General features: G+C 32.3%; 1 protein-coding gene and 2 long non-coding RNA genes across 5 annotated transcripts in view; 1 reads left to right on the top strand and 2 right to left on the bottom strand.

The window, feature by feature from the left end:
• Positions 1-4,443, bottom strand: part of LOC105785419 (uncharacterized) — a 5,859-nt gene extending 1,416 nt beyond the window's left edge. Inside the window, exon 1 of one of the 3 annotated variants that reach the window (XR_008197087.1) lies at positions 3,157-4,443. This is a non-coding gene — a long non-coding RNA (uncharacterized LOC105785419). The other 2 variants (XR_008197084.1, XR_008197088.1) reach the window with 2 other exon arrangements.
• A 16,729-nt stretch (positions 4,444-21,172) lies between these two features.
• LOC105785420 (uncharacterized) lies at positions 21,173-21,703 on the bottom strand. Its single transcript, XM_012611499.2, has one exon. It carries the CDS (start codon positions 21,701-21,703, stop codon positions 21,173-21,175), a length of 531 nt encoding a protein of 176 aa, XP_012466953.1.
• A 23,462-nt stretch (positions 21,704-45,165) lies between these two features.
• LOC128039682 (uncharacterized) lies at positions 45,166-47,184 on the top strand. Its single transcript, XR_008194144.1, has 3 exons — positions 45,166-45,349; positions 45,457-45,556; positions 46,972-47,184. It is a non-coding gene; the product is annotated as an uncharacterized LOC128039682 (long non-coding RNA).
• Positions 47,185-72,089: the final 24,905 nt, after the last annotated feature.

The following is a 72,089-nucleotide window of genomic DNA, read 5'->3' on the forward strand; positions in this document are numbered from 1 at the left end:
GTCCTTCCAACATCTGATAGTGTCCCCATTACCGACTGATCACAACAGGTTCTCATGAAGTAAGGGACAAGTCTTGGAAATGGCTCTCCAAATAAAATAGCATCTTCCCCTTAATATATTATCTGGTAAAACCTATTTCATACCATTCTTAGATCTAAGAACACGAACCCAAGGAGCATCCATTTTGGAGACTAAATTATACCCAACTTCATCATAAACAAAATATTCTAGTCTCTCAAGTGTCTAAAACCAAGTCCTCCACAAGAACGGGGTTGACAAACAGAATCCCAACTGACTAACGATATCTTTTGCCTGCCATCAAAAGGGCCCCAAATAAATTATCTGATGATCCACTGGATCTCATCACATAGTCCTTTTGGAATCATCATGAACTGCATGAAGTAATTAGGAATAGACAGTGGAACTGTCTGCCCTAAAGTGGCTTTGCCAGCTATAGATAATTTCCTAGCATCCCATCTGTTTAATTTATTACGGATCTTATCTGCAACAAAATGCAATGTACTATTTGAAATCTTTTCATGAAGGAGGGGCACTCTTAGATACATACTAAGATTATGCACCCTATGAAAGCCAAGAACACTGCTCAAGTGCAAACCAGTGGCATCATCTACTCTTTTAGAGAAATAAATATAAGTTTTCTTAGCATTAATCCAGTGACCAGAATACTCACAGAATCTTTCTAAGAGACTTCTAAGGACCATACTTTGTTGAAGATCTGCATGTCCAAAAATGATAAGATCATTTGCAAAGAAAATGTGTGATAGAAACGGGCCAAATCTTGATAAATGATAGGCCTACAATGATCACCATCACTGGTATGACAAATGATATGTCCAAGCTATTCCATGCACAATAAAAACAAATACGGCGATCCATGATGAATGCCCCTCACTGGTCTAAACTTCAATGTTGGGCTCCCATTCCAAAGTACCTAAATAGTAGAATTCATGATAGCAAACATTATAACATTAATAAGAATTTTAGAAATACCTGTAGCTCGAAGAGAAACCTCAATAAACTCCTAATGAACTCTGTCATAAGCTTTTTCAATATCAATTTTGACAGCAATCCAATTTCTATTCTTATGCTTGCTTCTCAACGAACGAATGACCTCTTGAACAATAAGGATATTATCAGTAATATTACGTTCTGGAATAAAACTTGCTTGTTCCTGACCAGCATTATTAAGAAACACCATTTTAAACCGATTAACAATAATCTTCATCACCAATTTGTACATCACTGAATAGAGGCTAATAGGGTGGAATTGAGAGAAATTCTTAGGACCAGGAACTTTAGGTATGAGGACTAATAGAGTATTCTTTAATTTCGACTCAATACCTTTACTAGCAAAGATCAATTTAACCCACTCTAAAATTCCTAGTCCAGTTAAGTCCCATTGATTCTGGAAGAACATTGCCTGAAAACCATCACTCCCCAGAGCCTTCAAAGGAGCCATATCAAAAAGTGCTGCTTTTATTTCATCATTTGTCACCTCCTTTCCCAGAAGTGAATATCACAATCTTCAAGGTTAGGAAAGGAACTTGGAGGCAGATTTCTCATGGTTCAGGTTACTCGCCATATAACTTTTGGAAAAACTTGATGGCTTCTAGTTGAAGGGCTTTAGTATCATAAATCCATTCATCATTTTCTCCTTTCAAAGTAGTAATACGATTCTATTTTCTTCTTTGTAAAGTCCTACAATAGAAAAACTTGGTGTTCCAGTCCCCCAAATTCAGCCACTCACATTTAGACTTCTTTTTCCAAAGGATCTCCTCATGATGAAGAACACTTTCCAATTCTTCACAAGTCTCCATCTTAGACTGGATGAGCATACTAGAATTAGTTAACTCCATCTTCCTTTGAATGCTAGACAGCTTATTCACCAGATACCTTTTAAGAGTTTCAAAATGTCTATAAACAGATGTATTCCACTTCTTGAGATCACTCGAAAGATAGGAGAGAGAATTTGCTAAATTTTCATTAAAATCCCACTGATCTTTAACAAAGTTTGGAAACCTCAGGTGCTCCAACCAACCAACTAAAAGTCTAAAAGGTTTCTCCTTGGGAGTTCAAAGATTCGATCTCAAAGATAAGAAAAGTGGTCTATGGTCAAACTTAAGCCTTGAAAGATGAGTAACCAAACTATTAGGGAATATATTCAGCCAAGCATCATTCCTAATAGTTCTATCTAACCTCTCAAAAGTCCCCCCTCTACACCAAGTGAAGGACAGGCCTCTAAAGCCCAAATCATGTAAAGTGGTAGAGTCCATAAAACTACCAAATAGAGAGCAATTTTTCCCTTTAACCCGTCCCCCTCTCTTTTCACAGCCAAACAAGATTGCATTGAAGTCCCCAATAGCGAGCCAATGAGCACCCCTAGAGGCATAGTAGCATTTAACCCTTCCTAGAGCAATTTCCTTTTCTTTTTCTGTCAAGACTGCCATAAACAAAAACAATGAGGATAGGTTGGCAAAGAGACTGACCAAGGACCCGAACCAGAAGAACTTGTGGATGGCTATGAATAACCTCAACACTAACTGAGTCCTTCCAACCTACCCAAATTCCCCATGAAAAATCCAATTGCTTCCATTTGGTGAGAAAAATGGATCCCAATTTGGCAATTATGTTATCAGCTTCTGTACTACTAACTCTAGTCTCCAATAAGTTAATGATATCCAGTTTATACTCCAAATTATACTCATGAAAAATAAGCGGGAATTTATATCAACGCAACATTGACAAGTCCACAAAAAAAAAATAGACAAATTCATATCAAAATAATAGTAAAAAAAGAAACATGAGAAAAAAACCAAACCTTACTAAAAAAAGGGAGATGGGTTTTGTGCCCCATTCCCATTCCCTATCAGAACTCCTGAGTCACCAACACCATTAAATTTGTGAATTAATAAGTTCAACCATAGAATTCATGGTATCCGAAAGTGGAACTCATAAATTTCCAGAAGCCTTGAACCTTTTCCCACGACCCTGAAGAGTTCTGTTACGTACCTTACCATTCTTATTTGAATAAACTTTACCTCTGGTCCCATGAACTTTACCAACATGGATACCCTTCATTGTCTCAACCAAATTATTTTTATTTAAGGGCTTTTTATCCAATGAATCTTTATTTACCTTAAAGGAAATTACCGAGTGTCCCCCTGGGTCAAGCACTCCATTTTGCAAAGAAACCTTCATACCCACTAGTCCTGCAAAAATTGGGTTAGAAAATGTCATTGAATTAGGACTGGCACTTGTTGAAATAGCCTCCCTGAATGAATTGGCAGCAGTACCAAATTTTGAATGGAGTAGCTCATTAGAAGTGACAACCTACAGTTGACTTTCTTGGGCTGCGTCTGATTTAGCCAGGCTGCTACTAACCAAATTCAATTTATAGTTGCTGCTGGGCCACTTACTAGACACATTATCCAGCAACTTTCCCCTCTCAAGGCTTGGGCTAGCGCTGCCTAAATTTTCTTCATTGGTCTCAAGCTCGACATGCGCAACAAGCCCTACAACCAAATTTTGTTTCTGACCAATTGTAGATGGGCCTACCTTATCTTTAGCCTTCCCATTTGAAACCCTCGAATCAGCCACCATAAAATTTCCTTTCAATTTTTCCTGGCCACTCAACACCAGTCTATTTTCAATCCCTAAATCCCCTTTAATTAAATCTCTAGAATTAAAGGCACCGAATCTGGAACCCCCACTACAATTACTGATTTTTTAACCCTTTAAAATTTATTATCTCTAAAATTACGCCGTGGTCCGTGGTCTCCTCTCTACAATCATCCAAGGACTATAGGCAGTCGTCTCCTCTGCATGTTGTATTTTAGTCACGGTTGAAACCACCGTTTCCTTAGCCATATCCTTCTTCTCTGGTGGGGAAACCTCTAAACCATGCCTCAGACAAACCTCTTTCATATGCCCATAACGCCCACATGTAAAACACACCACCGAAAAGGATTCAAACTCTACTCGCTGGATTGTACCGTTAATAATAACTTGAAAGACCAACAGTTTATCAAGATTAACATAGATCGCCATCTGCACAAATTCCCTCTCATCCTGCTATCTATGTTGAAGTCAAGTTTAGCTACTTTACCAATCATCCCTCCAATCTCTTCAAGGATCCTTCTTTTATATAGAAATCCCGAAAGCCCTGGAAGTCTGATCCATGCCTTAACAACAGTCGAATAGGTCTGTATCAAATTAAAATCCATAGTCCAAGTTTGCACCATAATGTACTGCACGTAGATGATCCACAGACCTTGAGAGAGCTCTTTTCCATAGTCTTCTCTATTTTGAAATTTTGCTAGAAAATGTCCATTTTCTATGTCCATTAATTGGAATGGAGATGAAGGTCGTTATAGAGTACTAACTTTGTTTTGCAATGCGTTATATCTAATGGAGCGCCCCAAAAGTTTTAGAACCACCGTAGTAGCCATATTTTTTATCAATAACTTATTGACCCTGTTAGAAAATCTAATCGTGGGAATTTCATTGACCAGGGATCTTATAATATCTCCATCTGTAAATTCGATCTCATCTTTATCTTCATTCAAATAGCCACCTTCCACACACCCCAAAAGTCTGTCTTTCCATGAAAGTGTAGACTACTCCGGTTCTAAATCCACAGCCATATCAGAATCTCTATCACTATTCAAACCTTTGAAACATACTTTTTTGGTTGAATGATCCTCAAAGAAATCAGAGTTGTCACAATTCGCCATTAGAGCCTTTTATAAACAACTTTTAAAATGCTAAAGTTATTCCTTATAAAATGAAATTCGAATAAATTAAATTTTAGTAAATACTCTTTTTATTTATTCATAAGAAGCACATTTTGTTACATTGCTTCGCTATAGACAAAAACAAAACCAATAATTAATTTTATTCTATCTATGTAATAATTGCTTATTTGCGACATTCACTCAATCGATCCTTGCTGCATTAAGAGAGCTTTCTCCTTATACCATATTGCCATGAATTCTATGCTAGCTATGTGACTCTATGGATGAATTCGAATGTGTGACATCATATTACGTTGTCAAAACAACTCAAAATATCTCAACTCATTTTATAATAAGTATTCATGCATATAAGGATTAATTATTATATTTTCATTATGCAAAGGAAAAATGTACTAATTTAGGGGCATAACTAGGAGGCTGACAAGGGCCCCGACCTCCCCTAAAATGGAATTTTTTTTCCATTTAGGCCCTTTAAAATTTTAAAAATTTTAAATTAATAAAAGTAAAATTACACTTTAACCCTCCTAAAAAATTTTCTGCCTTCGCCCTTGTACTAATTCACATTCAAACAAACACACACATAATGATTTGGAGTTATATGGGGTCATATGTGGAGTCAGGATTCGAATCCAAACCCTAAGTATCAAAATTCAACAATGTGTCTCGAGACATACCAACCATGTTTTCATATTTTTTCTTCAAAGTTGATTGTCTCGAGATATTAGGGTTCATGTCTCAAATCATGTCTCCAAACATAGTTTCTCTATTTCAAACCTCTAGCTTCGATGTTTAGATGTCTTGAGACAATGAAGCCCTTGTCTCGAGACTTAAAGCAAAGAAAATCCAGTTTAGCTTCAATGTTTTGTTGTCTCGAGATATAGACCATCATGTCTTGAGACTTGAATCATCATGTTTTGAGATTTGCTTGGCAAATCTCGAGAACTACACCTAGAAATGCAGAATGTAATAAATTTTTTTCATGATGTCTCGAGACATGTTTTTGATATCTCGATACCAGATGACAATTTCACCTATAATGCACATTATATATCAATCAAATGAATTCTTAAACAGCCCTAACTTAAGCCAACATATTACCATTCATCATGCGTCAAATTGACATATATAAACACATTTATAACACTTAAAATCATAAATGAGTATAATTATATATATTATAGCAATTTGAAATAACAATTATGGAATGTAATTCTATACAACAGCCTTAAATTTGTATCGTTGAGGAATCATGATTATTAAATTATGATATAAATAAAGGCAATCAATTAAAGAATTGTCTTTGTTAGTATACCTTACCTTTACATATCCTACCTTTAAATTAATACATTTCTTTTAATTTAATAAACATTTATTTTAAATAGTAAATAATTAATAATATTTTAAAAAACCTTTATGATATTGTTTAAATATTCGATTCCTTATATCATAATAATATTATCAAAATAAAATAAACATTATTATTTATTTTAGAATTTTGTTTTAAGAAAATATAAATATATTCATTACTCCCTAAACTTGAATGATTAAATTAGAAATAATAATACATAAATATTAGTTGTTATTGTCCTCTAATACAAACATGCCAATTTATCTATTAAAAATAAATATATTAATTTTTATTTTAAAAAGTGTACATATTATAAATATTTTAAAACTATTTATTAAATAGATCTAGAATCATTTCGAATTTACATACTTATTTAAAAAAATTTCCATGACATTTTTACATTAATTTAAACAAGATCTAAAAGAAAAAAATTGAATATTTTCCTCATACCTTATACATTAAAACAATTCTAACTTAAATCTAACTAAAAACAATTAAACACATATCTGTCACTTAGTAAGTAAAATGTTAATTATTAAGAAATTAATTCAAATGATTGTTTTCTTATAATTTAATTTAAATATATTACAATTCAAATTATATTAAAAACATAATAAAATTTTAATTTCTATTATTTTAATTATTTGTATCCAACCTTTAGTTATATTAAAATTAAAAATAAAATTAATAACTTTTAAAATTTATACGAAATTTAACATTTTAAATAATGTTAAAAGAAATTTATTTTTAAAAAACTTTATACAAAATTTAAAAGTTTTTAATTATTGTTAAAAATTTTAAAATATATATTTAAATATTTAAATATACTTTAAAAATATATTTTAATTTTGTTTACAAATTATTTTTATATCACATATTTTTAATATTTCTTACATATTTTTCAAAATATTTTTCCTAATAATCCAATGCTTTCTAAATTGTAACAATGTTAATCAATTTATGTCGCAAACAAATATATTTGTATAAACATTCTTCAGTCATTATGTAGGGGATAAACCCGATTAAGTAATGAACAAAGTGAAGAAAATAAAAATGGAAAAGATCAACATGCAAATTTTAACATGAAAAAACTCCTCAATTGAGAATAAAAAACCAGGGGCAAAAGGAAATTCCACTATAATAAATAATGAGTACAAGAGATGGAGAGAATTAAAGGAACACCTAAAACCCACAAGAATAAATCTTTCAAAACAAAGAACAAAATTCTTTCAATCTCAATTTTTTGTTATGTCATTAACCTAGAGTAACTGTAGTCTATTTATAGCCTAAAATTTGTAGTATAATATGACTAGAATACCTCTAGATTAATCAGAGTTTAACAAGGAGTAGAAAATCTGAAAACTTGGATTAGTCGTCACGTCGTCACGACACTACTTCTCTACTCGTCGGGACGTCAAGAGAGTTGAATCGTCAGGACGAGACCTACTGTTTGGGCTGAATAGAGGCATTCTCCCACAAATCTCCACATTGACTTGTATTTGGACCAAACCCCTTGCCGAGCTTTGTTACAGGCCTACTTTGATATTTGTTGGATACTCACTAAGTCCAAGCAATGCTCGAACTTTGAAACTGGAAGACTCTTTGTCAACATGTCAGTCAGATTGTGTTCTGTGCCGATTTTAAGAATCTGAACATCCCTTGGAATAATCATTTCTCGAACAAAATGGTAACGAATGTCTATGTGCTTCGTTCTTTCGTGACGCATTTGATCTTTGGTGAGGTGTATGACACTTAGGCTATCGCAATATACAAAAATTTCCCATTTTTCACTTACCATTTCACAAAATAGGTCCCTCAACCAAATTGCTTCTTTTACTGCTTCAGTAATTACCATGTATTATGCTTTGGTAGTCGACAAAACCATTCTAGCTTGAAGTGTAGATTTCCAACTAATGACACAATTCCTAAAAGCAAATAGGTAACCTGTAAGAGACCTTCTTTGATCTAAGTCTTCTGCATAATCCGAATCAACATATCCAACTAAGCTTTTTCAGCTTTTTTCGAACTCTAAGCACATGTTAGAAGTACCTCGTAAATATTTGAAAATTTACTTAACTGCATGTCAATGTAACTTACCGGGATTGGTTATGTATCGACTAACAACATTAACAACATGTGAAATATCGAGATGAATGCATAACATTGCATACATTAAGCTTCCGACTGCATTTGAATAAGGTATTTTTGACATATACCTTTTTTCTTCGTCGTTTTGGGGAGAATCTGAAATTGACAATTTAAAATGTACAGCTAAGGGAATATTTATTGGTTTTGAGTCTTGTATCTCGAATCACTCAAGGATTTTCTTGATGTATCCTTGTTGCGATAAAAATAATTTCTCAAAACTTCTATCCCTTGAAATTTCCATCCCTAAAATTTTCTTCGCTGCACCTAAATCCTTCATCTCGAATTTAGAGCTAAGCATGGTTTTAAGACGGTTAACTTCAGATGGATTTTTGGTCGCAATCAACGTATCATCAACATAAAGTAACAAATATATAAAAGAACCATTATCAAAACATTGTAAATAAACACAACTGTAATACTTATTTCGTGAAAAACCAATACTTATCATTAAGGAGTCAAACTTTTTATACCACTGTCAAGGAGACTACTTCAAATTGTACAAAGAATTTTGTAATAGACAAACATGGTCTTCTTTACCTTCAATGTTGAAGCCTTCCGGTTGTTGCATATAGATGTCCTCCTCAAGGTCACCATGAATGAAAATAGTTTTTACATCTAACTACTCTAACTCAAGGTCGTTTGATGCCATAAGAGCCAAAAGCACCCGAATGGACATATGTTTCGCAACAAAAGAGAAAACATCATGAAAGTTAACTCCCTCCACTTGACTGTAGCCATTTGCAACCAATCTTGCCTTATACCTAGTGTCGTTTGAACTTGAACTTTCCTTCCATTTAAACACCTATTTGCAACCAACGATTCTTAGTGATAGGTGGTTTAGCTAGCCACCAAGTCTCGCTCTTATTAAGGGATTCCATCTCTTCTTCCATTACAATGAGCCATTTTCTAGAATCGAAGGCATGAACTGTGTAACATCCCGCCCGACATAGTCTAGGGCATTTAAGTATTGTTTATGGAGATTGGCTTATAGAAAATTCTAAGAAAAAATGTTAAGAACTTGCTAAATGCTTGAGGATTATAAGTACACCCATGGGAAAAGTTCATGTTAAGGCAAATTTGGTGGTTGGCGAAGCTCCTTTACTGAGTTTACGCCACCCCATTTGATAGAGGTTACTGCTTATTTCTTAGTATTGTTAACCTTATTATTATGGTTAAACTAGATAGTTGGCCTGGAGAGGGCTAGTTAGAATGAGAAAAGATATATGTTGTGTCGTCGTGATGTCAAGTGGCTCCTTGTTGGGATGGGCCTTCTGTTCGTCGCATCGTTGCGCTGTGGAGTGCCAGCTTGTTGTGACGTCACATGTTGTTACTCTCTTAGACTCCACCTTGCTTGAGACACTTTAATTTGTTGTGCCTTTAAAGATAAAAAACCCTTTTTTCTGATCGAAACATAGTAAATTCATCGAATGTAACATCTCTTCTAACAATGATTTTTTCGGATTCCGAGCACCATAACTTAAACCTTTTGTACCGGTAGAGTATCCCAAAAAAATGCATTTAACAGCCCTTAGGTTGAACTTTCCCTAACTAATATTAGCATAAGTAGGATAACAAAAAATTCTAAAATTAGAATAGTTGGGAGGATTACTTGACCATATCCTTTCTAGAACTTTACCGTTTAATGCTCGATGCAGAGATCAATTTATTAAATGGCTTGCCAAATTTATAGCTTCAGCCCGAAATTCCTTCCCTAAGCCTACATTAGAAAGTATGCACCAAGCTTTTTCCAACAAGGTTATGTTCATTCTTTCTGCAACTCCATTCTATTGCAGAGGTCCTACAATGGTTCGATGTCTTTAATTCATTCTCATTTTTAGAAATTATTAAACTTTGTCGAACAGAACTCTAGACCATTGTCAGTTCTCAGCCCTTGCACGGATTTCCTGATTTGTTTCTCTACCAGTGTCTTCCACTATTTGAAAATTTTGAAGACTTCACTTTCTGTTTCAAGAAAAACACCCAAACTTTTTTGGAACAGTCATCAATAAAAGTTAGGAAATATTTATTATCTCCTTTGGAGATGTCAGGTGGCAGACCTTATAAATTGGAATTAACATAATAAAGAGTCCCTTTTGTTTTATGCACTGTTAAATAAAAAATGACTTTGGTTTGCTTCTCGAAAATGCAATGCTTGCAGAAACCTAACTTACCAACTTTAGTGTCTTTTAAAAAACCTCTGTTGCACTAGACTGTTATACCTTTCTCACTCATATAACCCAAACGTATTTTCCAAATTTTGGTTGAATCAAAATAAGAGGAGAAAGAGTCACGTCACATCATTGGGACATAAAGTGCATTCTTGTTGGGATGTCACTTCATTGCAACGTCAGGATCTTCCTCGCCTCGTCTCGACGTGGCAATAATTTTGGCTGTTCTTCGATAATTATAGCTACACTAGTTACCATAGACCCTTGCAGAACGTAGAGGTTACCCTTTTTTCGTCCTATCATCACAACGAGAGCTTCACAAGAGACTTTTAAGCCATTTGATTCAATGATAATCCTACAATTGTTAGAATCCAAAATTCCCAACAAGATGAGATTTTTCTTTAAATCAAGAACATATCTGACATCTAGCAGTGTTCGAATGATCCCGTAATGCATTCTGATTTGTATAATTCTTACCCTAGCTATTTTACATAGAGAATTATTCCCCATTAGCACAACTCCACCTTCAACCTAACTAACCATGGAGAACCAGCCCCTGTTGGGACACATGTGATAGGAGCACCCTGAATCTAGATCCATTCGGAAGTAAGAAGAGAGCTTTTGCTCGTTGACACCAATAAGAAATCATCACCTCTATCTTCGACTACACTAGCATCAACCATATCAGCTTTCTCTTTATCTCTCTTATCGCTTTTGGCGTCCATTTTTATTTTATCTTGGATTTTCCAACATTTTGCCTTAACATGGCCTTTCTTTTTGCAATAGCCTCAGAACTTGTCACAATTTTTGGATTTGGATCTCGCTTTGGACCTATTACGAATGGAAGAATAAAATTATAAAACCCTAAACCCTATACGAATTAGAGTTCAACTGGGACAAATAATCAGAATTTGGCTGGAAGAAGAAAACTGAGAAAATTGTATAACACGTTGCCTCGTCGTGACGTGGGTGCTGGTTCATCGGGACACCCTTCATCATGTCATTGAGAAGAGATATCTCTTCTCATCAAGACGTCGGTGGTCGCATCGTCGGGACAATGCCTCTTCCTTATACAGAAGTCAACTCTGTTTCAACAAAAAATGTGAGGCATACTCCACAAAAACCCACAAATATATTACTTTTTAATTTATGTTTGTAGTTTCTTATATATTCTATGTAATAGAGAAATTATTTACGTAATTATTTATTTAATAAATAATTTTAAAAATTATAAACAATCAACTATTCTTTCAATCTCACCTCTCCCTTCACGACCGTGTCTCAGGCCATGTGGACTAGAAATAGGCTAAATTCAAGCCATTTCTTTCACCTAATTTAAGCACACCCTTACAAGCCATTTGCACATATGACCAAGGTATCAAAACATACCAAAACATACATAATATGACAAATTTCATTCAACCAATATACCATATATGTCACCTCGAAAGTAAGTATTCAACTTGCTACACATATGTATAATTGGTCACCTTGCTACCATTTTAAAACATACCATACTTAACTTATACCATGTCAATATAACTTACCATTTGAACTATTGTTTTCATGCATCTCAAACACACATCTACCTAAACTTATACATATTTGACCATAACTCATTCATATATATTTAGCTTAATTGCATACCAAGTTATACCATAATTGACCACATTGAACTACTTCAACATGTACCCAATTGGTCATTTTTGATACAAACACACTTGACTAAATTCCATATTCAAGCATACATTAATTAACTATATCGCAAACATGCCAAACTTACCTCTTTGGTCATCAAACCATGCATTGACTTAACCATATTAACACCAACCATCAAGATACCATAGGTACATTAACCGTAATGACACTTATACATACCAAAACAATAAATAGATCATTTATACTCAAATCCACCTAGACATGTCATTCTAACCTTGATCAAGACATTAGAATCTACCAATATAATCGCTAGATAGTGTGATAGATCTCCGACGAGTTTCCAAACTGATCAAGCTTCCAATAATCTGCAAAGTAAGAGGAAGATGACTACGTAAGCAATGAATGCTTAGTAAGTTCGTATAAACTTTAAACTTAACTTATCACTTCAATACTATCAACATAGATTAAACATGATTCAATACCAATACTTTAAACTTAGTATAAACCTATTGAATACCATTCAACTCACAATTGAGTATATTTATAAACATTACATACACCTTTCATTCATAACATAATAAGGTCTCATAGGTTAACTTACATAATTATCAACCTTTCTTTAAAACGATGAATCATTTCATCTACTTACTTACCATTCCATTTACTTAACATAAACTTAATTACATTATTAACTCACGAACTAGTGTATTTGTTCATGACATAAGTAAACTCACATATAGCATAAGTAAATTTCTTCTTTACAAGTTACATCTCAACTATGAACTTATCATTTCATTACCTATTCTTACCTATTTCATTTGCATAATATGCAAGGCATAAACATAACATTAATCATAGCCGCAAGCTAGTGCATTTAAGCATAACTCTTTTAAAATCAACTACACAATAAACCATTTCATGAGAAATTACATACTTTGATTCTTACCACTTTTTCATGCACATAAGCATATTTCCATTTAGCCATTTACCATTTCAATGCATTTCTTTAAAACAAACATAATACAATCCAACCAATAGCTTGACACAAGCTTAAGCATCATCAACAACACATGTTAATGCATCAATTCATAACTCACTTGAATAACATAAGATAGGTCATTAAACATGAATAACCTTACTTGAAATCATCAATTCCATGAACATAGTCATACTTTCATTTAACATTTCCTTTCATTCTTTTTTATAGTTTTCATAATATAAGTCATTTGAATACTTACCATTCCTTCTCTTTTCATGCCCGTTGAATCAAATGAAATAACATCGAATATTAGGCAAACACTCAAGTAACCATTTAATTCTTTAAACACACTACAGCATCACGATTTAATGTACTTATAGACATAATTAGAATATATAATTACACCAAGGCATTAACATACATTATCAGACTATACTAGTCAAACATTCAACTGTATTCATACTTACAATACATACCTCACTTGAAACGTGTTACCTGAATATCAAATTATCGGAGTGTGCCATGGTATCTTTCAACCATGGTATTATTTATTCTCATCTTGATGCCATAGTGTCTTTCAACCATGGTCTTATTTATTCTCGTCTTGGTGCCACAGTGTCTTTCAACCATTGTCATATTTATTCTCGACTTGATGCCATAGTGTCTTTCAAACATGGTTTTATTCATTTTCTGTCGTGTTGCCATAGTGTCTTTCAACCATGGTCTTATTCATTTAATTTGTGATGTCATAGCGTCTTTTAGCTATGGTCTTACTCAATAGAATCGTGATGTCATAATGTCTTTCAGTCAGGGTCTTTAACAATTTCAAAATCAAAGGTATGAGCCAGTTGGACCTAGTTGTAACGATCTTAAAAACATAAAAATTATTAGAAATGAGTGAAAAACGGACTCACATGCATCCATTAAAGCTTAGGCGAAGCTTGAAGCTTCTCTCCCATTTTGTTTCGACTAAAATGGTGAAGAAGATGAATGAATCATCTTTTATTTTCTTTTTCTTATTATAATAACATTATAACATAATATAATGTCTTTATAATTTAATAAACATCAATTTTTTTAAATAAATAACCCTACTAACCGCCCACCAACTTAAGGATGGGCAATTTACCCATTAAGACCATCCAATTATAATTCTTTAATCAATTTAACACCTTTAAACTAATAGCGATTGACTTTTTCAACTTTTACGATTGTGTCCTTTTTAATTAATTAACTATCAAAATAATAAAATTTTTTAATGAAACTTTAATACAACCTTTTTAACACATCGTAAATATTTATAAAAATATTTACAACTCATTTTATAGAAATGAGGTCCCGGTACCTCATTTTCAAAAACCACTTAATTTTAGGGTCTTACCATTTAAACTTAATTAATTGTTCATACAACATAAATCACCAATTTAAAAACCTTTTTAAAACCATGTTTGACTCGTAAATATTAAATAATGAAATTTATGAACTTACTCATCAAATTTGTGGTCCCGAAACCAATGTTTTCGACACCATTAAAAAGGGGCTGTTACAAAAAATGCATGATCGTTTCATATAAGAGAGGTTCTCTTTTTGGTGTAAGTTATGAAAAGATAGGGCATTACATTTTTGGAAATCAGACCTGGGTCAATTTTAATTTGGCAATGCACAAGTCGAAGACTAGAAGTCTTCCAGCTTCAATGTTCAAGCACATTTTCAACTTAGTTAATATCGTGCATAGTTTGAGATAGGCCCGTGGCGGGCTTTGACAAATAAGTCATTATGAAAATATGAGTCAAGGTGGAGATTTGCGGAGTATGCCTTGCATTTTTAGTTAAAACAGAGTTGACGTCCTGACGAGTAAGAGGCGTCGTCCCGATGATGTGATGAAGGGTGTCCCAATGAGGTAGCAGCCAGGTCACGACGATTCGACGTGTTATGCAATTTTTTCAATTTTCTTCTTCCTTTCAAATTCTAATTATTTGTCCTAGCCCAACTCTGATTAGTGTAGGTTATTTTAATATTATTTGACTTACGAATTTAGCCTATAAATAGGCCCTTTTCCACTCTAGAAAAATAAAACCCATATTTCACATTTAGGTATTAGATTTTACAAGCTTTCAGGGAATTTTGTGTTTAAGTTTTGAGGGTTCTTATATTGAGTTTTAGGGTTTCATTTTATCTCTATATTTTGTATTATTTGTTTTTGTTCTTATAGTGAATTTATCTTTGGCCGTGGTTTTTTATCCTCATTGGAGGGTTTTTTTCATATAAAATATTTGTGTTCGATCTTTTCAATTCTTTATTATTTTACTTGTTTGTTACTTAATCGGGTTTATCCCTAACAAACTAGTATTAGAGCTTGGTCGATTTCCGCAATCAACCCGCTCAAAGATGAGAGCAACAAGATTTGATATTGATAAGTTCGATGGCATCACAAGTTTCAATTTGTGGCAAGTTCAGATGATGACAATTCTAATTCAGAGCTACTTTGAGAAGGTCCTTACAAATAAGAAGTCTGCAGACATGGATCAATCAGAATAAGATAGGTTAAATAAAAAGGCTCTATCCACAATTCAATTATGTTTAACAAATAATGTGTTGTAGGGAGTTTTGATGGAGAAAATGACATTTACCTATGGAAAAGGTTAGAAACCCTCTATGCGAAAAAGTTTCTGACTAACTAATTGATGTTGAAACATCTATACAAGTTCCACATGGATGAAAGTAAGCACTTTAGAGGTTACATCAGTCAATTTAATTACTCTTTTGGATGATTTAAAAAATGTTGAGGTTCAGGTTGACAATGAAGATCAGACTATGCTATTATTGTGCTCTTTACCCCCTTTAAAAAAGTCTTTCAAGGAGACCCTAATTTATGGTAAAGATAGACTCTTGTTCGAGGAAGTGAAGGGACATCTGTTGAGCAAAGAAAAACTTGACAATGAGTTTGGTTTGAATAGCAAGTCAGATAGACAAGTCTTAATTTTGGTAGCATCAAGGAAGCGAGACAAGAGATGTCGCTATTGTAAAAGGTTAGGTCACGTTAAGGCGGATTGTTACAAACTGTGAAATAAAATGGTTCTTGAGGAAGATTTATCTGGCACTAATTTGGCTGATAACAAGAGTGATGATTTCTTGTTGGTGTAAACAAGCAAAAGCTCCAAGCTTACGTTTGAGTGGGTCCTAGATTTGGGGTGTTCTTATCACATGTGTCCCAACAGGGACTGGTTTTTCACATACAATTCAGTTGAAGGTGGAGTTGTGTGTATGTAGAATAGTTCACCCAGTAAGGTAATCAGTATTGGTACTGCTCAGATTAGGATGCACAAAGGAATATTAGTACACTTTCAGACGTCAGTTATGTACCTAATTTAAAGAGAAATCTCATCTCATTAGGAAACTTGGACTTGAAAGGTTGTAGAATTAACATCGAGTTAAGCGACATTAAGGTATCCCATAGTGCTCTCGTTTTGACGAAAGGTAAAAAGATTGGCAGTCTTTGTGTTCTAGAAGGATCAATGGTCACCGGTGAAATAGGTCGTCCCTCGTCTGTTAAGGATTCGAAGTCGACTCGTTTGAAGTAGATACAACTGGTTCATAGGAGGGAAAAAAGTATGACCATTTCGTATAAGAGATGTTCTCTTTTAGGTGCAGGTTTTGAAAAGATAGGGCACTGCATTCGTGGAAATAAGACCGAGTGAATTTTGATTTGGCAGTGCACAAGTCGAAGACTAAAACTCTTCCAGCTTCAAAGTTCAAACATAACTTCAACTCAGTTAATATCCTGCATAGTTCGAGATAGGGCCGTGGCGGGTTTTGGAAAAGAAGTCGTTATGAAAATATGAGTCAAGGTGGAGATTTGTGGAGTATGACTCGCATTTTTAGATGAAACAGAGTTGACGTCCCGACAAGGGAGAGGCATCGTCCTGGTGACGCGATGAAGGACATCCTGATAAGGTAGTAGCCACATCACGATGAGGCAACGTGTTATGCAATTTTTTCAATTTTCTTCTTCCATTCAAATTCTGATTATTTGTCCCAGTTGAACTCTGATAGTGTAGGTTAATTTAATATTTTTTTACCTACGAATTTAGCCTATAAATAGACCCTTTTTCCATTCTAGAAAAATAAAACTCATATTACACATTTAGGCATTAGCTTTTACAAGCTTTCAAGGAATTTTGTGTTTAAGTTTTGAGGGTTCTTATTTTGGGTTTTAGGGTTTCATTTTATCTCCATATTTTGTACTCTTTATTTTTCCATTATAGTGAATTTATCTTTGTCTGTGATTTTTTATCCTGTTTGGATGGGGTTTTCCATGTAAAATATTTATATTCGATCTTTTCAATTACTTTGTTATTTTACTTGTTCGTTTCTTAATCAGATTTATCCCCAACAATTTAACATTTTTTTCTCATTGAGATTTAGAAGGGAATGAGATTCTCTAAAGTTGAAATAATATTGAACAAGCTTTTCATAGGTATGACAAAGTAGCACTCAATAGAGGATCATGCATTGGAAATACGAGTCATTACTCTTTGATATAAGCCAAGTCCAACACTAAGTGATCATACACTACCGAATAGGCTATATTCCCATACCACAACCAAGAAAAAGGAGATTCAACTATGAGCAAGATTGGAAGCACATTGGTGCCTAACTTTGCTTGAAATTTATTAGTCTTCTTTTCAGTTGTTTTGTTTATTATTTTATGATTGATTTCATACCACACACTAGTAATATGAGGTTACATAAGTGATGTTCACATTCCAGTTTATTGACTAACAAAGAAGCGCTTATTTATATTTTGGGTAAATTATTCTTTTACTTCTCTCTTTTTTAAAGTTTCTCTATGCCTTTTGTTTAAAATTTTTCTTTAAATTTTTTATATATGAAAATAAAGTTGATTTTAAATTAATTATCTTTTTTATTTTAAGTTTTACTTGATTGAATTAGAATTAGAGGTTATAATATTAAAATTAATAAATATTGAATTGTTATGCTTAAAATATAATTTAAAAGAAAACACATATAAATAACATTTATCAAATTAAATTATAATTTTAAACATTGTAAGTGTTAATTACATTCATTGATTAAACTAGAGTAAAGATAAATATAAAATTACAAAAAATGAATATTAACAATTCTAACATTAAAACAAATTAAATTAACAATATATATAAAATAAATAATTTGTAAAAACTAATATTAATATTATTTAAATTATAATATATTAATATTAATATTCAAACCATGATAATTTTTATATTATTTTAATATTAAATATTTTTAAAAATATTTTGTAATTACATTATTTTTCAATTTATTAATGATTTTTGAGAAATTCATTAAAAATTTTAAATAAAAACTAATATTATAAATTATATATACACAACCAACTTGTTCATAGTATAAGAATACAAACTAATTGAAAACTATAAGGTAATTATTCCCATAATCCTCATACTCCACATAAAGTGTTAACCTTATTAGAGACCTTTTAATCTTAAACTACCTTCGAACACTCCAGTTAAAATTGAATTAATCGAATGAACTGATCTAATTCAGTTAATCGATCGGTGGTTAGTTTTAAAGATATATATTTATATATATATATATTTATAAATTCAAATTTATCCAAAGTTCGAACGAATACTTTTGATACTTGGATGCGTTTGAATTAAGGTAATCGGTATTGTATTAGTGGATGTAACATTTTCTATTAGTGTTATTATGTGTTGATACCAATATGTTTCAAAGTATGGTTTCGTACTTGTTGTGATTTTATATAATTACTAGTTTAATTTCATATATAACGGAGAATATAACATACTATTATTTTTATTAATAATAAATAGATTAGTATTTGGTACACTAATAGTGTATCTTTTTATTTCACAAGTAATCTTAAGAATTGACATGTTATATTCCATAAGACACTTGTTGGTTATATCAAATGTTATTTTATAATAAAACAAATCTTGTTTATTTATCTATTAACATTTTTATATGTTATTTAAATTAGATTTTAAATACTTGCTTTTACTCTCACTTTTTTCCTAACTTTTTGAATCTCAGATTTTTTTCTTTTCCTGGATTTTTGTAATTTTAATATTTCTTTCTTCTCCTCTCTTCCCGCAGCTTCTTCATCTTTTCTGCAGTTCTTCGATTGAAATAGGTTGGATAAAAGTATAATTATCATAATAGTATTACACCTTCATGTAATTATTAACAAATTTTTAACTCCCTACTAATAGAATATAACTATATTTTGATTTTTAGGTAATATTTAATCATATAAATTATAATTATACAAGTACATATGTTTAAATTCTAAAAAATGTAAATCATTATAAAAGTATCAATAATAAAGAAATCTATAAACAAGTTGTAAATTCTATATAGAAAATATTCAACAATATAATTACTAACAAAATTAACAAAAATAATAAACACCTTATTACCCGAACTAGGGGTGTAGCTAGGGGCTAACAGGGCCCCCCGCTCCCCTTTAAAATGAGAATTTTTTTATTTAGACATTTTTAAATTTTAAATTAGTAAAGGTAAAATTGTACTTTGACCCCCCTAAAAATGATAAAAAATTAATTTATTCCTTTAAAATTATAAAGATATAAACTATTAAAATGATGAAATTACATTTTCATTATCGTAAAAATTAAAAATTACAATTTAATTAATTTTCTAGTTTGGCCCTTGTCTCTAACATTTCATATTTATTTGGTTAACATTAAACATATACTTCTTATTATCAATATTTGATCCTTGATCAAATATAAATAATGAACAATAAATAGTACTGCATAATTTAGTTAAAATTAATATAAATAATTTATAATCAAATATTTAGTAGACCCAAATTCACAATAAATTATTTCTCGTCAACATAAAAATATCATAGTATTTTATTGTATAAAAGTAACCTCTTAAACTGAAATCATGCATTAGTGATGTAATTATTTTTACATTCTAAAAAGTTAAGATGTAATTAACTACTCTTTTTACATTTACCATATTTAAATCTAATTATTTTTAAATTCAATGCAAATCATAAAATTTGATAGAATTATATAGAATTAAAGGTTAAATTTGATAGAATGATGTTTTAATACTAAATAAACGTATCCATATTTTTTTCCAAAATGGTATCATCAATCTAATTTCAAATTCTAACCACTATGACCATTTTAAAACAAAAATAGTAAATGCCTTCAAATTAATTTTTTATAAAATTCCATAATATAAATTGTAGATTGGATAAGTAGTGTATACGAGAGCAATCTCTAATGCTATGTCCTATTCATTTTACCTAAAATCATGATTTTGTGTTTCAACCTTTACCTAATGAGATTTTAGTTTTTATATTTTAACTTAGTTGAAATAATTAAGTAAGAGTCAAATTGTATTTTATCTATTCTTTATTAGACTAAATAGTAAATTGGTCTTTTTTGTTAAAAGTTTCATCTATTTGTATGATTAAAAGTTTCCATGATTGACAGAATAACTAAATAGTGACACGTGACGTATCACGAGTACCTCATGCTGACATATAGGAACCAACTTTTAACAACAGAAATAGATGAAACTTATAACAAAAGGAATAATTTGCTCTTTTATTTAAGATGCAAGACTAATTTGTCTATTCTTTAGTAGAAGAGATAAAATGCAATTTAACTTCTTATATCATGGCACTTTTACCAAACAATTAATACTCTTGATGAATTTTATTTGTAGACTTGTTGATTATGTAAAATTCAAATAATTAGTTTAATTTGAAAATTTCTTTTTTAGAATAATAAATAAGTAAAAACTAATTACTCACCACAAATAATTTTTGAGTTTCTAAAAAATTCTCAACCAACAAATTTTTTAACCATTTGACTAAATTCTCAAATTCAATATACTACAGTGACTAAACTTGGAGTTTCTCCATCATTCTAATTTCTATATCAGCGTGTCAATTAAAAAAAAAAAAATCCATGTTCATCGCTTCAAACTCTGGCCAAAATTTTCAACTTCTTCATCGATGGCCAGAACCCAGTTCTTTTTTCTTTCTTTCTTTTTTTTTTATTTACAGTTAATTAATGGTGGATGAATCTCTTTCTCTCTGTGAAGGACTTCTCCAAAACCCAGTACCATGAAACCTTTCCCACATCTCTTCTTCAAGTTGGAACAATGCTTTATCAGCTTCTTCAGAAACCTCCATCTCCACCATCAATTCTTTGGCGCATACCATGGGATGATTCCGCAACTCCCTTTCTTCACACCCATGTCGGCTCCCATAGTTTCTCGGCTGAAACAGCCCTTTTTTCTGCAACTTCTTCCGCCTTTTCTGACGGAGTGCACGGCGGTATAGTCCTGCCGGAACCTTGTATATCACTAAAACCAAAAGGTTCGCTATCCCACAAGGACAACAACAACAAACAGCCGCACACTCCGCTGCTGTCCCCCCACAAAGCTCCCCGAACTTGGCACTTTTCCTCGAGCTGCTACTCCGGCTGTAACGACTGCCATCGTCAACCATGGAAAGAGAAGAAGACGTGGAACGGCTTTGCAGTAGCGGTTGCCGCCGGGTGGTCGGGGTCCTTACGATTATCCGGCGAGACATTGAATAATTTGACGTTGATTTTGCTTGTTCTTTTCCCCCTAGTTTTGGCAACAATGGATGAAACTGAACAATCTTCAGATTCCTTTGATGAGCGATGTTTATAAAAGAACCCAACAATCAAACAAGATGGCTACGAAAGGCAAAACAACAGAACCAAAAACAGAGGAAGAAATGTATAACGAATGAAAAACAAAGAAACAAAACCAGTTTTTTTTTCAATCTAAATTTTCGGATATTGAACTTGTGGGATCTCTTTTTCTTTTCTTTTTTTCTCCAGCTTGTTTTTGGTTCCTTTGATCTATTTCATGCTATATTTAGGGTTACCACAGGAACAAAACCAGAGTTTCTGTCTGGTCTTCTGTTGTTTTTTTTTGGGTAAGTCCTAGAGTTTGCAAAACTGAGGTTCCAAAATGAGAAAAATTTCCTTATATAAAGAAAATGTTTTGGCGATTTGGGTGTGGGACAGAGTTTGGTTTGGTGAATAGATTAGCAATTCCTTCCAAATCCCAATACTCTAAATATCTGAATTTAAAAAATTAAACAAAAATCTAGAAAAGATAAAAGCGGTTAAGGAGTTTGGATATTTAAATTTATTGTATGAAAATATAAAATAAAAATTTATTATACTATGTATATGTGTCACGGGGCTAGACCTTTCGTCTCGCAAACCGTGCGGCCTTAGGCGATCCATTCGTCCAAACTCGCCTAAGTCAGCCTTAACTCGAATGAGAATTCCTTAAGAACTCCTCCAAGGCACCAATTGAAGAGCGGAAGCGATTTATGCCAAAAGAAGCTAAGCCAAAGAACAACAGAAAGCCACAGAAAAGAATGCACACAAGGTGTTTGAGTAAATGCTCTCAGAACCCTATTACTCTTAAGAATTCAGAATACAATGGAATCAGTACAAATGAGGGGGAGGCTCTCTATTTATAGTTGAGCTCCCCCAAAACCGACGGTCAAGATATATTTACATCGACGGACGAGATTAACCATATCCCTTAATTTTAGGGATTTACAAGATATGCCATATCAAATCTAATCTAATCTTTACAAGATATGATTCCCTCTATCTTCTAAGATTAGTTACCATATTAGCCTAAGTTGCCATGTCTTCATCATTGGGCCAACTAGGCTTCAATCTGATAGGCTTCTCCAATATTTCTCTGAATCGGGCCAGCTCTCGTGGGCTAAATGTTTCCCATCTTATCGATAGACCTCCATGGGGCGCATCTTGTGCCATGGTCACGGGCTTTGCACTTTGGCCCGTGACATATGCACGTAGAAATCATAAATTTAGAATACATATGATGTTAAAAAATAACACTTCATAAATAATGAAGCATATAAATACAATAGATTAAAAATAATAAAGTGTATAATAAATTAAAATGTATAAAATATCAAAATCAAACTTTAGTTGAGTTGTAAATTAAATTTTACTAATGCAATTGGTTGATGTTGGTTCAAATCTTACCATTTGCATATTTTTGTTGTCTTTTTTAATGAAAAGACTAAATTACCTTCAAATAATATTACTTATTTTAATTGTGAAAGAACATTTTCGTAATTTTGATAATCGAGTTGATGTTTGGTTGACTCATGATACTAACTCAATTAGGAGCTTAAATAACAATATTAATATACAATTGATAGAGGTAGTAAAATGTATACAATAAAATTAAAATATATAAAAAATATTAAAATGAAGTTGTAATTGAGTGGTAAATTAAATGTTTTACTAATGCAATTAATTGATGATGTGGGTTCAAATTCCACCATTTGCATATTTTTATTGGTTTTAAAATGAAAATACTAAAGTACCCTCGAATAATATAATTTATTTTAATTACGAATGATATTTTTGTAATTTTATTGTCACACCCGATTTTCGCTTAAATCCCAAACTTTAGGAAATGTGGGGAGATACTTTAATAAAATATTAAGTTGGCGGGCTTTACTGGAAAACTTGAAAAAATTTGTGGCATGGTCCCTTCATGGAAAACAAAATGATTGTCAATGGGTGGATTAATTGAAGATTTGGTGACTGTGCGAGAAGGGATATATATATATATATATATATATATATATGAGTGAAGAGGGTTATTTTGAAGGCGTGATTCTCCTCATTTTTGTTTAGTTTCCTTCTACACCATCTTCTTTAGTTGCTCCAAAGAAGTGACAGTTGAGGAAAACGTTGTATGGGGCAGTGATTGTAAGGTTGAGTTTAAGGAATAGAGAATTCGGGAACTGGTAAACCCTTTTATCTTTTTGCATTTGTGAGACTAGGGAAAAGACAAGTAATAATTTCCAAAATCATCGAAAAAATTCTATAAGATATTGAATTTTTGGGTTTTACAGTTAAATACCTTTGGTTTGACTGAAATATAGGGTTGTTGTACTTAGTTGTTGCCAGGACGAAAGAGGCTCTAACATTTGGGCAAGCTAAGTTGGCGAGGATGAAGGATTTCAAGTGAGTTCCTGTACTTCACTTGGGTGGTTGTTTGTTGATGTACTGTAATGTTTGCTTGTGTATTTGTTATGAGTTCTATCTGAATTCTTTGGGTGTATCTGGTGTGATGAATGAGCAAACTATGCATGTATAATATTGTGGAAATGAATGAATGATTGGGGTATGTTTTCTAAATGCGAGATGTGGAAAAGTATGGATGTATTGAGATATGGCGTCCTATGAGTTATAGTAATGAGTGAATTTTTATGCTTGTTATGTATGCTCTTAAAATGTGGAGTATGGAGGGAATTACTTTGACGGGGTAGTTGAAGATAGGAAAAATTGGCGTGATGATGGAATGGGCAGATTATTATAGGATACAAGGGAGTTTGGCAGCATTATGGAACGAATAGCTATTGGTCCTCTAAGGTGACACCGTGACGACAATTATCTATTGGTCCTTTAGGGCGACACTGTGTAAACGGTATATAGGCCCTTCGGGGTGACACCTCAAAAGAGGTTTATTGGTTCTTTGGAATCAAAAGTCCATGGTTAGCCATGGCATGATCTAGTGGTGAATAGGTACATATCATGGCAAAAACAAAGTCCTCTAGGACGATGAACAGAAAGCCCATCAGAGCATAAAAGGGGAGGTTATTGTATGACTCACGTGGTGAGTAGGTTGACAAAATAATCATGATGCATCTCAAAACGCGAGTAAGCGTGCTAAATAAAGGAATCCGCCAAAAAGGTGAAGGTAGTGGAACTGGTAGAAGAGTCTTAAACGCGACATGTGTGGAAGGAAGAGGTATTTCCTTTAGAGATATTTTTCAATAGTAGTCCGCCGGAGTTGGTGTAGAACCATCATTTACTTATTGTCTACTAAATGACTTATAGGATTTTAAATTCTAAGTGGTCATTGACTAAGGGGTCGCTGGAAAAGTGGGAAGCCCGTCCAGGACCATTTTGGAAGAAATGTCCACCAAAAATGTCTGACCGATAAAGTCCGCCAAAGATTCACAAAGAAAGAGGATGTCTATTTGGACTATGTAGCGCGAGAAAGTCCACTTGGGACTATCAAATGTGAAAGTCCGCCAGAAAAAATCTAGGAAAGATGTAGTCCGCTAGGACTTATTTGATAATAGGAGTTTCCTGCTGAATAGTTTGAAATGGGAAAGGTCCTATAAGGTTGTCTTATAAGTATAAGTCCACAAAGGAAGGGGTGTTTAAGCATTAGCTAAATTTCATGTTCAAGGCTACAAATATGGATATTGTTAAATGGATTTTCCTTAAAAGGAGGGTTCTATGCAACAGGCCAAGTCTTAAGAAGGTAATTGCCGGGGTAACACAGTAAGCCCATATTAGGTGAGATGAGAATCTGAGATGAAACAAGACAGTGTCAAGTTCTAGAAGAATTTGTTATTTGGAAGAGCATACTCATGATCAATCAGTGGATATGTCCACCAACTGTTGGCTCAGAGAATGCAAGGCAACAACTACACTAGAAATCGATGGAACTTCCTAAGATATTCTGGGAAATCTAAATTTTGTGCTTTTTATTTTATTCTTGAAAATATATAAGCCTTTTATGAGTAAGGTTGTATAGGTCATCACTAAGTTCATTGAACTTACGATTGTACCACATTGTATGCATGATCAAAGAGTGTTGGAGTCGTTATGGGAAGGGACCTAGCCAGACTTTGCCGAATTCTCATGATGGGTGTCGAAGCCGTGTCATGCATGTAGAGGGGCATCCTTAGAGGCTACGCCTCAAGAGTTAATTTATTGTATCTGTAATAGAGTTTCGAGCTATAAATTTGAAAATAATTATTCATGTTTAATAAGGTAGAATGTCTGTATGGACTCAGTGATTGTATATATTATGAGTTTCATTTACAAAACCTGATGCTATTCCTGAAATTTGAGTAAGATTGAATAGTAGCAACGGATGTATAATTTGGTGTTATCTAATTCTGTAAGTCAATCAAGTTAAAGTATTTTGTTAAGATTGAGTTGAGTGTGACACTTGATATTCAGACTTGGCGATTGAGTCGGGTAAAGAGTGTTACATTTATAACCAAGTTGGTGCTCGATTGACTCGTGATACCAATTCAGTCAGGAGCTTAAATAACAATATAAATATACAATTGATGGAGGTAATAAAGTGTGCATGATAAAATTAAAATCTATAAAAATATTAAAACAAAACTTTAGTTGAGAGATAAATTAAAGGTTTTACTAACGCAATTGATTGATGATGTGGGTTCAAATCCCACCATTTACATATTTTTATAGTTTTTTTAAATGAAAAGATTAAATTACACTCGAATAATATAAATTATTTTAATTATGAAAGGGAATTTTTGTAATTTCCAAAATCGAGTTGGTGCCCGGTTGACTCATGACACAAACTCAATTAAGTGCTTAAATAATAATATAGATTTAATATTTTTTCGCACAACCGTTGTAAATATTAATTAGAATATTTGAGTTAAAAATATCTAAATATACATTATCCTTGAAATAAATTTATGCATTGTTTTCTAGATTAGTTTCTAGTTTGGTAAGGGTTTATCCTTCTTGTTATTACCAAACAAATTAAGTTATTTGATTAATTAAAAAATAAATTAAATTTTATTAAATATTAAGTTTTTTTCTTTACTTTTGGAATATAATAAGTATGATTGTGTATATTAATTTAAATATAATGTATGTTGATGCAAGATATGTTGAATGAAGCTGAGTGGCACTCGACAGTGTCCACTACAGGCTACCACTAAGGTAGTTTATTATTTGTTCTATTTGGTTTGGCAATTTAATGAAGAAAATCTTTGGACCTGTTAATGTGTTGTTATATTGAAGATACTATAGTCCATATAGGAAAACCAATCCTTGGCTTTTGAATATTAGATTGGATACGAGTGAGTCAATTAAACCCACAAAATGTGGTGGTTCGATTGAGATTGCATTGCTTAATTTGGAGAATATATCTTCCATTAATTATGCTTTTTATGTTTAATTTTTAATAGCTATTTTCGAGGAGTTACTTTATATTCACTTAGATTCTATGTTAACAAGTCGAAATTAATATATGCTTTGAGACTTGTTTAGGTTTTGTATGAGAGCTTATTGAAAGCACCTTAATCTTTTCATTGGGGAACTATTTTGTGAGGGAGTGCAAACTATTGTAAACATTTTTAAGTATTTACTGCCTAAGTTCTTAGGGGGAGCATTTGGAGGTGAGTGTTCTAGCCTTTAGGTACAAAGGTGAAATCTCTATACTTGGGGAGTAATAAAGTGTGAATCACTTGTTGTGTTATGGATTAAAGATAGTGAAATTACTCTTAGAGCTAGGATTCGCAGTCGTAATGAAATAGAATTGCGTAAACAAACCTTGGTGCATAATATTTGCAATGCCAAGCCATAATGGCCACTACGGTCCAGCACTTCCATTATCTGCTTTCATATTAAGTAAACAACAACTTTAGGTAGTAATAATTAGTATAAGAGCTTAACACTTAATAAATCTAGTGATGAGTCTTGGTGTTGTTGTTTGTTGATAATGGAAGGTTCTCTAATTACTCGTCCCTTTGTACTTGAGAATGGTAACTATCCCTATTGGAAGGCTAGGATGAAAACCTACATTAAGTTTGTGGGTGGGAGAGCATAACGTTCTGTACTTACTGGTTGGCAAGCTCCTATTATCAATTTTGATGCTGAAAAGGTTCCTAAACCCGATGTTGAGTGGACTATTGAAAAAGAGAAAGGTGCCAATGCAAACTCTAAGGACTTGTATGCCATATTATGTGGTATTGATGTGCAAGAGTTCAAGAGTATTTCCAAGTGCACTGTTGCAAAGGAAGCTTGGGAAATTCTACAAACTACTCATGAGGGAACCAATATTGTCAAGCAATCCAATATGTAGATGATGACCATCAAGTTTAAGACCTTAAGAATTTAAGATTCCAAGAAAATTGGTGAGTTTTATGCTAAGTTATGTGACTTGTCAAATCAAGCATTTAATCTTGGTGAAAAGTACTCCAATTCTAAACTAGTAAGAAAGGTTTTGAGGTTACTATCAAAATGACTGCTATTGAAGAGATCAAATATTGGGAGAGTTTAAAGATTGATGAGTCGGTAGGGTTTCTACAAACTTTTGAGTTAAACTTGGATGAATCCAATAAGAGTAAGCCAAAGGGAGAGAAAAACATTGCATTTCAAGTGGTTGATGAAGTGTCAATTCCCAATGCCTCTACAATAGAAAAATTTCAAGAGCATATTACTCTACTTAGAATTTTAATAAAACTTTTAAGAAGCAAGCTAAGAGGTTCAAGAAGTTTGAGACATCAAATAACACGCCTAATAACAAAAGAAAAGGTGTTACTATCAAGGAGGAGAATGATAAAAAGAAGAAGGACATCTAGTGTCATGAATGCCTTGTTTATGGTCATATTCAGACTGAGTGTACTAACACTCTTAAGAAGAAAACAAAGGTGTTGTGTAATTCGTGGAGTGATGAAGACACTTGTAGCAATCCTGAGTCTGATGATGATTAAGTGAATAACTATGTAGCCTTTGCTTCAAGTGTGATTTCTGGTTCTGAAGCTAAGATAGATGATTATTCTAATGGTGAGTTCTTTAGAACTTACAAGACAATGTTGAGTAAATGAGAATAGGTGTGTGAGTTGAACACCAAGTTGACACAAGAGAATGATCAATTGAGGGAGAAAAATAAGAAGTTGATCAGGCAAATTGAGGCTAAAGAGGTTTTGTTGAAAAATGAGTTGGACAACCTTGTTAACACCAAGAAGAAGTTGGTTGAAACTAAGTTACTTCTGAAGAAGTTCAATACTAGGAATAACAAACTGGATAAATATTTTTCTTTTGAAGAAGGGATCCAAGAAAAGGTGGACCAAGATTTATTAATAAAGGAAAAGCTGTTATGGAGAGTCCAACTATGTTTATGAAAGCATCCAAGCAAAATGAAATTAGTGAATATTCAACCAAGGTTGTGGTGATCAAGATTGATAAGAAGGTACTTATTCATTCCAGAATCATTTTTAATTTTTTTAATAAAATGGGGCATATCAGAATAAGGCATTTTAAGATGTTACATGATTTGAAATGGAAACATTCAGTGCCAGCTAAAGTGCCACTGCACGCAACCACTTAAATGTTAGAAGTAGAAATAGGTCTGAAGGAAGAAAGAACCAAAATGTCTACTTGTAACTCATAGATCCTTGAAGGTTTCACATGAAGTTTTTTGGTATTTCGATAGTGGCGTTCTAGACATATGATAGGGAATTAAAATTTCCTTGTTGATTTTGAAGACTGTCCAGATGGTAGAGTTACTCTAGATGCTCGTGCTTTACCTAGACTGAACAATGTATTGTTGGTTGGAGGTTTGAAAGCAAATTTGGTAAGTATAAGCCAATTGTGTGATCAAGGGATGATGGTCAACTTCACCAAAGATGGATGTGAAGTCTCTTCCAAGACAAAAGAGAAGATCATGGAAGAAGTTAGGACATTTAATAATTATTACAAGGTACTCTAATCTTTGAAGTGTAACAAGGCAAATGTCTTTAAGTTAGAATTGTGGCATGAGAATCTTGGCCATGTTCATTACAAAGGATTTCAAAAGCTAATCTAGTTTGAGGCCGTCAAGGGTATTCCTAAATTTAGTGGTGATATTATAAAAGTTTGTAGCAATAAACAACATAGGGAGAAGCATTAGAGAGTTCCACAAGTCTAGACATCCGAGCCACTAGAGCTAATTCACATGGATCTGTTAGGCCCTATGCAGACAAAGTATTGGTGGTAAGAGATATGTTTTACTGTGTGTGGATGACTACTCACGATACACTTGGGTGAGATTTCTTAGGGACAAGTCTAGCACCTTTTAAACTTTCAAGAAGTTTTACAGGACCTTGATGAATGAGAAACGTCAAGTGATAGGCATGACTAGAAGGATAAGAAGCGATCATGGAAGGGAGTTTGAGAATAAGGGTTTTTTTGAGTATTTTGAGGATAAAAGGATTGAGCATGATTTTTCTACTAAAAAGACTCCACAGTAGAAAAATTCAAGAGATGGCTAAAGTGATGCTTCATAATAAAGGTTTTAGTCACAAGTTCTAGGCTTAGGCTGTCAATATAGATACCCTTGTGATCAATAAGATTCATCTAAGACCTAGGACTTAAGGACCCCCTGTAAGTTGCAGAAGGAAAGAAAACCAATTGTGAAATACTTTCATGCATTTAGAAGTACTTGCTTTATCATGAAGGATTGAGAGCATCAAGGGAAATTTGACTCCAAGTTAGATGAAGGTGTTTTTCTAAGACATACCACAGATAATAAAGCTCATAGAGTTTACAACAAGTGGATACAAAATGTGATAGAATCTATTAATGTTGTGATTGATGATGAAGGGTCATGTGGAAGCAATCGAAGTTATGTCGTGACACGCCTTCCCTGTGTTGCGACACAGCTGTGACGAGGACCAGAAATTAAGCAAGGGTATTTTTGTACGCGCAATGAATTTTTTATCAGTTTTAAGGCTTATATTTATCCTAATTAGGGCAACTGATATTGCCTATAAATAGTAAGGTTTAGGTAAAACTAAAGAGCCCATTTTGGGGAGTAGTTTTTCATATTTTAGATTTAGATTTAGTTTTCAAAATTTTAGTTTTATTTTTATGTTCGCTTAATCGGGAAATTCTATTCTGTAGTTAGATGATCGTGAATGAAGATTGTTCTAGAGCTTTGCTTTCACATTGATTAATCTATGAGCATTCTCTGTCTCTTATTTTATTCTTTTAATTTCTTTCTTTAACTTCGTTAATTAATGTTTAAGTAAATATTAGAATAATTTTTTCTTTATACATTTTTTTCATGATTTGGTTGTTTCGTTATTTCATTGATTAAGTACATAATAACATAAAATAAAGTATTTATTTGAGAGTACTTAATATTCTAGGAAGTGACACCCCTAGTAGAAGATCTAGATAGGTGAGATCGAGCGAGTACCCATATGCCTAGGTGTGATTGGAAGGGTATCTTAGTTGGTAATCCTTAGTGAATATGATACCGAGAGGGTATTCCTAACTAAGGGTGGTAAATACTTAATTAAGGGTAATTGTTGACTTAATTAATAATTAGGGTTACAATTGCTTCTAGGCTAAGCGGGCTCGCTTAATCAAAACTAAGAATAGGGGAAATTGATAATTAACTTAGGGTTAGTTTTAGTTTAGGTTAAAGTAATTAATCAATTTTATTATTTTTTTGGATTTACACTATTAATTTGTAACTTGACTAGATTAGTAATTATTTTCGGTAATCAATTTAATAATAAATTTCTCCAATCTGCAATTCCTTGAGTACGATCCTCGGAATACTTTCTAAGTGTTTTATTGTAAACAAACTATATTAAAATTTGACTTGTTCGCTTGTAGATACCACACTTAATTCTATATTTTTCATTTGCATGATTTGTACTCTCGACATTCACACGTCGGGAGGCAGTCAAGTTCTTGGCTCCGTTATTGGGGATTGGGACGATAAATTGTTTTTTGAATTGATTATTTTGTAAAATAATACTAGTCGAAAGGTGACCAAGCTAGATAGTGCTATAATTTTTTAAATAGTTTTATTTTGATTATTTTGTTTAATTACCTTGTTGACTATTTAATCTGATCACGGATAAAAGTTTACACTGAATTTGACGAAGATAGTAGTTGCGACGAGGAACGTGTGATGTCTACATGGTATGATGATGATGAGTATTGTAATGTAAGATCAATTTGGGCAAACGAAGCCACGACAAACCGATGGAATTATGATGAAGATGACAATATGCCTAAATATCTAGCCGAATTGCATTGTGACTTGTATGGGATGTCTTCGGGGTACAATGAATGGGCCGCGAACGAAGGATCTAGTTGGACATCCAAAACTAAGATGAACCAGTAGAGCCATGATAGAGAATAATATATGCCTGGATATTTAACTATTAGTTCGACGAACCAACGTAGTTACAATCACAAAAATGAGCAACATAGGGACAATCAATGATCGAGTTGGTCAAACGGAGCTTTGACGAACCAATAGAGTTATGGTAGAGAGCTTGCCTCGTGCAACACTACTCTGTTGTCCATCTCCATAAAGTTATTAGTCATGTCAAATAAGTTAGCACAAATGTTGGAACTACCCCGACAATAACTCAAAGCAAGTACTCCATCAGAAGAGCTCATGTATAATGCTCCCGACCCTGATTATGAGAATTACTGTATCATGGTCAACCATCCAAAATTAGATTACATAAGTCAAAGAGAGTTTGGAATCGAAGACCATGAGAACAAGTTAAAAATAACCGAAGGTGTCTTCGATCCAATTGACATAATGGTAGATGTAGAAGTAGCAGTTGTAGTAGATGTAGAAGTAACGACTAACATGGAGCTTCAACCGATTTTAAGTAAAAGTGTAGATGAGCCGATCCATTTTCTAGCCATAGTTAGAGAGATGCCCACCAAAGAAGTCAACGAGTTCCTCTCATTTTCGTTCCACGATGAAGTTAAAGTTTGGGTTAATAAAGGCTCACACAAAATTAAGGGGAAAATGCTCAAAGTAATAATACCCCAAAACACATTATGGGATTGGCTTAGATTTAGCACCAAATGGATCGTAATGTGGAACAAACAATGGATCAAAGTGTTATCATTGGAATCAGCCAAAAATGTTGGTTCAGATACATCGATAGTGGAACAAACAATGGATCAAAGTGTTGAGAATCAACTTATGTGTCTCAAAGGTTGTCGAGTTCGTGAAGTGGAGGAACCAAAGAATAAAAAAATAGAAATCTCACAAACAGGGAGGCTTAAAACAGTAAGTGATGTCCCAACAAGGGATGATGCATCGTCGAAATGAGCCAGTCACGTCCCAACTTTACCCCCACGACGTCACAACGAGCCGAGACAAAGAGAGCAGAAACAGTCGGTGATGTCTCGACATGGGACGTCACTCGTCATGATAAGATCTTTCCTCATCATGATACTTTGTACTAACACCGTGATGAGCCGTGACATAACAGCTTGGTAAATTGAAATGAAGAGTCGACGTTGCAACGAGCTGACATGTATAAACACTCCACATCTCGGTGTGCTAAGGTTTAAACACCTCCAAAGCTAATTTTTCATTCTTCTTTTCAACCATTCTTCACTCCCTACAATCTCAGCAACTCTGGTCTTTTATCTAGTTTATGTTTGTGTTATTTGGATTTAATGTTTTTCTTTGTTCTTGTAGGTATTTTCTACCCACTTGGAATACACACGGTCTCGACATCATTACGAAAATAGGGAATCAACCTTCAGGGAAGTTTTCTTGTTTGCATTCTAATTTTCTTACATTAAGGGAGATGTATGTTTCAAATTATGGGGGGAGTACATAGGAGTTAGTTGTGTGTCTTGTTTCATTATTCAATACATTGAAAAAAATTGTGTTTCTTTATGTATAGGAACCACACTTGAAGCAACACCACAAATTCGAGGTAAGCCAACAAGAGAGGGATAACTTGACAAACCTTGCGGAGCTTTCACAACAAGATCAGGTAATCTCTTATCTCATCTTTTGGGTGTACATTGGGGACAATGTGCCGAAAGTGTAGGGGTGACAGAAATTTTTAAACTTTTTGCTAATATTTTTGCTTAGTTTTAGTAATTTTTAGTTGAGTTTTTTTTCTTGTGTGTCTAGTTGTGCTTGAGCTTGTAGAAATACAACTGATTGGTTAGGAGCATGTGAATAGGCTATTTGTTTAAATTGTAAATCTAGCTTGAGAAGAAACAATTTTAGGTTGTTTGCATTGAGACTAGTTAGTTCAAATTGTTAAATAGTGAATAGAAAAAAAGAGAGTTAAACATACCAAATAATAAAGGTTTACACGAGTAGGCATAGATGTTTGTTTGAATCATAGGTTGTTTGAATTTTATATCTCTTTTAATGGAATCCATGGTTATTGAAAAGGTATAGTATAGTAAGTATAAAAACCTTACAAGTATGTGCTTAAAATGTAATTTAATGAGAGACTAAAAGCATTATGAGGGTTAAAATAAAGAGAGTGTGATAAAAGCATAAAATGATTAAAAGCCGTGTGAGTGAAGAGTAAATAAATTGAAATAACTCAAAATATGAGAAATTGAGAAAATCTCACTCATATTGGTACAAATACTCATAATTGCTTATTCTTGTAAATACTATATTAGAGTTCAAAGCATGGATAAAAGAAACTAAGTAGAATACAAACCACCTATATAGTCTTCAACCTTAGATGTCATACTCTTGTATATGTTTTGATGGAAATATATGTTTAGATTTCTTTAACCTCTTTGTTTTGTAACTTATTGAACTAGCATGTTTGAAAGTAAAAATCATGAATTGTTTAGATATCTAGTTAGAATTGCTTGTTTAGTAAATTTTCCTATATTAGATGTTATGAAACCAATCTCGTGTATAAAGCATGCTCAAGTACATTGTTGTTTTGTGTGTTTTCTTTTTCTTTTTGTCATTTATTTTTGTGTTGTTTACTTGAGGACAAGCAACGAGTTAAGTGTGAGGGAATTTGACCTGCCATAATTCGTTGCGACAATTTAGACTCTTTCCGATACTTAACCAACTTATTTTTAGGCCATTTTATGTAATTTTAATGCATTTTTTATTTCAGTAAGTTGTATTAAACTTCTAGCAAAATAAACGTTTTTACGCATAATTTAGCTTTAGTTGACCTAATGGGTCAATACGGGCTAAGGTAGTTTTAACGAGCTTAATCGAGTGTGCAAGACACCTATTTTAGTTTAATCAAGTAGTTTTTCATATTTTAGATTTAGTTTTCAATTTTGTAGTTTTATTTTTATGTTCGCTTAATCAGGAAATCCTATTCTGAAGTTAGATGATGGCTAGTGGAGATTGTTCCAGAGTCATGCTTTCGAATTGATTAATCTATGAGCATTCTCTATCTCTTGTTTTATTCTTTTAACTTTGTTAATTTAATGCTTAAGTAAATATTAGAATAATTTGTGCTTTATACATATTTTGCATGATTTGGTTGTTTCGTTATTTCATTGATTAAGTAAATAATAATATAAAATAAAATATTTATTCGAGAGTACTTAATATTCTAGGAAGTGACGCCTCTAGTAGAAGATCTAGACAGGCGAGACCGAAAGGGTACCCGTATTCCTAGGTGTGACAGGAAGGGTATCTTAGGTAGTAATCCTTAGTGAAGATGAGACCGAGAAGGTATTCCTAGCTAAGGTGGTAAATATTAAATTAAGGGTAATTATTGACTTGATTAAAAATTAGGGTTACAATTGATTCTAAGAATAGGATAAACTGATAATTAACTTAGTGTTAATTTTTGATTTACACTACTAATTCGTAACTCGACTAGATTAGTAATTATTTTCAATAATTAATTTAATAATAAAATTCTCTAATATGCGATCTCTTGGGTATGATCCTCAAAATACTTTCTAAGTGTTTCATTGTAAACAAATTACATTAAAAATTAACGTATTCGCTTACAAATACCGTACTTAATTTTATATCTTTTATTTGTATGATTTTTACTCCCGATGTTTGCACCTCAAGAGGCAATCACTATACATCTCAGTTTGAGCTTAAATGAGTTGAAGAAGCTTTAAAGGATGCAGAATGGATCCAAGCAATGTAGGATGAACTTCAACAATTCAAGAGGAATGAAGTTTGGCAACTTGTGCCTAGACCTGTTGAATGCAATGTTATTGACACTAAGTGGATCTTTAAAAAAACTTATGAGTAGGGGAACATAATGAGAAAAAAAAAGACTTGTTCCATAGGGCTACGTGCAAGTAGAAAGAATTGATTTCGATGAGACTTTTGCACTAGTGGCAAGACTTAAAGCCATCAGGATGCTGCTTGCTGTAGCCACTTATCTTGACGTTAAATTGTATCAAATGGATGTCAAGAGTGCCTTTCTAAATGGTTACTTGAAAGATGAGGTATATGACTTGCCGTTAAATATAGTAGTCAATTCGGGTTAATTCTACACTTAAGGAATTTATTTTCTAGGCAATTTAGGATTTTATATTTAATTTTCAATAATTAGACCCTAGGATTAAAAGTTAATAAAAATAAGTGTTTTTAACACATTTTGTAGGTGTTGTAACCCAATAGGCCAACAAGGGCCTTAGGTGGTGCTATTTGGTTTAATTGAGTGTGTAAGATGAAGATATAAAGGCGCAATTGATGTGGAAGCAAGAACCGAGTGATGCATATGCTTCCCGGGAAGTCAAGGCACCAAACAAGTGATACAAGGTCGATTTTTGCTGTCGTGTTGCACCACGCAAGGGGTGTGGCGCGACACATGTCGATGTGCTGCCCAAGTTTATCGAGGTTATTTTCGTCTGCATAATCAAACTTATATGAAGACTTAGGATGTGTCGAAGACCTAATTTGGGTTGCCAACACTTCTATAAATAAGACATTAGGGGTTTGATGTAACTAAGTTGTCCTAGACACCTTCAAAAACCTTAGTAGTTTAGAAGTAGATTTAGTTTATTTTCTTTGACTTTTAAATACTTTCTAGTTTTCAGCTTCAAATTAGTTTTGATTCAATATTTTATTTATTTATGTTATTTTGCATTCATTTTATTTTTTTATTCCAATCAAGTGCTTTGCTACTCCGTTCCCCATTCGATATTAAATTCACGATTATTCAAATCTAATTTTGCTTATGCATTGATCATTTTTTTAGATGATTTATTCAATCTGAGTTGAGATCATGAATAGCATGAGTGGCTAAATCCCTTAGGTGAGATTAACAAGTGGATGGGGGTGTAATTAATGGAGAACATCGCCATTCTTACAATTTAATCCTTGAACTTGTGGACATCGCTATTCTTAACTCTTATATTTTTGTTGTCATATTTTAGTATAAATAATAACACATCTATGGGTGGTCAGTATATGTGGCACAACCAAAAGGTTTTGAAGACCCTACACATTTTGACTATATGTACAAATTGAGTAAAGCCTTATATAGTCTCAAATAGACACTTCATGCATGGTATGAAAGGCTAACTTAGTTCCTTATTAGTCAATGTTTTGAAAGAGGATCAGCAGATAAATGTTTGTTTATTAGAAGGAAGAAAGGGGTAACTACTTTGGCTCACCTCATATTTAGAGCCACCTCAACAACAAGAATAAAAGAAAGCTTTGTGAAGCTTATGCTAGGAGTACTCAAGATGAGTATGGTTGGTGAATTGAGTTATTTCTTTGGATTCCAAATTAAGCAAATGAAAAATGGAACTGCTCTTTCACAAGAGAAGTATGCAAAGAATACGATGAAAAATTTTATGTTGGAGAATGCTAAAACAACTAGGATTCCTATGGAAATTGGTGATAAACTATCCAAAAATGAGGATGGAGTATCCACTTCAAACACCACTTACAAGAGTATGGCTGGTAGTCTCTTGTACTTTACACTAATATACTTGATTTATCATTCAACATGAGAGTATGTGCTAGGTACCAAACAAGTTCAAGATAATCTCATATGAAAGTTGTGATGAGGATAATTTGATATGTTCATAGAACTACAAATTTGGGAATTTGGTCCTCAAATGATAGTACGATGAGTCTAGTTAGTTACAATAATACAGACTGAAAAAGTAACATTGATGATAAGGATAGTACATTTGGTAGTTGCTTCTACCTTGGATCAAATTTGGTGTCATGGTACAGTAAGAAGCAAGCTTCTATCTCATCGTCTTCTGCTTAAGCTGAGTAAATTGCTATATGGACTTGACGTGCTCAATTTCTCTAGATGAAACAAATGATGAAATATTTTGGTGTTGAATTAAATATAGCTACCTACTGGTATGATAACACAAGTGTCATTAACATTTCTAATAATCTAGTACAACATTCGAAGACTAAACATATAGACATAAGGTATCATTTCATAAGGGAGCTAATTGAAAATGGTGATGTTAAGCATAAATTCATGTCCACACAAGATTAATTAGTTGATTTGTTCACTAAAATATTTATTGCAACTAGATTTGAACACTTGAGGACCTCTATTGGTGTATGTCAAATCTAAATGACTTAGATAAGTTTTGGAAGGCCTCCAAATGTAGAAGCTAGATGCTGTTTTAATGAAGGATATTTTTGGGTTCAAAATTTTGTTAGGAAAGTTTCTTTATTGATTCACATTTCTTTCACCAAATCTTGGAGGGAAAATTTGTTTTGATAATGACAACAATCGTACAAATTCATTAAATGAGGGATTGAAAATTAATTTCATTTTATTTTCAAAAAGTTTTTAAAGGAGTTGTGCAGTAACCTTTCACCTATTCATATTTTCCATAAACCATTACTGATTAAGATTTTATTCTCTCCTTCTTTTCTTTCGTCCATTGAACTTCTCACATTCAAATGGTAAGAATGAAGATGACTACTCAGGAGAAATTTGAAATGTTCTAGGAATATCGAAGGATAAGGCACATCAAACTCTCAACCAGAAGATCAAGTTGAACAAGGCTCAATGGAGGAGGTAGTGCTCACTACTGTTATCCCTTCAAATGCTTAGAGGAGCTAAACAGATGAGAAAGAGAGAGGTGGAGATACCTTGTCTCAAAATGTTGTAACAAAGATCAATGATTTTTTGGAAAATCCACTAGTTCCTTAGCATCAACCTATGCCAAAATGGAAGATGGATTCATTGATCGAAGTTGTGATTACTCAAGGTGATGTTGTTCTTGCTCTTAATAAAACTCATATGAATATTGGTCTGAATACTTTTGCTAATACCTCTGTTAGTACTAGTGATAAATTAGAGTTTGTAACAAATATTGTGGAGCTTGAGGCTTGTGTGATTGAAAATGTGCCTAGTACTGTGGTTTCAGAGGAGATTCATGATGATGTAGTGGTCACAAACTAAATCAGTGGCCATATCCTCTACCCCTTAAGGAGAAAAAATAGATCAATGGCAAATAGATAATCAAAAACCCTAGTAGAGCAAAAGAAGAAAGAGAAAGGGAAGGCTATTGTTGCCTCCAAGCTATTTCAGAAACGTAAGAAGGAAGATGAAAGTTCAAGTTAGGAAGAGCCTGACTCATTTGATGACTGATTCTCTTATTCTAGTTCAAGTTTTAAGGAAACTATTCCTTTAAAGTACATCATATCATCCAAGACCAAGTCTAATAATCCCTTGATAACAAAGTCTACCATTCGAAGAAACAAGAGGCTAAAGAGAGTGGAGTTCCCTCTATGTTGGTTGATGCAGTTGAAAATGCCAAGGCTAAGGAAGATATTCTTTTGGATAAAAAGGATATAGCATTCCTAATGCTATATTGCTTCAAAAGATATTTGGAAATGAATACAAATTCATTTATTAAAGAGTAAAACATCGAGGATGTAAGTTTTGTCGAGCATGGAATTGGCACTTCTTTTTACTAACAATGGTTTAATTGAGACCGTGTCTCTTGTGAAGTCGTATGTAAAGGAGCTTGTGCTGGAGTTTTATGCCAATATATTTCTCTCTATCACTGACTCTAGAAGCAAACTATTCCAAAAGTTGTATGTTTGAGGGCATTGGTATGAGTTCAACCCTATGCTAATTTAGAAAGTGCTTAAATGCTACAATAGAAACATGGTTAAACTAGAAATATCCTTAGATGAAACTACTACTACCATTACCAATAATGTCTACCAATCATGGCTTAAGAAATGAATCATTAGAGCTTATTCATTATCTACTGCATATGTTGTCTTGTTTGGAATTGCAGCAAGGAATTAGGTCCGAAACAGTTAGAGGGATTTAATGACTCTAAAGGTTGCTGAGTTGATTAGAAAAGCAATGAAAATGATTGAGTTTTATGTGTCTCAATTGATATTTGATCAGGTAGTGAGTCATGCTGAGAAGATACATGCTAGACATCTTTTACCATTTCCATATTTGATTTTCTAAGTGCTAACATTGTGTAATCCAAATATTGTGAAAATCATTGAAATATGTTAGAGGTCTATTTAAGTTTTCTCTTAGCTGGTTGGAGGGTAAGCATGTTACTATAAAGATAGCTGAGCAAAAAATTGAAGAGGGAGTTGAGTAGACATACTAGGAAAACCAAGCAACAACTAATGTAGGAGAGGCTTGAGTGCCCACTTCCATTGACACATTGAGCAATTTTTAAGGATTCAATAAAAGATGATCAATCATCTAACATCATCTATTAAATCTCATGAATGAGTGATTTTTAGGATGTGTTCAGAGATTAGGGTTATACAACAGATCTGTGATAGGGAGTAACATTAAGGAATGATCTACAACGCAAGTGATCCTTGAAAAGTTGTTCACTTAATCCAGTAATCTTGTACTCCTGATTTAATAGGCCGACTTACTTCTGATTTGATGGATTGTTTTAATCATCATATTCTTCAACATTTGCTTTGTCTTAGTCTAGTTAATAGATTAAGGGTTTTTGGCATTCTGATTGGCAAGTTTCTTGAACAAAAAGAGGAAGTAGAAAAGTATGCTATGGAATCTAAAGTTATGTTGAGTGATGTTGGTTGTTGAATTTTTGAAGCTCTAATTGTTGTTGTTTTGCTATAGGGGAAGTATATGTCCTTTTGCATTTGAAGCTGCTTATGTTTGCTAAATAAGATGTTGAACTGGAGATGGTGCTGACTTTGTGTGGTGATGAATTTTTTTCCTTTTGAACTTTTATTTTGATGGGTTTGTATAATCTTTGAGATGATGATATTGATTTGATGATGCTAATGCTACTTGTGATATTGAAACTAATATGAAACTATGATATTATGCTAAGGTGGTTTTACTTTCGCATTTTACCTTATTTTCAACTTACTTAGATATAATCTAGTATTTTGATTATTGGTGCGAATTCTAGATATGGAGTTAATATTTAAAATTACTATATTATATTCTAATTTGAGTTTAGTATGGGGAGGTTTGTACTAAAGGGGAGTTATTGGTGACTATTATGTTTAACTTCTTGTATTGTTTGATTTTGTTAAATAAATTACCAAAAGGGGAGATTTTTGAGGAAAAATAAGAAGACCAAGCAACAACTAATGTAGGAGAGGCTTGAGTGCCCACTTCCATTAACACATTGAGTAATTTTTAAGGATTCAATAAAAGATGATCGATCATCTAACATCATCTATTAAATCTCATGAATGAGTGATTTTTAGGATTTGTTTAGAGATTAGGGTTATACAACAGATCTGTGATAGGGAGTAACATTAAGGAATGATCTACAACGCAAGTGATCCTTGAAAAGTTGTTCACTTAATCCAGTAGTCTTGTACTCCTGATTTAATAGGCCGACTTACTTCTGATTTGATGGATTGTTTTAATCATCATATTCTTCAACATTTGCTTTGTCTTAGTCTAGTTAATAGATTAAGGGTTTTTGGCATTCTGATTGGCAAGTTTCTTGAACAAAAAGAGGAAGTAGAAGAGTATGCTATGGAATCTAAAGTTATGTTGAGTGATGTTGGTTGTTGAATTTTTGAAGCTCTAATTGTTGTTGTTTTGCTATAGGGGAAGTATATGTCCTTTTGCATTTGAAGCTGCTTATGTTTGCTAAATAAGATGTTGAATTGGAGATGGTGCTGACTTTGTGTGGTGATGAAATTTTTTTTTTCCTTTTTGAACTTTTATTTTGATGGGTTTGTATAATCTTTGAGATGATGATATTGATTTGATGATGCTAATGCTACTGTGATATTGAAACTAATATGAAACTATGATATTATGCTAAGGTGATTTTTACTTTCGCATTATACCTTATTTTCAACTTACTTAGATATAATCTAGTATTTTGATTATTGGTGCGAATTCTAGATATGGAGTTAATATTTAAAATTACTATATTATATTCTAATTTGAGTTTAGTATGGGGAGGTTTGTACTAAAGGGAGTTATTGGTGACTATTATGTTTAACTTCTTGTATTGTTTGATTTTGTTAAATAAATTACCAAAAGGGGAGATTTTTGAGGAAAAATAAGATGACCAAGCAACAACTATTGTAGGAGAGGCTTGAGTGCCCACTTCCATTAACACATTGAGCAATTTTTAAGGATTCAATAAAAGATGATCGATCATCTAACATCATCTATTAAATCTCATGAATGAGTGATTTTAGGATGTGTTCAGAGATTAGGGTTATACAATGATCTGTGATAGGGAGTAACATTAAGGAATGATCTACAACGCAAGTGATCCTTGAAAAGTTGTTCACTTAATCCAGTAATCTTGTACTCCTGATTTAATAGGCCGACTTACTTCTGATTTGATGGATTGTTTTAATCATCATATTCTTCAACATTTGCTTTGTCTTAGTCTAGTTAATAGAATAAGGGTTTTTGGCATTCTGATTGGCAAGTTTCTTGAACAAAAAGAGGAAGTAGAAGAGTATGCTATGGAATCTAAAGTTATGTTGAGTGATGTTGGTTGTTGAATTTTTGAAGCTCTAATTGTTGTTGTTTTGCTATAGGGGAAGTATATGTCCTTTTGCATTTGAAGCTGCTTATGTTTGCTAAATAAGATGTTGAACTGGAGATGGTGCTGACTTTGTGTGGTGATGAATTTTTTTTTCCTTTTTGAACTTTTATTTTGATGGGTTTGTATAATCTTTGAGATGATGATATTGATTTGATGATGCTAATGCTACTGTGATATTGAAACTAATATGAAACTATGATATTATGCTAAGGTGATTGTTTACTTTCTGCATTTTACCTTATTTTCAACTTACTTAGATATAATCTAGTATTTTGATTATTGGTGCGAATTCTAGATATGGAGTTAATATTTAAAATTACTATATTATATTCTAATTTGAGTTTAGTATGGGGAGGTTTGTACTAAAGGGGAGTTATTGGTGACTATTATGTTTAACTTCTTGTATTGTTTGATTTTGTTAAATAAATTACCAAAAGGGGAGATTTTTGAGGAAAAATAAGAAGACCAAGCAACAACTAATGTAGGAGAGGCTTGAGTGCCCACTTCCATTGACACATTGAGCAATTTTTAAGGATTCAATAAAAGATGATCGATCATCTAACATCATCTATTAAATCTCATGAATGAGTGATTTTTAGGATGTGTTCAGAGATTAGGGTTATACAACAGATCTGTGATAGGGAGTAACATTAAGGAATAATCTACAACGCAAGTGATCCTTGAAAAGTTGTTCACTTAATCCAGTAATCTTGTACTATTGATTTAATAGGCCGACTTACTTCTGATTTGATGGATTGTTTTAATCATCCTATTCTTCAACATTTGCTTTGTCTTAGTCTAGTTAATAGATTAAGGGTTTTTGGCATTCTGATTGGCAAGTTTCTTGAACAAAAAGAGGAAGTAGAAGAGTATGCTATGGAATCTAAAGTTATGTTGAGTGATGTTGGTTGTTGAATTTTTGAAGCTCTAATTGTTGTTGTTTTGCTATAGGGGAAGTATATGTCCTTTTGCATTTGAAGCTGCTTATGTTTGCTAAATAAGATGTTGAACTGGAGATGGTGCTGACTTTGTGTGGTGATGAATTTTTTTTTCCTTTTTGAACTTTTATTTTGATGGGTTTGTATAATCTTTGAGATGATGATATTTATTTGATGATGCTAATGCTAATGTGATATTGAAACTAATATGAAACTATGATATTATGCTAAGGTGATTGTTTACTTTCGCATTTTACCTTATTTTCAACTTACTTAGATATAATCTAGTATTTTGATTATTGGTGCGAATTCTAGGTATGGAGTTAATATTTAAAATTACTATATTATATTCTAATTTGAGTTTAGTATGGGGAGGTTTGTACTAAAGGGGAGTTATTGGTGACTATTATGTTTAACTTCTTGTATTGTTTGATTTTGTTAAATAAATTACCAAAAGGGGAGATTTTTGAGGAAAAATGCGTTGAATGAAGTTGAGTGGCACTCGACAATGCCCACTGTTAGCTACCATTGAGGCAGTTTATCAACTTGCCTTATTTGGTTTAACAATTTAATGAAATTTTTTTATAAAACTCCAAATTTTTTGGTATAGTATGTGACACAATTTCCAGGATTGTTATAGTAAATTTGAGAAAATTCGAATATCAAACAAAAAAGGAAAATTTCATTTTAGGAGTTATAGGGATTTATTGTTGAAAATCAATAAAGTAGATATTTGATTGAAATTGAAAATTAAAGGACTAAAATATCAATATGAAAAGTGATCGATCAATAAAGTGACCAATCGGAGAAATAGTGGTTTGATAATTATTTATTTATATTAAGTTTTCATAGGTTATGTATATGCATCAAGAAAAATTATTTTTGGTCTTAATGAATAATCTGAAAAGCTTAGGGCTAAATTATAAAATTTCTATTATTATGGGAAATGGATAGAAAGGGTAATTTCCAACATTTATGGGGATATATTTGAATCATGATTTTATAAGGGATAAGTGTTTATTGTTGTGAAGAAATTGTATTAAGAGACAAAATGGACAAATTGATAAATCATTGTAAAGGGTATTTTGGTCATTTCACAAGCATTTCATGATGGAAGTATTATTTTGGTGATAAAATTAATGTATGAAATTTATTATAGACCTCCACAGTGTTATATGAAGATTAAATGTGCTAAGTGGTATGTTTGGACTTATTTAAAAAGAATTGACGAGAGAAAGGAACTAAAGATAAAATTTCTCCATTAAAGGATGTGTTAGGGGTTTTCAAGAATATTTTAATAAGATATTTATAATTTATGCACATGTATTTTTTTATGAAAAATTCATGGTCATGGGATTTGGAATTTTTATGTATGAAAAAAATTGGAGCCACACATTCAAAATTGGCTTGACTTTGACTAGGCTTATGCATAAAAGAAAGAAAAGATGAAAGGCTTCACCTTTCTCTTATTTGTTGCCCCTCGTTATTAAAGAAGAAAGAAAGCTTTCTCTTCTCACATTTCTCATATTTTTGCAAATTTCATTGAAAGTTTCCGCTACCCAAGTCATCTTCTTACTAAAATCTTGTAAAAAAAAACACTCAATTTTAAAATAGTTTCATCATCTTCTGCACAATTAGAGTCGTGGGTTTTCATGAGCTAAAGGGAAAAGCTTAAGTTAGAGTGAGAAAGTAGAGAACAAGGTAAGAGAAAATATTCTTGTCATCTCCAATATGATTATTTAAGGTTATTTTGTTCTAACTCTTCATGAACATGATTATTGACATGTTTTTTTTATGTGTTGTTGCAGAAAAAAGAGTTGACTAGTGGGTGTTGGAGCTTTGACCAAGAAAACGAGAGCCTTGGATTAGAAAAGTAAAGGATTTTGGTTTTTTCTTATTCATAAAGAGGTAAGTTCTCAAGGAACCATCCTTACCTTGTTGGATTAATATTGGTGAACCTTAGTGCTTAAATGGTTAAATGTTAATGTGTGGTCAAATATAAATATTCACAAGTAAAAGAAATAGTTTAATGAAAATGAAAGAAGAGATAAGTGTGAATTTGCATAATCTTGGAGTAAAATGTGATTGTGAAGCATACTATGCCATAATAACAAATGGTGACAAAATTTAACTTAAATGGTGATAGTTAGAATTTTAATGAAATTTACTAAGTTATTAAGAGAGCGATAAATGGTGACATCAAATGGACTACTAATGATTTTGTCTTCAAATGTGAAACTTTGGGGATTAAATGCATAGAGTTGTGTAGAAACAAGAAATTGGCTAATGGAGAATAATTTGTTATATATATAGAATATGTCATAATGTGACATCTTTTGTAATAAGAGAACATGTTATGAAATGATGTGCAAATGTGGCTAATGAAGCCTTGATGGAAATTTTATTAATAGGTGTTAAGCCTATTTGAAATTATGTGAAACAAAGCATGATTAATTATGGTGAAAAAAAATTGCATATGAAAATTCTTTTTTATGAAATGATAAGTGAATGCTACTTCGAGATGCATCGTATGACTCTATATAAGCATAAGTGCTTTCATAAATGAGTGAACATGTATGAATATGTGTGTGTGTGTGTGTGTGCGGATATGGTTGTGGTAAATTAAACTGAAATTGCTAATCAAACTTTTCCCTAGTAAACATAAAGAAGTAGTTAGGATATGGTTGGTATGCCAATAGGAATAGATATCTATTTGGAGTTCTATGTCTGAAGTTCTTATGCCTTCAGGCCTTACACTTTGGTGCATATTGGTGTGGTGTAGTTCATGATTTTATGAGCCATTGGTGTGGTGGAGGGATGTTATATGATGCTTTCGAGCCAGCACTTATGCACTTTTTGGTGTAGAGGATTCCCGTGTATCAGAGTCTTTTTCTACTAGTAATTACTAAGGGTCAAATATCATAAAAAGAATGATGAAAATGTATAGTTTGAGAAAGATTAACCAAAAATGAATCGCATAATGGATTCTAATGGTCACATGTTATAAGATAATAGAATAATGATATATGAGAATATTAAATCAAACATGAAACATGAAATGAACTTTAGGGGTTAAGAAATGACTGGTTGAAATGCCATTATAGGTATAAGTTGCTATTGAAGCATAAGATCATATGAAAGTAAGAAAATAAAAGAATGAATTTCATAGACTAATCTAATTAAGAAGGAAACTTGAATTATGCTAATTACGATCTTGTTTATAATCTGAAAGAACCACTAATAGGCCTCAAGGTAAGTTGAGTAACTTCCTTGATTACTTACTAAGCATTTATGCTTAACACGTTGTTGTTTCTTGCGCGTAGATTCAATTGTGGATTAGTTGAAGCCTTATCCATTTCGGAAGTCTCTATCACCATTACAAGGTTCAAGAGTATGTATTAAGATTGGTTATTGTCTCCTATGAGTATGAAATGTACATAGGTTGAGTTCTTATAACACCCTACACCCGACCTAGAAGTTATGACTCGAGTGTGAAGATTTAGAAAATGAATAATCAGAAAATAATAATTTTTAGCTAAACCTTTTGTGCATTCTTTAGAAAATATCATACTCGAAAACACTTATTTTATAGTAAAATCACTTAATCACTTTCTTAGTTTTGTAGCAGAAAATTTTTAGAGTTTTAGTTGAAAACCGAATTTTAATTTGTTAACTCATAAGATTTTGCAGTTCTATGTTAAAAATACCAAAAAACTGACGAACAAAACAAAAACAAAAACAAAAAACAAAGCCTAAAAACAAATTTACAATCCAAAATACTTAAATGTCAAAATAGTTTAAACAGTCTGAGCTCTTGCACGACGTTTGGTCTTAAATTTGCTGATTACCTAAATGGTCAAATACATAAGGGTGAGCTAACAAGCTCAATGTGTAACTTAGGTAAAAAAAACAAATAGCACAATAAACATATCAAAATGTCACAGAGAATTTCATCAAACTCAAATTACAAAATTTGTGCATGCATGATTATGCTGATGCAATATTTTCATAAAGCTTCCTATCCAACTCCGTTACACACCAAATTAGAGTTCCCCAGAACTTGTCCATGCAAAAACATGCCAACAGATAATTGTGGACAATGCCACCAGAGTTGCAATGAAAACTTCCATATCAGATATAAGTGTTCAAGGCACTATATTGTAGCCAAGCTGCCAGAACAGATATGTGTGGTCGAGCAACTATTATTGCAGTTAAGTTGCCAGAACTGAAATGTGGTTAAACCATCAAAATTGTAGATCATTAAACTAGTAGAATTTCCTCCTTACCATATTATCCCAACCCCATACAATGTGACATGGCATGCATAAACAAAATCTGAATGAAAAGCATGTAAGATATGCAGTTATACAATAACATAAATCAGATGGCATGGAATTTCACGTTTTGCAGAACAGATGTGTCACGAATTTCAATAAAAGCAAATCGGTTTCGCCATAAAATCACATGCATGGTCATGTAGCAGATTTAGAGACATACAAATTAACATAATCAGACATCATATGCTTATATACAAACATAGCGAAATAGAAACATGCCATCAGGATTAACAATATACAGATTATGCATATATATTTCACATACCTTTTCAACATTGCTTACAGTATCATACTATCAGATATCATGTTTTCAAGCACTATTTATACAGTATGGACCTTACGGAGTGACTAAATATGCATCACAGATAAATACGACCTTAGGGGAAATTTCCAGAAAATCAGCCCACACAGCCCAATTAACCCAGACCGTGTGACATTAACAGTAGGTTTTTTGCTTTCTTTTGTTCCCTATTTTTACGAGATCGAGTCAAACATATTGTGAGTTTTCAATGCTAACACCACGACGAAGATTCGAGTTCCTAAAATGTCATTCCAGAATGAGAGAATATCAATTACACATTTAAAACAAAGTCACTAATAAATCGCAAACGCTAAACGTTAGGCCTAATCAATTGAAACAACCCTTAACCAAAAATGTTAATCACTTACCCAATAAAAAACAACAGTCTAAACAATGCCTAGGTCATTGGAGAATAGTTGAATACTTCACGATTATCACCTAACAAATTCCCACACAACAGAGTCATCAAAACACAAACATCACTAACCAAGAATTTTTCAAATAACCAATCCCTATAAACAAACCCCCTAAAATAAATGAACACCCTACTTATGTGAAACTTAAACCAACTCTAGAATTCCAATTCGTACACACCAAACACAAACTCGAAGACTAAATACGGCAAAGGTCAGAATACCCACGAAGAATATTAAAGACGAAAACAAAGAAAGAAAAAGAATATGGGCCAATATCACAAAAGAAATAGTTGAAAGTTGTTTTTTGGTAGCAAGAGAAAATAAACATGAAAAACCAAAACTAGGAAAAAAAAAAAGAAACAAAGATATAGTAGAAATAAAATAAGAGAGAAAGTGTGTGTGTGGGAGAGTAACGATTAAGGAGAGGAAATTTAGGAGCTATTTTTGGGGTAATTTTAAAATAAAAGAGTTTTAAACTAACTAACCATATCCCACCAAAACCCACTATTTAATATCCTACCAGATTCTTCCTGAATCCAACTCAACCCCCTCTCAAAAACTTAGATGGAAAATATAAGAATTAGCAAAAAGAATTTTGCTTTTGCACCTAACAAGATTCGAACACAAAACCTCTAGTTAAGATGAAACCTTACACTGAACCAGCCAGCTTATTCCTATTATCAATTGAACGAAAATAAAATATAAACTACAAGCTCAAAGATAGGGTCTGGAACAAAATTAATAACATTTAAAAGAAAGATATTTGAACACAAGACCTCAGACACATAAACAAAACACTTAACCACTGAAGCAAGTCAATTCACTTTACAAAATTTCCACAATCTTGACTCAAAAATAGGACGAGACCACTCTTAGTTTCACTAACCCAATTTCTACTAACCCGGTTTTTGGGATGTGATAGTTCAATTCAATAACAAGTTTGCATGATTTGATTTTAAATTGATGAATGATAAGTGTTTTTATTAACATTGGTTATTTTGTTTGTTGAAAATGTCTGTACATGTTTTATGAATGGATATGAATTTAAGAATCATTTAAATGTGTTTAAAAGGATTTGAATCTTATTGGTACAGTATGGTAATGTTTGGGGATGTTTTTGAAGTGTTTTTGGATCACTCGGATGGTGACGTTGCAACCTAGACTTTGCTACGTTGCAACATCGCGACCTTGTCCTTATTGCGTCACGACTTTTCCCAAATAGAAACTGATGTCGCAACGTCAAATGCTCCACGTCGCGACTTCTCACACTATTTCAACATTTTCCCCACTACATTGTTTTGATCCATTTTAGCTATTGACTTGTTTTATATCTCGAACACTTCCAATCACCTATAAAAATATTTTAAATGGTTTTTAAACGAACTTAAAGCCTTCAAAATGTTTTTATATTATTTTTAATATTTCATTTAAATTGTTTAAAGTTTTAATTTATATTGTAACTCTTAATTTCCTTAGCCTAAATGTCTTCATATTCGGTTAATATGCTTCGAACACAAGTTTTATGAGTTGGTAATGACCATAGATGTTTACAAAGACTTAAGATGTATTTAAATTTTTCCAGACTTTCTCATTTGATTTCAAGAAATTTTAATATGTTGCTAAAAGAGCATTTTAAAAAAAAGAAAATTTTAAACTTAAGTTTGAAAGTGCTCTAATAGCAACTCCTATTCATATCATACATCGACACAGATGAGGGTTGTTACAAATCTTTAGCCTTGTTAAAGTTGTGTTATATTGAAGATGCTATGATCCATTTATGGAAGTCAATCCTTGGCTTTTGAAGATTGGACTGGATACGAGTAAATCAATTCAACCTTCGAATGTGGAGGTTTGATCGAGATTGTATTGTTGAATTCAGAAAACATATCTTCGATTGATTATGTTTTTAATGTTTAAGTTGTAATAACTATTTTCAGTGAGTTGCTTTGTATTCACTTAAATTATATGTTAGTGAAATTGATATATGTTTTAAGGCTTGTCTAGGTTTTGTATGAGAATTTATTGAGGGCACTTTAATATGTTCATTGAGGAACTATTTTGTGAGAGAGTGCAAACTATTGTAAACATCATTTGAGTGTTTACTGCCCAAGTTCTCAAAAGGAGGATTTGGAGTTGAGTGTTCAAGTCTTTAAGTACAAAAGTGAGATCTCTATACTTGGGGAGTGATAGAGTGTGAATCAATTGTTGTATTGTGGATTAAAGATAATGATATTACTCATTGAGCTAGGCTCCACAAACATAGAGAAACCGAATTGCATAAACAAACCTTAGTATTCTTTATGTTTTTGCTGCACAGTGTTCGCAATCTCAAGTCATAGTGGGCACTACAATCTAGCACTACCATTAACTGTGTTCATATGAAGCAAATAGCAACGAGAGGTAGAAATAATATATTTATTTGTTAACAAATAGCAACGACAGGTAGAAACAATATATTTATTTGTTAAAATATTAATACAAAACTTGAATTTTAAATTTAAATATATTATACTTTATGCTAACATTTTAAATATATAATTAAAAATAATCTGTTTAAAATTTGAAAAATTAAAAGATACATAGAACTTTTAAGTTAAAAAATTACTTTTGAAATTAATGGCAACATAGAAAAAACGATGACAAAGAATAATACACCAAATTTAAATATTTAAATTAAATCTTAATTTTTCAGTATTTTAAATAATTTAATTATTTGATTTCAATATTCAAAATGAAGCATTAATATATTTGAAATTGAAAATTAAGAAAATCTCCGGTACCTTTTAAACAATTGAATTATTTTTAAATATTCAAATTTATAAATTTAAATTTTATATATATATATATATATATTTTAAAAAATGCACTACATTTTATAATTAAAACACTAATTTTAAGAACCTTTTTATTTTTAAAAGTGCTTTAAAACTTTTAACATTAGAATTGATTTGTTGTAAATTAGTAAAAAGTAATAAAAAATTAAATTAAAAACATCTCAGGTTTAATTTCTTTTTATATGTTTATTATTAATAGGTTTTAAAAAATTGAACACCTCAAGTTTTGTTACGCGTTCAAGCTAATGAGTAAATATGTCTTTAAAAATTCATATTGAAATGTGTAAGCTTGCATAATTGCCAAACGTCATAAAAATACTATACGAATGCAAATGTTTATTTGAAAACCTTGTAATACATACATATGTTGGAACATTTTCAAATATTTATAGTGTTCCAATAACTATAAATGAATGGGTGTAATTAATTAAAAGTTATATTATTTAATTTTTGAAAAGAATTATAACTATTTAAATAATATTAAATGATTAATTATGTATTTATTTTAAAGACATTATTATTCGAAACACACCTATTGAAAGATGTCTCTATGAAGAGACATGAAAATTCCTATAAATAGCAATGAGATTTCATTTGGAAAGCACACCAACAAATTTTAATATTCTTTCTTTCCTTCCTTCATTTTCTAATATTATTAGATTATTCTATAAAGTATTACTATAGAAATCCTTTGTAGAAATTGAGTTTATTGTTATACAATCCTTACTCCAAGAGCTGAAGAGAATGAAAACAAATCTGTTGCTGCAACCCGAGAAAGACAAAAATGGGACAATGCTAATTACATGTGTATGGGCCACATATTGAATGGTTTATCTGATGGTTTGTTTGACACCTACCAAAACGAGGTCACCGCTAAAGAGTTATGGGACAAATTGGAGACAAGATACATGACCGAAGATGTTACAAGTAAGAAATTTCTTGTCAGTCGTTTTAATAATTATCAAAAGATGTTGAATCAATTCAAGCAATATGATATGAAAATGGATGAAATGATTGTTGTATCCTCCATAATAAACAAACTTCCTCCATCTTAGAAAGACTTTAAAAGAAGTCTAAAACATAAGAAAGAGGAAATATCTGTTGAGGCTTTGGCAAATCATCTTCGTATTGAAGAAGAATATCGAAAGTAAGATCAGAACCTAATTTTTGAAAATGCCAAAGTGCATGTTACAAAGGAAGTATAGACTACTAAACCATTCAAGAGAAAGTTCAAACAGACTGATAGAGCACCTAAGTTCAAAAAGAAACAAAAGGGCTCATGCTATCATTGTAGTAAGCCGAGACATTTCAAGAATGAATGTCGATTTTTAAAGAAGAAATCATCTTCTAAGGCTGATAATAATGAAAAGTTTGTTGCAATGATATCTGAAATTAATATGGCATAAGATGATAATACATGGTGGATTGATACCGGAGCAACCAAACATGTGGGCAAAGACAAAAGCATGTTCACAAAGTTCACACAATGTGAAAATGACAATGTCTTGTACATGAGAAATTCTTCCACCGCAGCAATCAAAGGCAAAGGTTTTAACCTTAAATGATGTATATTATGTACCAAAAGTTAGGAAGAATTTAGTGTCTGGAAGTCTGTTGAATAATTTTGGTTTCAAGCTTGTTTTTAAGGAAGATAAGTTTATTTTGTCTAAGGGAGGAGTTTTTGTAGGGAAAGGGTATATGTATGAGAGTATGTTCAAACTCAATATTATTAATAAGAATAAAAATACTATTGCTACTTATATGGTTGAATCTTTTGTTTATGGCATTATAGGTTAGGTCATTTGAATTATAGAAAATTAAATGACATGTATAAGTTAGATTTAATTCATGTTTTAATAATAATATTGAAAAATACAATACATGTATGTTGACTAAAATTACAAGAAACCCTTTCCCTAGGGTTAAAAGGAAAACAAAATTGCTTGATTTGATACATAGTGATTTATGTGACATGCATAATACTCCTACATTAGGTGGAAAGAAATATTTTGTTACTTTTATTGATCATTGTTTTAGATATTGTTATGTATATTTATTGCATTCAAAATATGAAACGCTTTATAAATTTAAAGTTTATAAATCTGAAGTTGAACTTCAGTGTGAATCATTTATCAAGTGCTTAAGATAGGATAGAGGTGGAGAATACTACAATCCAAGTTATTTTGAATTCACTGGAATTTTTCATCAAGTTTCAGCCCCTTACACACCACAACAAAATGGTGTAGCTGAAAGGAAAAATAGAGTCTTGACTGAAATGGTAAATTCAATGTTATCATATTCAGGTATTGGACAAGGTTTTTGGGGAGAAGTAGTTCTAACAGTTTGTCATATATTGAATAGAGCTCCTAATAAGGAAACTAAAATAACCCCCTTATGAACAATGGAAGAAAAGGAAACCAAACATTAGTTATTCGAAGGTTTAGGGTTATAGAGCTATTGTCAAAGTTCCAACACCTAAACGTAAAAAGTTAGGTGAAAGAGGAATTGAATGCATATTTATAGGATATGCACATAATAGCAAGACATATAGGTTCATGGTAATTGAACCAAATGATTCAATTTCAATTAATACTATTATTGAATCAATAGATGTTATTTTTATGAAAATAGATTTAATTCTATATCAAGACAATTATAACCACAACAATTGATTCATTCTTCAAATAAGAATGAGATTCCATTGGAACAAATTGATAATAATGATGAATCTTGTCAAGAATTAAGAAGTAAAATGATTAAAAAGGTCAAAGATTTTGGACAAGATTTCATTATGTTTCATGTAGAAGGAAAGGGTGAAAGTATATGCAATAAAATACCTTATTGTTATAATACAAAATCTGATCCTATTGCATTTGAAGAGGTAATGAAATCTCAAGACTCTACTTTTTGGAAAGTAGTAATAAATGATGAGATGGATTTAATAATGGGAAATCAAACTTGGATCTTAGTTGATCTTCCACCAGGTTCCAAACCAATAGGTTGTAAATGTATCTTCAAAAAGAAAATTAAGGTCGATGGAACCATTGATAAATTTAAAGCAAGGTTGGTAGCCAAAGGTTTTACACAAAAACAAGGTATCAATTACTTTGATACCTATGCTCCAGTAGCAAGAATTGCTACAATTAGACTCTTAATATCACTTACCTCTCTATATAATTTGGTTGTTCACCAAATGGATGTTAAAACTGCATTTTTAAATGGAGAATTGGAAGAGGAAGTGTACATGGAACAACCGGAAGGATTTATTGTTTCAGGACAAGAGCATAAGGTATGTAAGATTGTTAAATATTTATATGGATTTAAACAAGCACCAAAACAATGACACCAAAAGTTTGACAAGGTTGTTTTAGCTAATGGCTATAAAATAAATGAATCCGATAAGTGCATATATAGCAAATTTAAAAATAGAAAAGGTCTCATAATTTGCTTATATGTAGATGACATGCTCATTTTTGGCACGAATTTGGAACAAATAGAAAACACAAAGAAATTTTTGTCAAACAACTTTGCTATGAAGGATATGGGTGTAGCAGATGTTATTCTTGGAATTAAAATAACCCGAGATGAAAACATCTACACCTATGGATCCTCAAATAAAATTAGTATCTAATTCTGGTAGGAAAATTGATCAATTGAAATATGAAAGTCTAATTGGTTATCTTATGTACATAATGACTTGTACAAGACCAGATATTGCATATGCTGTTGGAAAATTGAGTAGGTACACAAGTAATCCAAGTAGTTTGCATTGACAAGCTTTGAATAGAGTAATTAGGTACTTAAAGAAAATTATTTACTATGAATTGTGTTGTAATGGATATCCTCCAGTTTTAGAAGGGTATTCAGATACTAGTTGGATTACAAGTTTGGAAGATCATGCATATCTACTAGTGGATGAATCTTCATTCTTGGTGGAAGAGTCATTTCTTGGGGTTCAAAGAAACAAACATGTATTACTGATTCCACCATCGCAGCAGAAATTATTGCATTAGCCGTTGCATCTAAAGAGGCAAAATGGTTAAGAAATTTGCTTTATGATGTACATTTATGGCCTAAGCCAATTTCACCTATTTCTATTTGTTGTGATGGTGAGGCTACTCTAACAAAGGCATATAGCCAAGTATATAATGGAAAGTCTAGACACATTGGATTAAGATATAGTTATGTCCGACAATTAATCTCTGATGGAGCGATCACTATTAATTATGTGAGGTCAAGTGAAAATTTGGCGGATCTTTTGACAAAAATTCTTGCTAGAGATGTAGTAAAAAGGACCTCAAAAGGGATAGGATTCAAGCCCATTAATTAGAGTCACCCATGATGGAAACTATACTCAACGCTTGGTATAACGTCAAATCTTGAGTCCAATGAGGCAAAGTACATCATTAGTATATGACTGTTAGCACTATAAATAAATCCATCTTAAGATTAAAGTTCTAGGTACCCGTAATGATAAGGGAAGGATGAGTAATGTACTCTTAATGGACCCATAACATAAATATGTTAGAGTGTTATAATTACGAGAACTCTTGATGGGATCTACCTATGTGAGTGGAAGTGTGGTCACTTCTAGGAGCTCAAAGGCTTAGCTCTGACAGCACTCATGAAAAGAGGACACGGACACATGGCCATAATGGTGTCCCTAGATACTATGCATTGATCGATGTTGAAATCATTATGTGAGATGTGTTTGGTTAATCAAATGGAATAGTTGGTTCAAAGCTTAGTCTACCATGCAATTTCGATTAACTTTAACATGTTTTACTAAGTGAAGGTTCAATCGTAAGATACCTTCATTTATCCAAATTGATTTTCAAGAATATCAAAATCTAAATATTTTGAAAATGGGGGGAGATTGTTGGAACATTTTCAAATATTTATAGTGTTCCAATAACTAAAATGAATAGGTGTAATTAATCAAAAGTTATATTATTTATTTTTTGAAAAGGAATTATAACTATTTAAATAATATTAAATGAATAATTATGTGTTTATTTTAAAGGCATTATTATTCATAAACACACCTATTGAAAGATGTCTATATGAAGAGACATGAAAATTCCTATAAATAGGAATGAGATTTCATTTGGAAAACACACCAACGAATTCTAATATTCTTTCTTTCCTTCCTTCATTTTCTAATATTATTAGATTATTCTATAAAGTATTACTGCAGAAATCCTTTGTAGAAATTGAGTTTCTTATTATACATTGCTTAGTGCGTAGTGAACTATTCTCGTCAGTGAAAAATGCAAATAGACATTGGTTTCATTTTATCCTCGAGATTAATTGGATTGGAACTCATTTGCACACCTAAGATAGGTGGGGGGCGAATATAACCTTAAAGATAGTGACTTGATACACGCCTTGGAGCATTGTCCTATTTCTTCTTTTTCTATTCGAGTTCCGTTCGTGTGTTTAAGATTTTCCTCACCGGAGATTTGTACTAACAACATATATATTGGGGATCCTAAATCAATATGTGAAATAAAATTTTAATTAAACAAGGTTAACTTTAGATTAAGAAATTGAATTTAGGAATGAAAAATTGTAAACAAACCAAGCTATTTAATTGATTATTTATATTTTAATATCTTAAGCAAATAAATTTAGAGTCAAACACAATAAAAATTACAAATACCATGGCTCAACACAACATAAAAATGATTGTTGGAATTAAATATTACATAAAATTAAAATACTAAAACACAACATTTTCCCTTTGGAAAGAATATAATAATAAACTGAACAATCAGGCATCAGGTGTTGGAGAAATAAAATGTACAGATTACTCATAATAATCAAATTCTTAAATTATAACCCTAATAATGAATTAATGCTTAATCCACAAACATACAAGAAATCTGTATGTTCCTTATAAGAAATTAGGCCGTCGACTTGCACAAGTGAGCATGCCATTAATATAATTGTTTACTATAAAAAAGATCTTCTAGAAAATTGTACTTTGTATTCAAATAAAACTGCATTATCTTTGGGTTTAGTCCACTAGCCGCCCTCTTTGATTTTACATATATTAATGTTCAACAAGTCGTGGATTTCTGACTAACACTTCATGCTTCCAAAACTAAATATAATTGCATTTTAACATTTTAATTAAATATCATTTAGTTAATTAAAAAGAATACACACCAATTCATTATTACAAATCATAACCTAAATAAAAATAATTCTAAACATGTCGATTGCGTGGGTTCGAGTGTGCTGAAGCACATTATCCTTTGAGAATTCTAAATATTGTTTTAAAATGCTTCTCATTTTATTTTCCTGCCTTATTTTTTTTGTCCTCTCAATTCATTTTGTAATTACAATTAGGGCGAGGAACTCTCACGCGCGTAGCTAGAGCGCGTTAGGTTAACCCAATTAAGACTTATTCAGAGTGGGACCCCGACTACAATGTCCCTGGCACGACATCACCACATGTCGTTTACGTATCAGGTCAAATGATCAAGTCACTAGCGCTCTCCGCCTTTGGAACGAGTGACAATCTCTTAATTAGTACTTGGGTAATTTGCACTTTGGATCTAAATTTTCATATAATCATAAATATTTTTAAATTATATCATTTCATTTTTATTATTAATAAATTCAATCATTTATACTTACACCATTCAACTTTTAACAAAACAGTTGAGTCCACACAATATATAACACAAGTGTGGCTCCCTACCACGTTTTGTGTTTGATTAATTACTTTTAATTAAATTATAAAATAAATTTTGAAAGTTAAAATACACTTGGTCTTTGCACTCTTTGTGCATTCATAATTTACTCTTTATATTTTTATTTTTAAGAATTTAGTTCTTCTACTTTTTGAATCTAAAATTCAACTCTAATTGTTAACACCATTAAATTTTTTGTTAAATTTCTTTGGAGTGATATTTTAAATATTAACTATTTGAACTAAACAATATAGAAAAAATAGGGATGGAATTATTGTAGAAATCCAAGTATAAATATTAAATCTAATTTTAGGTTAGTAGAGGGACCAAAAGTGATATTTGACTAATTTTCTATAAAATCAAAAAGTATCAATCTTCTATAAAAATGCAAAAGAAAAAAGAAAAGTATTAAACACGTGTCAAGTAGGAAGGCCCTTTCCACCTACCTTATGTATAAGTTATAGATAGTATTTTATTTTCAATGAATTTTTAGGGTTTTTTTTTCTTTATATTGTAATCCTTTGTAACTTTAAATATCAATAAAAGTTTATAGCTTGAAAATCAGCTCCTCTTGTAAAAATTAAAGGTAAGTATACTACACTCTAGAAATCTGCAACAAATTGACTTTGAGTTATGTTTGAAGGTTGAAATGCTTACAACAAGAGATCTTGCCTATATAACGCAAAATGCAAAATTGAAACCAGATACAACTCACCTTGGAAAAAGATCAATAGAAATAGCCCAAACAAGCATTACTTGAGTTGTAAACCAATAATAACAAAGTTAAAATGGAGTAGTATAACATTTGGCCATCAGAAGAAAAAGTAGAAATAGAAGTAAATATACCATTTAAGTTTAGATCTATAAGTCATCGTCTATTGGAAATTGTAGATTGCAGATTTATTATTCATGGGCACTTATTCAAATTAGAAAGTGATAATTTATTCATCCAATAGATACATTTGATTTCCATGAGACATATTTCTTCTAAGAAGTATGTCCAATACAAAGGGTTGTGGCTCTTCAAAATAGTGTCCATTTAGTGCATATAAATAGAGGGACTATGGTGCTCACAATGATAATAACAATCAATCCAATTTTTAAAAATTAAATTAAGAGATAGGGAATTCCTTGATTTTGCTAATCAAAGGAAATTCAAAAAGCTTCATTGTATCCCGTGAGGACCTTTGTTTTAACCCTCTAGCAACTTTGTGTGGGAGCAAATAGTTCTATTTGGAAAGCGTCATCTGCGCCTCAAAGTCTACTATTTTAATTTCATATCATCTCCGCTCTTTTCCAATCAAATTCTCCAACAATTAAAGAGAACTGTTTTGGAGATGGCGACAGAGGCTACCAATGCATTCAAAGTGATGAACCAAGAGTTTGTGAAACTTGACCGATTTGATGGTTCAAACTTCAATTGCTAGAAGGACAAGATGTTGTTCCTTTTTACCTTCTTGAATGTGGTCTACATTTTGGATCCAAACTTCCAAGCAAATCCTCCAAATTTGTCATGATCTGTTTAGTAGTATAGAAATTATTCTGTTGCTTTTGCAACACACTACTCATGCTCGCTAACATATAACATTGAACAATCGAGTCAGAATCTCCAGCGATTTCTCGCTTTGGGCTGAGCATCAGGAGGGCATGTTTCGTCAAGAACAAATTTGTGTTTCTTAGAGCTGAGAACTATCAGCAAGTTCTATTTCCATTCTCAAAAGTTTTCCTCATTTAATTTATTCTTAGTAAGAATGCTAATAAGAGGAGTAGGAGACATATTTGAACTGAAAAAAAGAAAGATTTCACTAATTACTATCTTTGTATTAAGCAAATATTTTTCATTTCAACAACATATCAAGAATGTAGTATGATGCATGCATCTTGTATTAAAACCTTAAAAAAAATTTGTTGCTACGATCATTCTTACACCCATCAACCATGTCGCATTGGGGTCCCATGATTAACTAGGAAGAACATGGATTACATACAATCAGTTCGTGAATCTTAATTCTTAAGACTCTATACGAACTAATGACGTTTAACGTTTGGCCATCATCTCTAGCTTAAATATCATTTCTTGGAAAACTATTTAATAAGAGATGATCTTGAGTGCATAACCATTGGCTCAACACCCATTATGAACATGCTTTCATTTGTGAGTCATCTTGGGACAATCTCTCTGAAAGTCATCCATGATTAGTTGTCCTTAAAAGGAAATCTCATCTAGTGAACCCACATGACAAAGTTTACCTTAGGGTGTGGACAGGGTAGGAACCGACTCAAAAATTTATCATGCTATCACTTAGGGATCATCAAACGAGGCCGTAGGTCTTGTTCAAGGACCTTCTCCCACTCAATATACAATAGTCCTAGTAACATTCTTACCTCATCTAAATGACATGCTTCTAATATATGCATGGCATGCTATGGCAATAATATCCATTCACAAGAATCAACCAATCTTAAAACAAAAAATTTTGATTCTCCACAGTTTTTTTTAAGGGAAAAACCAAAGAAGTGAATGCGAACAATGCACCATGTAGAGTCCCAGGAAAGGGAGGTGAGTCAAGTTTGACCACTTAAAAACCAAGTCTTTTCTAGCCAGAGCTAATCCTAGACATGCACATTCTCATTACCACATTTCTCAAAGTTATCGAATAACCTAAAGAAGTGAATAGAACAATATAACACATGTATTTTCTCATTACCACACTTCTTATTTTTAATCGATTAACTGTAGATCATCTCATATATATATCACAATTATAACATTACATAATATAAATATTATAAACAATTGCAAAAAAAGATATATAATGAGATAGGTAATTAAAAGAAAATTTTCAGCCAAGGTTTCCATGGTTCTATTTCTAGAAAATATAAGGAAAAATAAAATTACATAATTTTTCACCGCAATGCATTCATTGGGTGTTCAACTGCCATTACATCTTTTTCTCGTCATCGACTCTTTTTGGAAAAATTACATTTAAGTCATATGTTCATTTCTGACTCTCAAGAATTCTATGAATTTAAAAAAAAATATAGCCCTATGTGGAGATGATAGTCCACGATCTATTTCCTAAGAACCATAACCTCGGCAAGAAACAAATATATAATATGACATCCGTTCTGATATATATCTCAAAACATGCATAAGATCTAAAGGATGTCACTTTCTATGTACTCAAATCATTCAAGAAGAGAATTTTATTTTGATTATCTGTTTATACTTATAGATAGAACACAACCTGACTCTAATACCAAATGTTGGAAAAATGGGTTTGGAAAACGTAGCGAAAAATAAATTTAGGGAAAAACCAGAGTTTTAATTTTTTTTAAAAACAAGATCTTGTTTGTGATATCTAAAGTAATAAACACTTAATCAAAATTGTACCTTTTTTATTCATCTAGGATGAGCGCTTCAATCAAGTAGTCTTCTCCACTATCCTCAAGCTCACATCTGCCGAGTGTGAGCTCGCTTCGAATCATAAAACTTTTCACAAAAATTACCAGTGGAGTAATTTTGCAATTTCTCTAAAATTTTGGGTTAAGTTGTAAATCAGAAAAACATTTCTATAATTTTCTAGAATAATCTCTTTAGAGAATTTTATCTCTACAACTTTTTCTTGAATTCAAGTGTCAAAATAATAACCCAATGCTCTCTTTATATAGGGAAAGTTTAGAGAGTTCAACCATGATTAAACTTAATCACTTTAATATTAAATTTAATCTAATATTTATCTTGAAAAATATTTATCTACAAGATAAAAATTAAATTAAATTAAATATTAAACTATTAAATAATATTATTTTTGGAATAATTAATCTAAAATCAAATTTCTTGATAGAATTTCAGTAGGAGTGTAACTCTTCCACAACTTAACCATCGACGACCAACTGCCGCCAGCCACCAAGACGCTGTCGTCGCAGCTACCAGCACCACCATGTCCGGTGATGCAGGTGCGACACCCTTACAACACCTCGAGTCGATTCGATTGTTGCCAATTTGGTATGAGCTAGTGACGACCCAACCAGTCCGATCTAGCCACTGGTTGGACCATCGGCCCAGTTTCACATACTTAGCCCGGTTTGACAGGTTTTTAGGTATTGGTCTCAGTTTTAGGCTCCCGGGCCTAATTTACGATCTTAGGTCCAATTTTTAAGTTCAATTACCCATTGGGCCAATTTTCTAACTTGAGAATTAACTTCCATAAATATCATATTAATTTTAATTGATTTGATTAATTTAATTTTACTTGATCAAAATTAATTTTTCCAAAAATCACTTAGATTTTCCAAATTAATTTTTCAAGAAAATTCTTTTATCAAATTCTCTAGTTGAACAATAATTACAACTACCTAATTTAATTCCACATCAAATAAATTGACTTAATTAAATTATTCCCAAAGTCGTAGAATTTTCTTTTGATTCAAATGTTGTCTGATCGAGCTTTTGTTGAGTTAGCGGAGAGACCAATCGTACATATACAATTAGCATCTAGTGATTGCAATTATATCCAGAAGTATCGTTCCGATAATTCACAATTACTTAATCATGGACTCAATCCACAAGAAGTACCAGGATTGAAAACTCCTTATCGTATACTTTTTATGAAAGCAATTCATCCAACTGCTTTGTCCAATGACCTCGTTATGTATGTGTTACCATCATATGATATCCTTTATTTCTTTGAGTTAAATCCGTTCACTCAATACAATCCTATTTTATCTCATTGTCAACATTGTGTCTTCTTAATGATTAATATAATCACTGTCAACAAATGACTGTGATAAATTGCTTGTTCGAGAACAAGTAACCCGTCACCATGTTCCATATTTATCAATCCACACAATGCCAATGAGAGGATATCATTAATCTTTAATTGAGCTATGAATTCCACTATTTCTAGTAAAGTCATGCCATACACAAGTCATACACCCAACATACCGGCTATAGACTCGATCATCTTTAGAGCATAAGCCTCCACTTATATCAAAGCACATGAGTTGCATACGTATGGTCAGTGACTCACTCAGGATTTAGGTAAACCACACTATGAACGTCACAAGTGAATTAATTCACAAACGGATTTAGAATTAATCTTTGGTCCAGTCCAATGTATTATTCTACCAATAAATACATTTATGTCTCTACTCGTGGAGCCAATTATTCCGGTAACCAAAACTAGCCATCCCCCTAATTAGAATTGTAGACAACATAATAATCCTTCTCAGTATTTGAATCAAATGCTCACTTCGATTCTTTTACGGGATTACAGACTTATTTAGATTACCTACTAAAGTAATTTATCTTTCTTGCAATGTAAACATTATTTACAATTCCACTTATCTTTAGTTTGAACTTTAGACAATCAATGAGTTAATCTTTACTTGTCACAATTTCTCTATGCATGCAAAATATAAAATACAAAAAATACAAAAGACATAATAGTGAAATTTGAAATTAACTTTATTTATTTATTCATCGTTCAAATAAATAGAAAGCAATTACATGTTTACTACAATATGGGCACATTTCCAATAGGATGTGAAAGACAAGAAGAAAAAATCATGCAATTGTTATAATTGTAATAAGAAAAGGCATTACATTAAAGATTGTAAACTTCTAAAAAAGAAGTAAGATAACATAACTTCCAAAGCCAATATGGTGGAGGACATGTACCTAATGGCCATGGTTACGGAAGGGATCGAGACTTTAGAGATTAGTATGATTATCGAACTCAACATAGTCATGACCGATAAGTCCTATAATTGGTGGCTCGACTTCGGAGCTACTTTCTATGTGTGTAATAACCGAAAATAATTCAAGAGTTATGAACTAGTGGCAAACCATGAAATGCTTATGGGCAACTGCCAATCAATTAAGGTGCTCGATAAAGGGACGGTGAAACTCAACTTCACATCCAGGAAGAAATTAACTTTGACCAATGTGTTGCATGTTCCTGATGTGAGAAAGAATTTAGTGTCTACAAGTCTTCTATGTAACAAGGGGTTCAAGGTTATTTTTTAATCCAATAAGTTAGTTTTGCTTAAGGGTGAAATATATGTAGGAAAAAGATATTGTAACGAGGGCATGTTCAAGTTGAGAACTGATATGAATAAAATCAATTATTCTACTTATATTGTTGAATCTTATCCTTTGTGGCATGGGAATTTAACACATTTTAATTTTAAAACTTTACAATATATGCAAAAGAATGGTTATATCCATCTAAGTAATGATGAGTTTGTGGATAAATGTGAAGTTTGCATTTAGTCAAAAATTACCAAGAAGCCATTTTCTAAAAAGTGTGAAAGAAATTCGCAAGTGTTAGATTTAATTCATTCGGATGTTTGTGAATTAAATGGAACTCTAACAAGAGGTGGAAAATGATATCTTATCAGTTTTATAGACGACTTCTCTGGATTTGCTTATGTGTACCTCATGAGAAGTAAAGACGAGGCTTTTGATATGTTTAAACGTTTTAAAAATGAGGTTGATAATTTTTTTAGTAAGAAAATCAAAGTGCTTTGTAGTTATAGAGGTGGTGAAAATGAATTTAATGTATTTTGTGAGGAATAAGGTGTGGTACATGAGTGTTCCGCCTTATACTCCACAACAAAATGGTTTGGTGGAAAGAAATAACTGTACTTTAATGGATATGGTTAGCTCGATGTTGTTAAATGCTAAACTTCCATATAATTTATGGGGTGAAGCATTATTGGCTACGTTTTATATCCTTAACAAAATACCATCGAGAACATTTAAAGTATCTCTATATGAGTTATGGAAGGATTGGATGCCAAACTTAGATTATTTCAAAGTGTGGGGGTGTTTGGCTTACTATAGAGTTCCTGACCAATGGAGAGCAAAGTTAGGACCAAGAGCTATCAAGGGTTCCTTCGTTGGATATGCCCAACACTCTAAGGCTTATCGTGTTCTTGACTTAGTGTCAAATATGAAATTGAAAGAAGAGATATTGTATTTAATGAAAATAATTTTTTCAATGATTCAACATATTCGGAAAAGAATATCAACCAATGATCTCAAGTGATCAAACCAAGAGAAGTCTTTGTGACAATAAGGATACGGAGTCGAGGAAAAGTCAGAGAGTGAGAAAAGTAAAGGACTTTGGTCCCGATTTCATTTCCTTTCAATCTCTAGCATTCCTCATTAAGGGAAATAGAGAATCCGTAATTAGAAAGATCCCATAATTTTTAATGTGGATGGTGATCCAGAATCCTATGGTGAAGCCATGACTTCTAAGGATGGGACATTTTAGAAAGAGACAATCAATGATGAAATAGATTTAATATTGTCCAACAATATTTGGATTTTAGTTGATATTCCTCAAGGATCGATGCCTATCTGGTGTAAATGGGTGTTTAAAAGGAAGAATACTCTAATAGAGGGTTATCTTACCTTTAAGGCTAGGTTGGTGGAAAAAGGATTTAAGCAAAAACAAGACCTAGATTATTTTGACACTTACGCACTGGTGGCTAGGATGAATCTATCCATAAATTACATGTGCATCAAATGTATGTTAAGATGACTTTTTTGAATGGGGATCTCGAAGAGGAAGTCTATATGGAGTAACTAGAAGGCTTTGTGCTTCCTGGGATTGGACATAAGGTGTGTAAGGTGATCAAGTCATTATATGGTTTAGAACAAGCGTCTAAATAGTGGCACAAGAAATTTGACTTGGTTATCTTGTCATATGGTTTTCTACATAATGGTGCGGATAAATGTATTTACACTAAATTCACTGATAGGTATAGTCTAATTATTTATCTCTATGTAGATGATTTGTTGATTTTTGGGACAAACATGGAAGTTATTCACGAGACCAAAGAGTATCTAGCCTTTAATTTTAAGATGAAGGATCTCAGCGAGGTAGATACAATTCTAGGAATAAAGGTGCAAAATCATGAAAAGGGCTTTACACTAAGCCAATCTCACTACATCAAGAAAGTATTGGAAAAGTTCAAACACTTGACTATCAAGGATTCGAACATTCCATTCGATTCGAAATTCAATTTAAGTGAAAATAATGGAAGGGCTATAGTGTAACTGGAAACACAAAAATATACACACTTTTTCATGCCCTTTTTAACCCAAATTCATGCAGTTTCGGTAATATTCTTGTCGAAAAATATATAATAATTATAAAATAATTAAATTGCACTAAAATTATTAACATATTGAATTTTAATTAATTTTATATCAAAATTTTATTAATTTTTATTATTTTCGACAGATTTGCACAAATGGCGAAAAACGGCTCAACAGACACTGCTAGAAGCACAAAACCAAGAAGAAATTTTAAAGCATCAAGGAAAAATAAATTTTCAGCCTAAGACGATCCAAATTGTGTGTATTAATTCATAATATAATTAAATTTTATTTTAATCCATTTTTATTTGGGTTAAATAAATTTTTCTTAATTAATTATGAAAAGGGGCCCAGTAGAGTTAAACTGAGAAAACCAATCCAACCGAGCACTAGGTAGCCCAAAACCGTCCCACATGCTGACCCCATAAGCTTGTTTGGCTGATTATTTGGCTTGCAAAATGGCCCTTGAAGACTCCTTCAATTTGCATTCAAACCCCTCCACTATTCATGCCTTTCGAGATTTGCCTCTACCTAAAAATAGCATGTTTGAAATCTTCAAACATGCCACATGTGTGGCCGGCCTTGAGGGGAATATTTGGCTGCTGGTTTTGGATATTTTTAGCAGCCTTCTCAACCTATAAATACCCCCTTGGCTGCTCACTTCAAATACATCTCAAATCTTCTCATCTCTTCACTTCTCTCTTACTTTATCTCTTCAAAACCTTTTCCATTGTTCTTCATTTTCTTCCTCATTCCTTTGCTGATTTCACCTCTTGAAAAAGAGTCCTTCAACCACCATTTGGAGAAGCATTCAAGTGTTCGTGGAAGCCTCGGTTCAACAAGAACAAGTGGAGAAGGAGGAGCAGAGCAAACTAGTTAAGCCTCAGAGAAACACCGGATTTGATTCTTGTTCCTTATGCTTTTAATTTATTGTTGTTATGAACATGTATATGAATATTTGTGATATTTATATGTTTAATTTAATTAATATGGCTTAAATTTAATTTGTGTTAGGTTGATTGCATTTTGTTCACTTAATTTATTAAAATTGTGTTTATGTTGTTATAGGCATTGGTAAGATGTTTGATTAAGTAAAACCGTGACTAAGTTATTATTACATTACAATTGTAAGGTGACTAATGAATTAATTATTTACTTGTCAAGAAAGGCACTAAGCTAAGACTGATCCGATGGGTACTTCTACTTCAAGAGTTCGATCTAGAAATTCAAGATTGAAAGGGAGTAGAAAACCAAGTAGCAAACCACTTGTCCAGATTGGAGCTGTGAGAAGGGAATTCTCCACTTATACCTATTCAGGAGACATTCCCAGATGGACACGTAAATCATGTCCATAATAACCCTTGGTTTGCTAATATTGGTAACTATTTAGCTTGTGGTTTGATGCCAATTGATAAGACGTATCATCAAAAGAAAAAGTTTCTTCACGATGTCAAGTACTATTTCTTGGAAGAACCATACTTGTTTAAAAAGTGTGCAGATCAAATGATCAGGAAATGCATGGTAGAAGATGAAGTACATAAGATTCTATATCATATCCACTCAACTTTGAGTGGGGGACACTTCGGAGGTACACGTACTATGGCAAATGTATTGCAAGCTGGATCTTTTATCCAACACTATTCAAAGATGCATATGCTTACGTAAAGAGTTGTGATCGATGTCAAAGGGTTGGAAACGTCACTAACAGAAATGAGATGCCCTGAAAAAACATCATTGAGGTAGAATTATTCAATGTTTGGGATATTGACATTCTTAGTCCTTTCCCTCCATCTTTTGGTCACAAGTACATATTGGTAGTAGTAGACTACGTGTTTAAGTGGATTGAGGTTGAGGCATATCCGATGAATGATGATAAGGTTGTGATGAAGTTTTTGCAGAAGTATGTGTTCACAAGGTTTGGAACCCTAAGAGCTATCATCAGTGATGAAGGGTCCCATTTTGTGAACAAATGGTTGAAATGGTTACTTGACAAACATGGAGTAAAGCACAAGGTTGCCACAACTTACCATCCGCAAACGAATGGGCAAGCTGAATTGGCAAACAAAGATATCAAAGGCATACTCGAGAAGGTAGTTTACCCAAACCAACGAGATTGGTCCAAAAGATTAGACGATATTTTATGGGCCTATAGGACAGCATACAAGACACCTTTAGGGATGTCACCCTATAAGTTGGTCTTTGGGAAAACTTGTCATCTGCCCTTGGAGTTAGAGCACAAAGCTTACTGGGCTCTCCAACAACTTAACTTGGATCTTAAGCTTGCTAAAGAGAAACGGATGCTCTAACTCAACGAGTTAGAAGAGTTTTGAATGTTCTCATATGAGAATGCTGAATTACTCCAAGAAAGACTTAATAGATTGCATGACAAGCACATTCGAGTTCGAGAATTTGAAGCAGGTTAGCAAGCCTTATTATTCAATTCCAGATTAATGTTCTTTCCAGGTAAGTTAAAATCACGTTGTTCCGGTCCATTTACGATTCACCAAGTTTATCCATACAAAGTTGTCGAAATTCAAAGTAAGGGAGGCAATTTTTGAGTCAATGCTCAACGCTTAAAACATTACTGGGGGGATAAAATTGAACAGGATCAAATCTCGTTCATTTTATCAGATATTTGATTTTTCTTGTTTTTCTTTTTAAATAAATGATTTAGGGTATATTTGCGGGATTAGTATGTTTAAATAAATTATGTCTAGGAGATTGGAACTTAAGCAGGACCACTTGTGACCCATCCAATCTTTCTTGGGAATTGATTTTAACACAATCTTGCGAGAAATGATTTCCTAAATAGTAAATAAATTTTTAGTTTTTCAAGAAAAAAATGGTCAATTTTGATCCAAGTTTTAAATTGCAACTCAATTTCAAATTTTCTTTAAGTCTAGGTACTTAATTGAACTATTTTCAAAATTTGGTTGTTCTTTTTGTAAATATTTTCAAAGGCACCTAGAATACTTTTTTAATTTAATTTAATAAATAAGATGATAATAACTAGTATATAATTATATTTATTATAATATATATTAATTATTATCAACTTTGCATAGAATTAGGATTAATTTAAATTTGATCATATTTTATTTTAATAAATTAACAACTAATAATTTAATATGCATTATATTAATTATTAATTGTTGTTAATCGTATAGAATTAGAACTTAAAATATTTTAACTATTAAATTGTTCTAAGAATTCTAATTAAACTCCTACCCTTTTCCCTATAAATTCCACCAACCTTCTCCATTATTCATCACTCATCAAACCAACCTTCGTTCACCCATTCCACCATCAATCCTAGCATCCAAAAACCACCAGCAATAGCACCGCCCAGCAACCTTATTCAGCCAGCAGCTCACCCAGCATGCACTTGGCGCACCTAGCTAGCAGCTCACCCTGCACGCACCTTTCTCCATCGCGCACTATTGCTACTTTGCACATCCTACTCTACGCACATTGTACCACTCCCAACTCCAGCTTGTGCGTGCCAATGTTGTTGCTCTGTCTACGTTGTTTCCTGTTGCCCTCACGCTGCTCATGCTAGGCCCTACTACTCCCTCAAACATCTGCTCGTACGCCTAGTAGCTTCCCAGCAACTGTGCGGCACGCCAACCTTGCTACTCGCACCAACACCCCACACATAGCCTATAACCCTCCAACCATCCCTAAACCGACCTCATTTTCTTTATATTTATTTTCTTTGAGTTCTTAATTTTTTATATAAATGTGGTAAGATAAAATTTTCTCCTCAATTTCAATTTTATTTAATTATTTAAAATTTTAGTTTATTGAATTATTAATATTTTATACTCATTAAATTTTTGAGAAAATATTTGTTTCCATCTTATGTTCAGGTTAACCATGCCTCGCAAGAGAACTCGTGCCTCTGTCCAAATTGACGAATCACAAAACAAATTCCACTGTGAAGAAGCCAAAGCGAGATACAAAAGCGTTTTCAAGAATCAACAGATGCACCCAAAAAAAGGCTTTACACTGAAAGAAAGCAACTATATTGATTTCATGGCATGCATTCGACAAATTTCTGAAGCTCTTAATTGGGAGTTGTTTTGTGAGAAAAGACCTAGTGTAGATGAGGAGTTAATTCGTGAATTTTATGCGAATTTGACCTCAAGCGAATTGACGGAAGTCTCTATCCGAGCAATCAGGATAACAATAAGCTCAAATGCTATTAATGAATTCTTTGAATTACCTGATTTCGAAGACGACGAATATTCTTCCTTGATGAGAAATATTGAGCCTGAAAATCTATAACAACTTGATTTTTAGTGGCGTCAGAAATAGTGGTTCGGGACCACCAAATTCAACGAGTAAGCTTGTTAATTTTATTATTTAGTATTTACGAGTCAAATGTGATTTTAGAAAGATTTTTGAATTAGTAATTTGTGTTTTATAAGGATTTATTAGGTTAAGTGGTTTAAAAAATGAGGTATCAAGACCTCGATTTTATAAACTGAGTCATAAATATTTTTATAAATATTTACGGAGTGTCATTAAGGTGGTGTTAAAGTTTCATTAGAAAATTTTAACATTTTGGTAGTTAATTAATTAAAAGGACTAAATTGAAAAGGTGCAAAACTTGCTAATTAAAGAAATAGTGATTAAATGGCTTAAGGTAAATAGGGAGGACTTAAGGAGTAACTTAGCCTAAGTGATTTGGTTGAAGTGGCATAAGGGTAGAAGAAATAATAAAATTAGTGTGAACTAAGGGAAAAATGGTAATTTAGTTGAAATTAAAAATAAAACAAATGACCAAATTAAATTCTAGACAATTATTCATCAATTTCCAATCCAAAAAACGCCATAGGAGGACCTTGAAGCTGGTTTTTCATATTTTTACTTGAAGTGAGTCCAATTCTTGCCCTTTTCTTGAAATTTTTATGTTTTTGAGACTTTTACAAACAAGTCCAACTAACTATTTCATTACTTTTTGATTTTATTGGTAATTTTGAAAGTTACAATTGATGAATATTGAATTTCTTTGATAAAATAACATGGATTTAGAGCTTTAATTTTGTTATATGATGATTTTATCAAGTGATTTTGATAGATATTGATTTTGGGATCAAATTGTGAAAAAGTTAAATATTAGGGTTTGGTATTGAAATTTTGAATATCAAGAGTTGTGTAATATCCTAGAATATTAAAATAAATTATCAACTGAGAAAAATTAGCTCATTTGATACACTAATTAGTAAGGACTAAATTGCAAAAATTGTAAAAGTTGGGGCAATTATGTAATTTCAAATTTTGAGCGGTATTAATTGTGAAATGAATTGGAATTGAAATATATGCTAATGAATGAATAATTTTATATTTTAGATCAAGAGCTAGTAGATACTCATGAAAAAGGAAAATTAGCAAAATAATCCCTGAACTTCTGCAAATCTTATAACTTGACCCAGGTAAGTTCGTATGGTTAAACTTTAAATTTTATATTAAACTTTAAAGTTTATATATATGAAATTGAAGGTTGGTATTATGAATTTATTTATATCTATTGTTGAAAGTAAAATATGGTTAAAATCATGAATTTGTACTGAACACTCAAAATGAATGGAACACGGGATTGAGTACAATCGTTCTGTGGTGAAAGATAGCAAAGGATGAATTGAAGGAAAATTACCTAAGTAAACTGAGGTTCAACATTTTTTGTGAACTTTTGTGTTTACTTTCCGTTTAACTCTCACGAGCTTCTGTTAACTT

This window comes from Gossypium raimondii, chromosome 1, assembly GCF_025698545.1.
Source record: "Gossypium raimondii isolate GPD5lz chromosome 1, ASM2569854v1, whole genome shotgun sequence".
Lineage (NCBI taxonomy): Eukaryota > Viridiplantae > Streptophyta > Magnoliopsida > Malvales > Malvaceae > Gossypium > Gossypium raimondii.

What these genes read in the sequence shown, in the direction of transcription:
- LOC105785420 (XM_012611499.2), bottom strand. Translation starts at nt 21,703, where the DNA reads ATGTCTCGCCGGATAATCGTAAGGACCCCGACCACCCGGCGGCAACCG.